At 42.2% G+C, this 55,659-nt stretch overlaps 3 protein-coding genes across 3 annotated transcripts; 2 read left to right on the top strand and 1 right to left on the bottom strand.

The window, feature by feature from the left end:
- Positions 1 to 2,276: 2,276 nt before the first annotated feature.
- Positions 2,277 to 6,963, top strand: LOC137267535 (uncharacterized). The gene is made up of 4 exons (XM_067802015.1): positions 2,277 to 2,437; positions 3,233 to 3,411; positions 4,027 to 4,202; positions 5,204 to 6,963. Exons 1-4 carry the CDS (start codon positions 2,348 to 2,350, stop codon positions 6,652 to 6,654), a joined length of 1,896 nt encoding a protein of 631 aa, XP_067658116.1. The 5' UTR covers positions 2,277 to 2,347; the 3' UTR covers positions 6,655 to 6,963.
- A 462-nt stretch (positions 6,964 to 7,425) lies between these two features.
- Positions 7,426 to 22,143, bottom strand: LOC137268517 (ATPase family AAA domain-containing protein 3-B-like). Its single transcript, XM_067803087.1, has 15 exons — positions 21,860 to 22,143; positions 21,123 to 21,199; positions 20,011 to 20,172; positions 19,399 to 19,468; positions 18,835 to 19,000; positions 16,836 to 16,905; positions 15,891 to 16,046; positions 15,394 to 15,450; positions 13,531 to 13,656; positions 13,079 to 13,203; positions 12,654 to 12,705; positions 12,423 to 12,493; positions 11,435 to 11,602; positions 10,858 to 10,966; positions 7,426 to 9,641 (listed from the first exon to the last, which is right to left on the bottom strand). Exons 1-15 carry the CDS (start codon positions 22,068 to 22,070, stop codon positions 9,450 to 9,452), a joined length of 1,812 nt encoding a protein of 603 aa, XP_067659188.1. The 5' UTR covers positions 22,071 to 22,143; the 3' UTR covers positions 7,426 to 9,449.
- A 2,232-nt stretch (positions 22,144 to 24,375) lies between these two features.
- On the top strand, positions 24,376 to 55,427 carry LOC137268877 (uncharacterized). Its single transcript, XM_067803465.1, has 10 exons — positions 24,376 to 24,589; positions 25,739 to 25,910; positions 27,553 to 27,724; positions 28,450 to 28,543; positions 30,007 to 30,142; positions 30,287 to 30,443; positions 30,962 to 31,132; positions 31,694 to 31,822; positions 32,291 to 32,404; positions 51,899 to 55,427. Exons 2-10 carry the CDS (start codon positions 25,872 to 25,874, stop codon positions 52,201 to 52,203), a joined length of 1,317 nt encoding a protein of 438 aa, XP_067659566.1. The 5' UTR covers positions 24,376 to 24,589; positions 25,739 to 25,871; the 3' UTR covers positions 52,204 to 55,427.
- The last annotated feature ends 232 nt before the right edge of the window (positions 55,428 to 55,659 follow it).

Below are 55,659 nucleotides of genomic sequence, written 5' to 3'. Positions count from 1 at the left end.
GACTACGCATAATGGCAAATGGTCTAATTTCGCTTTCTCATTGCAGATTATAGTACTTTTTGCGCTATCGGTTAGGTGCCTGAATATGAGAGTATGGGTTCGAATCTGGATGGGATTCAACCCCTAAAGGTATTTGAATTTGTACTTTTTTGCCACTCTGTGAAATAGTCCAGTTATAAAGCGCCGGTCAGGATATCAAGTGATTAATAGCATGGGCATTGATCTACGCATCTGGAATACGATGATGGGTTGCTGAAAACCAATTCTACCATGGATCTTTACGGATGGAATCTATACTTTATTGGGACATAATCCCGCATATAATATATGTTACTTAGTCGTTCTGTTTACCAGCAAGCCTGACCACCCGATCCTGTTTATTCGCTGCTTAAGACAAGAAGAGGTTGCTAAGACCAATTCTAACCGGGATCTGGGAAGAATCTGTACTTTCTGAGAAAATATTATCACACATACATTATATATTACTCACAGGTTCAATTTACAAGATATTGGTTTGGCTAACAGGTTTTCTTTGTTATTTTATTTATTTTGTTTCTTCTATTTACAGATGCTGACAAGGTTGTAGCACGTGTTGCGCGAAAAAATGGTATTGATCAAAGACATGTAATCTTAACGCTCATGGCTTATAACATATCCATTCAATAACTGGTTTGTCTGGTACAGAATCTAATTTGCACAGACTGAAGGGGGAAATAAAGTTAGATCTACTCGGTTTTCAATTTTACGGTCCTTTATCGTTGATTGAAGACCACTAAATGCTATAGAAGAAAGACAAAACGAAAGCGTTTGCGTTCATTTTATTCGTACACGGCCAGTCGGTCACTTTAATTAGCGGTGCTTAAACTACCATATAAGTACGGTGTTGGTGAGCTCTCAGCCAATCAGAATCGAGTAACACATATTGTGCTGGAATGAAGGTTACCCAATGCGATGTGTGGTCTGGAAGAGAGATTTTGGTCACGTTGTTGTTTTCGATGTGGTCGTGTATGTAAAACTACAAGCACATCGTTGTCCGAGATAACATGGACCTAACAGATAAAGCCGAGTGAAACCGTATGACAGTAAATGTGATCGCGCACAACTATGACTTCATAAACGTCGTTTTAGCACAATGGTTCCTGACGTCACCATGCTATGACGACATTCACTTTGTGATGAATATTTCTATGGTTACGTCAACACATGCTCCATAGTAGTGATAACGGCAAGGCTTACCTATGCTGGCTGAACAATGCGACGTTGTCCCTGAGTTTCAACATAGTTCGATATTTCGTCGATACAAAACTCTTCTCAAATTTCAAATTCGACGACTAAAGAATCAAAAGCTTTGGAAATCACCAAGCGAGCGGAGAACATTCTTTCCAAATACGAATGTTCAGCTGGTGTTCATTGCATCTGATATTTTGGAGATTGCGGGTACATTGAGCATCATAATGGAAGAGTTTGATGAAGCTCAGAAAGCGTCTTTGTTGAACGGTGAGTATTACTAGTGGCGACCACGAACAACTAATTATAACTACCACGATACCGTATGCCTCCTAATAGGCGTCTGGCATATGTCCTGTGAACATGCTTCCAGTTCCAGGTGCGTTCCTAGTCCGAGTGCCTTTATTTGAGAAGCTGGGTGTTAATCAACTGTGCTGCTATAAATAAAATTTGTGTAATGGGCGGGGAAAGCTGTGGGTATTTTGGGTCCCACCCTTCCAACAAAACCCAGTAGTCACAAGAACTGTACACATCTCAAGATCACCTTATCAGTTGCAAATGATAGAATTCCCCAAGTCCCTAAGAACATGGACCAATTTTGGGCTTTCTGTCGTTAAACATTTGAGTTGGCAAAACCGATTATCATCCCTTCTCATATATACTTAGGGGAAAATAGGAGATCACACAAAAGCACAAGTATTCCTTTGTTTAGATGTGTGTTTTCGTCACATACTTTGTATGATGAGACATTATGACGAATATATGAATTAGATAATTGCTCTGTGATATTTGGTAGATGCTTCTGACATGGCTATTCAAAAGTATCCCGGCTTGATGCGTTTAGCTTCAGGCATATAGCTTTAATATTTCGAAACTAATAAATAACATTCATGATCACAGAAACTGGCCAGCATCACACAACATTGTAAATAGACTGGGAAAGGGGAAAGATGATTTATCCTAATTATTTTCATTACTACTCCACTCAACATCTGTTCTAATAAGAGTATGAGATACTTGTCATTTCCAAAGACCATCCGTTTAATTCATCGACTGTTTGACAGAGATCGAACGGAAGCTGGGGAAGATCAGGTATAACCTCCAGCAACACGACATTTCCATGCTCCCGAACCTTGACTGTAAGGTGGCGCTACTGGAGACTGAACAGAAAGAGTTCCTCCATCTGCTGTCTGCAATCCCACTGAACTTGGTAGGGCCGCAAAATATTACTCATAATACGTTTCAGAATTTGTTTCGCTTGTGTATATATGGTGTTATTGGTGTAACAATGTTTTGGGTTCTGTTCTATAGTTTAAAGTGAGATGGGTCTCGAAGGAAGATGAAAATCAAGAATCATTTGAGCAATTGATTCGCTTATAGGCGAGCCCAGAAATGTTTTTTTGTCTTTGGAATATATATTTTCATACGTATTATCGGATATTTGTTACGTACAGCGATTATACTATCTTGTTTTTGTTTCGTTTTTATTTCCCGTTATATTTATAATACGTTTTCTTATCTTTTTGTTTCTTTTCACGTATTTGTATAACAATGTAGATTAGATTCGGACAGGTAAGGTAAGACTACAGACTACAGAAAACCAGATACATTCCGCCATGTTTGAAAGCAACCTTTGGTTAGGGTCAGGGTAAGGTTTAGGTTAAGTTTTAGGTTTAAGGTTAGGATATGGCTGTGGGTTAGAGTTAGGATGATATGACACTAAACAATATGGCCGGTAGGTATCCGGTAATCTGTAAGTGTACCAAGCAAGTAAACACCAGGCCAACCCGGGGATATTTCGGACCGCGTAGTGCTGGTTGGGGGTATAGAATACTAGGTCGTCTTGGGTTCGTCTCCGACCTTTGGCCAGTCTGGCTACAACTCCTTACATAGCAGTGAAGGTGAGGTGTCATGCCAATTGTTGGTGGCTCCTTCGGTGTATTATAAAGGTAGGCCTAAACACGTGTACCACCCCCACATATAATAAAGACCAATGTACTGACAGGAAACCAAGAAGACAGTTGACGCACTGAGACAGAAAATGGACGATATTGTTACCACAAGCCGAGAGAGCGGAAGTATCGAAGGGGAGTTAACTCTTGTCAGCCAGATGAAAGAGTTACTGTCCCTGCTCCAGCTGATAACAGTCAATCTGTCGGAGTCGTACATGAATAACAGCGAATGGTGAGTACCTCCCAAATTTTTATCTAGGAAAATGAGTAAGTTCATTTTTACTAGCTATATGATGGCCTTTCATCACTGCTGCGAATTTTAACCACAGTGAGCAAATATTACTGCCATGTGACAACGTCCCTTAAATTGCACAAATCCTGGGTTGCACAAATCCTTTCAACCATCGAACATTGAATGTATCGTATTGTTCAGAATTTTTGTGCCACGTGTATTTAAACAAGTATTCACATAAACGCAGAGTAATCCAGAGACATGTGTCATCGTTCTTGCAGTACTGTTAAGATATAATATTAACAAAGATTGGAAAACTGGGTGTGAAATTGTGAAATTTCCAGGTTTTCCAGGTTTTGTAGGGCCCTGGCTAGGACTGTCGGATGTCTGTGTTAAGTATGGGAGTCATCATGACATCATAGTTACGGTCTCTTTGTGAAAGAATGACAAAGTCAGTCACCCATGTTTTAGTCGACTCCAGTGCGTGACGAAAGTATAGGGTAGAGAGTCGAAAATGGCATATATTCATTCGTGAGAAAAAATCTGTACATATAATTTTTTTTTGACTGTATACATCTTCTGAGTGACCACAACCCGAATAACTCTTTGTTGTAGCCTGCCTTTCCTCCCCGAGGGCGATGACGCGTTGTGGCGACGTCTCGTAGCCGTGCCCGACGACCCCAATAACGAAGAGATGTCCCTGCAGCAGATTCACGATGAGCTGATGGTTGGGGTCTCCAGCAGCGACCCCATCACCTCCAGTGAAGTTGGGGAAGACGTGAACACAGAAGGTAGGACAGCTGCTTACTTCGGACCAGCTTTTTCGTAGTGTTAATATAGTCGTAAGTCTCTTCAGGATTTTAACCCGATCAAACTTTCCTCTGTTCTGTTCCATGCGAGTGATCAACCGTTACACTACAATTAGTAATAATATAATTGCTTTGAAACACTTGACTCTTGCTCAGGAAAACAAGTGGCTTCAGCAAGGAACATTCCTTTTGGCTATCTTGATACATTATATGCTAGTTGACATATCGTGTAGAATAAGTGTATATGGATGACAACTTCTTTAATACTGGAACACGACGTTTCGATACAGGTTCTTATCGTTTTCAAGTGTAAATGATACAGGGAGAGAACAGGCGATATATATACAGCGGAAAACTAGTTAACAAGTGATGATAACAAAAAAGGGGGTAACAATGATGATACATTATAATGCTGGTTGACACATCGTGAACAACAAATTCCAGCCCATTTTCACAAAACCCGTTCAACTTAAAGTCGGGTCATAGCGTTATCAGGGGTAATTTAGGTTTTAGGATGCATTTCAGCAATATTCCTGGGTCTAGATTTTCGAAGCTGTCATAGCGCTACGATAGCCGCAAGTGCTATACATCAACGTTAACTTACGACTATTCTAGCTTTAAGAGAGCTTCGAAAACCTAGGCCCTGCAATATCACGGATGGATACCCCACCATGGGGGTAATGGAACCTGGGTCTACAGCATAGTGAGCAAACACTTTAACCACTGGGTTACCCCGCCATCCCCGGGTGGTTCACGCCTGATTGTTTACAGACCAAGATCACATTGATGGAATATTCCGGCGGCGTTCAACAACAAACAAGAGATCATTCTTGCCACTGATTTACCATGTACAGATTAGAGTATGTACAGGGCATCGTGAAATAGCTGGAATAATACCTTGGGATGTTATTGAATTCACTCTCATGCGTTAGCATTAAAAACTGGCGCTCTTGACCAACATGAAGTAAATTTGATGTTTGCAGATGTGAAAATTGGGCGGCAGCGATCTCGAAACCGCCAGAAGAGAAAGAACAGGAGGAAAGTGTGTGGTTTGGACGATCCACTCACGCCCCCTTGTCAGGACGACCAGATACTGCCTGAAACGAATGACTCAAGATCCAACCTGGGCTCCGCTCTGCCGCTCGATCTGTCCATGACCAGCTGCAAAAGCATGTCCAGGGAGGAGGACCCAGAACAGACGCCAGTTCCTCAACATCAGTACCCCAGGAGGCCTCGCGCTGACTCCCCTATGCCACGTGGAGGAACCTTTGGGACAGGACTCGACCCCGGGTACTCGTACGCTGTTGCTTACTCGCCGACAAAAGACGCAGGTTCTGCGTCTCCAACAGACGCTTCAGCATGTGACGTTTCCAGGGCGGAAGATGTACCTGCATGTGGAAACGTCAAAGAGTATTCCCAGACATCAGTGACGAACCATTCTGGTATTGGCTTACCTGCTGGAAGCCACATTCGGGTCACGTCGTCAACTGACACGGAAGGTTTTGTGCATCAGTCTTTCCAAACTGAGGAGTCAGAGCTTGGTACGGACATGCCCCCGGTGCAGTGTTTGTTCCCAGTTTCCGCCAAGCGGACTTGTGACCATGGGGTCAATGTGTCGCAAGATGCTGACTCAGCAATAGTTCCTGACTTCAGCCAGTCCATTGCCAGCGATATTTCACACCAACGGAGTCATTACACCTATCCCGCTGACAACTCTGGATATGCCTCTCCAGACTCGATGAACGACCGAAGCCTATCGAATGTTTTTGAGGGCATCCACATATCGCCATCTGACAGGTCCGTGCACAGCTTTTTGTCCACCTTCGCCGACGACTACTCCCAGCTCAGCGGCGACACGACTCAGGAGTACAAAGTCGGGTACAGGGGCATCGACCCGGGCAGCCATGCCTACAGCACCTCTGACTGGATCGTCAATGGGGATGTCGATGAACAGTCCTTCCTGACCAGGTCGTTTATGCTGGACGATATACCAAACCCACAATCAGAGCCATCGTTCCTCAGCTTTGCCTCGCATGACGACACAAGCAGATATCCTGAAGATCTGGACATGGTGTATGGAGATGAGAGGTTAAGGGAAGAGGTCTTTCAGTCTCCGCCTGAACAATGTACACCTCAAGGTGCTGGTGTTGAAACTGTTGGAATTTTAGGACTTTCAAACAGGAAGGGGTCAAAGGTGAAAGGACGTGAAGCCACGACGGGTTCAAAGAGTAAGGAGGTCAAACTGGATGTTATCGCATCGCCAGAGATATCCGTGACGAACATCTTCATTTTGACATTCGTGGTACTGTTTGTTGTAGGGATCTGCCTTCACTTGAAAGCAACAGGGCTGACTGCACTGCTCGAGTACTACTCGTGGTGGGAGATTCTCTACAAGAATGCTGATGTGACAAAAATGGGCGACACGTTATTCTGAAGGATAGTCGCAAAAATGAACTCTATCAAGGTTTCATTTTATTTATCAGACCGCTGTGCCATGATCTTCATAATCACGAATCAGTACAACTGGGTTATATTTCGTCCAAAGGTGCGATCTTAGTAATTAGACTTCTGAAAATGAATACTCTTTCATCCCAGGTCGTTGCAGCGCCCCTGGGTGATCTCACAAGCCATTATTCCTTTATCACATAGAACCAAATGGACTGGAAAAGGCATGTGTTTTTATGGCGGTCAACAAATATTGCTTTATAAAGATTTCAAAGTGTAATAAAACACTGAAGACATTTTAGTACAATCAGAACATCTCAGGAGGTCATGGCCACTCTCAGACAGATTGGTTTGCGTATGATGCCACCGCACCGCCTCAGATATACTTCAGCACTGTCGGGAATAGAAAAATACTATTTTTGTTACATTTTTCAAATTTATCTCTACGATTAATGTAGCTTCTGTGGGAAAGTGACCAATGTCTGTGTAACTAAGTTCAGTTGTAGGGAGACAGGAAACGTAAGAACAAGGACCTTGCTGAGGAGAGATTAGTGCAGAAATAAGAAATGGGGATTTCTTCAAAGTCCAAAGCGACTCATTTGGAACAGACCATGGCTTTATGCAAATTAGTATGTGATGATACTGTATCACAAAGGACACCTCTTAATGCACATTTTGAAATAAGAATTTAGCTTCATTACAAACAAAGACAATAATTTAATCCATGTCAACACTGTACAAAAAGTCAACTTACGTCAAATGTCATGAATGTATTTATTCTCAAGACATCATGCTAATGTATACAATAAATGCAAACCATTTATATATAAAGTACATTTCACTCATGCTCACAATAATCACACTATCTATCCACACTTGACACAGGATTGTTTTCATCTGTAACCTCACAGGGTCTCACTCATTAAATCACAGCTCAGTCCTTCTCAAAAACAAACAGCTGGGCCTCCTTTCACAAAGAACTAAGGTAGTCATGTCACTAAGATAACCTTCATGCAATGCTCAAGATTGGAAGCTAAAGTTAACCATAATAAAGGTTGCTGCAATGAGAAGAGACCCTGTACTGCAGCTTATTTTGAGAAGGCAGTTTTCTTTTCAGCTTTCTGTCCATCCATCTTGCTGAATTCAGAACACCTACACAGTACACCTCGAAGTGAAGATCTCACAAACTGTTCACATGGCCAACACTGAAGCTCAACGTAAATCAGATGCCAGCTTTCATTAAGAATACCTCTATTATCAAACATCAATGTAAACAGAGGATACTAAACGACCTTCAGTGTAATACCATTTTTATTAAATGAGTGAATGAAAATGGTATTTCACTGATGCGAGTTTAGTATTCTGTTTATTACTTCCAAAACAAATTGATAGAAACTGCCACTACAGTGTGAGGACTCCCAGTTTTCCTTGAGTCAAACAAGGTCCAGTACCACTGCGACAGCAGCATTAGCATCGTGACGTCATAACTCTGAACCCTGATGACGCCATGCATCTAGCGGTATTACACTGGTGTAATATTGCCATATAAATATTACACTGCAGTATCATCCACGGGCGAGTAATATAAAAGAGAAAATGACTTTGTCACAGATATACCTTTGATTGTTATTCTGTTTGTATGCAGATGACATGAAACAAGATCAACAACAGATGTTCACGTTTCACGTTCAGAACTGTTGAGTAAATTTGTTGTCAAGATCAGATATTATTGGGTTGCCCTGTTGCAGAGAGACAGCAATTGCTCACAGTATTTTGGACGCACAAAATACCTTGTATCTTCCAAGTAGAGGTATTTGTCCTGGATGATACAATTCTGAGAATCTATTTCAGAATTCTCTGCACAATGTCTTTTTGTGCAAAATAATCTACAGTATGATGTATATAACTTTAACATTTATTTTTGACTCAAGATAATTCATATATTTTGGTAAAACCTTCAACCAACAACCTCACCTCTCTGGAACACTTCCTTAATTTATGGCACATTCAGTCGGTATTTTGACACAATGATAACAATATTTCCTATCAGATTTTTTTTTTTTAATTCGAACACTTTTATCCAATACATTTATTCAACAGCTTATGTATCAACATGTTCCAATATATTTCTCTGTTAGGATTCTGAAGGACTTCTTTTTACATATATGTTAGATGACATAAGATGACACCTGCAAGATATCTTACAATCCTCGACATGGCAAGATACATGCTTCATAAACAGCTGGCCTTTTTCCAACAATACCACAATGGTGTGAAATGGGTGGTGAGAAGGGCCGACACCACACTGGACAGTATTGCTGTCACATCATAGTGAGTGAGGGAGCATATTACATTACTCTTAATATTTTATTAGAACAATATCACAGTGGATGACACCAGAAAAGATTCATACATTGAACCCACTTAAGGAATCAAACCCAGGTCTTCAGTGTGACAAGCGAACACTTCATTGAGATTTAATCTGGATGAAAACACATCTTGAACAGAGACCTCACTTTATTGATACACACATCCTATCTCGGCACTACCCAATGACCACTTTCCATCTTCCATCACAAATGCTAACTTGACGAATGGCATCAATCCATCTGTGAACAAGTCCAGTAGATGATAACAGCTCTGATTATGTTCTCGGTCTCTGTAATTAGAAACCAAATTGCTTATGGTATTTACAATGCATCATAGAATTCCTCTGATTCTACATGCACTCCTCATTACTCCGACCAAGTCTATGTATTTCATTAACCTAACATGTGACAGTTATCAAGAGGGCTTTGAATTAGGGGCGTTAAACGATGCAGCGTCTTTCGCAGACTTGAAAGCAATGGGTGGTGACATCTTCTCCTGTTCCTGCCTCCATAATGTCTTCTTCTGATGCTGCTTCACAGCATCCTGAACAATGGAGTCGATCATCTTCTCCGTCAACATGCCATCCTCTGAGGAGTATGCTTGGGCCTGGAGAACAAGGAGGAATTGCAAATATTCTAAAAGTTCACCAAAATCATATGACATGAAGGACAGATATTTTGAGTGCACTATTGCGAGTGTACCCGTAAAGATCCATGTTGGAATTGGTCCTCAGCAACCCACGCTTGTCCTTCACCTTGACTGATTGGAAGTGGATTGAACTGAAACTCTGGAATCTCAGAAGTAAAAAGCTGACCTCATCCAAGTATGAGCACTCTCTCCATTGATCATGCTTCACCAGATTTGTGACTGTACACAAGGAGTGTATGAAATGAGGCCCATACTACTGCCTGAGACGGGATACATTTCTGACGGACGCTCTAAATTTATGGCTAGCCAGCCCGATGGTCAAGTAAGAATTTTAGATAAAATGATCCATACATCTGAGTAAATCTTATGATCCATTTTTCAAATTGGGCGTTACATTGAGACTTGACAATTACAGTTTAAACATTGAACTATCGTATCACAAGCTCAAAGCACTGCATTGACATATATTATCATTAAGATAGCCACTAAACTATAACTAAAAAATGGAGCTCTTTTCTTTGGATAGTCTGGTCTGGTTAAATCCATTTGGGGCTGGGAACAAATGAAGCTACCTGCCCTGATGCCTGGCTGGGTTTATGTCTTGTTCCAGCACAGATTCAGTTTCATCACCAGTTCCAAACATGTGATCCCTCTCATCAGAAAGCGTCTCCTATGCTAACCAAGGCTCTAATAAAAAGCGTCTCAATGGCACATTGTGCATTTGTTGGTTATACTCTATTTGCATCATGGTTTATAAGCTAATCAAATCAATCAAACCAATCGCAGGTAATGTGCTTGCTCCCCTTTCACTAAGATGATCATAGCTAACATGATCCTAGCTCCCATACTTTAACACCGACTTACTGCAGTAAAAGCGGTACGATGATCCTAGCTCCCATACTTTAACACCGACTTACTGCAGTAAAAGCGGTAAGATGATCCTAGCTCCCATACTTTAACACAGACTTACTACAGTCGAAGCGGTAAGATGATCCTAGCTCCCATACTTTAACACAGACTCACTGCAATAAAAGCGGTAAGATGATCATAGCTTACATACTTTCACAGACTTACTACAGTAAAAGCAGTAAGATGATCATAGCTCCTATACTTTCACATAGACTTACTACAATCATTGCACTAAGACTGAAACGGACCCTTTGAACAAACTCACCTGCCACGCCACTCCAAGCTTGGCGATCTCACGGCCAGACAGACCCTCTGTCATTGCAGCAATCTGAGTACATTTGGCCCCATAATCAAACTGGTCTACCTTCAGTCGCCTGAGTGAGTATAACACAAGAATAATTAACTTCTGTTTCAAACACTGTTCATGGTTGTGACTGCAGATGAAAAAGGATACATGAGAAAATACATGTGTCGTAATTATTCCACACTAATTCATGTTTTCATGAAAATCTAGACGATACAATAAGATTGACCACAGTGGAACCCTCTGAAGCACATAACCTTACAATCACACAGGAGTATTTTGGCAGTGTGTGAAACAAGGCCGGTCTGATCACCAGAGCTCAGTTAGATTTTTGGCAAATGCTTTAAATTTACAGCTAGCCAGCTCGATTGTCTGGTCAAAATTTTAGAAAAGATGTTCTATTGATATTCTTAGGATTGTCTTGTCTGGTCATATCCATTTGGGGCTGGTAACATTTTAAAGTTACCAGTTATGAAGTCTGGCCAATGTTTTGGCTTATTTCATGCACTGCTTTTGGGAACTGAAACTTCTAACAGACCTTTTCTTTTCGGCTGCAGGCTGCAGGACATATAGACCAAAGTAGTGTCTGACCATCCTCTCTCTCTCCTCCAGACTTGGGACGTCAAACTCGACCATCTCATCAAGACGGTCATTGATGGCCCAGTCAAACTGCTCAGGCTGGTTACTAGCCAACACCAACATAAACCTGACAACAGGAACAGGTACCTTAAGACATATATCTGTTTACAAGGCAATATGGGTCTCTTCAATAGAGTGTTCCCACTATATGGCGACAGTCTGTGAGTAATACAGCCTGGACCAGACAATCCAGCTATAAACATCATGAGCATCATTCTGCACGATTAGGAACTGATGGTATGTGTCAACCAAGTCAGCAAGCCTCACAAGCATGGGCTACTGAAGGCCACTGTTCTAACCCAGACCTCACAGGTACAGACAGTGAGAAAGCTTGGATTATCAGAAGTATCTACAGCTTGTATATGGCAATGGACATGTTCCTATTTCATTTGTTTTGATCATAGTTGTTTACAACTTCGTTTGGCCAGAAATATCCGCAATCCAACTAAATAGAGAGAATGGTTTTATGCTGCTTTTATCAATAATCCAGCAATATCATGTCAGGGTGAAATGGGCTTCACATATTTTACCCATGTTGAGAATCAAACCTGGGTCTTTGGCATGACAAGCGAATACTTTAACCACTGGCTACCCCACAGCCCCTTCTGTATATTGTATTGTCAAGGAATGCTGCAAAATAATAACCACTGGGATAATCTGAAACCTGCTGGGGGGGGGGGGGGGCGGCGGGGGCGAGGGGGAGGGAGAGAGATATATTTGGAAGCAAAGAAATGAATTGTATCTGTTGTTGAACTGTCAAAGTTGAATAACTGACTCAGCACCTTCACGTTATTATTGTTCTCCTTAAGCAGAAGGGATTAGGAAGCACACATACCACATTATCTGACAAACAAGACATTGATTAAAAATCAACTTGACTGACTCACTTCTTTGACTGTTCCCCAGTTCTGTAGAGGAATGCATTCAGCGTTGCTCGCATGTCCTCACTGATCACCTCCTGAAGAGTGAACATACGAATAGTCAAGAGTTGTTGAATGGTCTAAATTTAGAGTACAATGCACTTTTGTGACTGAAGAGAAAAATATACGTTTCGCTCCCATAATTCCCACCACAGCACACAGAACTTCAAAGAATAATCAATGCTTTCTTAGTCTCACCGTGCTTCTTTTCCGTAAGAAAGCATCTGCTTCATCAACAAACAATAGCACTCTGGAACAGAAAAAGCAAATTGTTGATTTGAAATCACGCTTACTTACAAGTTGATAATATGATCTGTTTCATATAATTATCTATGAATACATTTGCTGTCACAAAGAATAAATGTTTTTCTTCCTCCACAACTAAACAAATACTCTCTCTCTTGACATGAGTTGAGCAAGATTTTACAGCAGTACTTCAGCAATGGTATGGCAAGATGCACAAAAATGGTCGTCAAAGGTAAAACTACATAAAATAGTTTTGACTAGTTCATTCATCCAGTCAACAGTAAACTATTCTGAACTACTACTGGCAATTGTGGCATCAACCAGCACTCCTGACAAAGTGGAAGTAAGCCCTGTGACATTATGATGTTGCTACATACCCTCGCCGACTTGTTTGTGCCCAATCAAACACTTTGTGCATGGCGGTGACACCCTCTTTCCCCATGGGAGCAACATCACCTCCTGTCATGATAGCGTAATCCATCCCTGAGTGCTGGGCTAAACTCTGAAAGTTTGATCACGCTCAGTGTTTAAAGCATTTAACTTTCTAAAGTTGGCGTATATTATAAGTATTAAATCACCATTAAAGTCACAGAATGTGACCAGCAGGAATCTCTAATAGGTTAGTGAGTGAGTTTGGTTCTGCACTGCTTTTAGCAATATTCCAGCAAATACCATAGTGGAGGACACCAAAAATGAGCTTCACACATTTTACCCATGTTGGAAATGACCTAGGTCTTCGGCATGACAAGCAAACATTTCAACCACAACCCGCAATGACAACCCAAAAGGTACTGACAATATTGGGCAACATAAAATCAAGTGAGTTTACCTTAGCAAACATGGTTTTGCCTGTTCCTGGCGGGCCGTACATAAGAATGTTACGGTAGTAACCCTTGTTCTTTTTGGTGTGGTTGGTGGCGATAGCAACATCTCGTAGTCTCTCCTCCAAGCCTGGCTGTCAGACACAAAACATCATGCTACTAATCATACCAGCAACAAGAACACATTTCACCAAGGCTGAAGGTGTTTAAATAGTGTATCTGTCACTTTATGCAGTGTGGGAAGCTTTCCAAATATTTTTGGCCAAAGTGATTGCTTGAATGATACACCCTTGAAATCTCTTGATGTAACAATTCGAGTACAAATCAGAACAATTTATAAGTACTCCAAAAAAAAAATTGGTAGATTCTAGCATGGTGAATCTTATGTTGCATTCAAAATCATCTTAATATTACAGGAAACAGTGTGTATATCATTCTCTTCCCACAGAGGTTACTCCTGTCATATCTTCCTACGTAACCTCTATATGGCCCATTCACGGTATGAGTGTGCTGGATTTGTGATTGGTTGCAATCAGCTTTAGTTGTGCAATTAGCAATATTGTATCAAAAGTGATCATTCGCAAAGCCTCGGTAATTTCTGTATGCTTCAGGAAAACTAGAACCTCTTCTCCAGCACAACGTCTAGACAGAACCCTGCCATGTAATCACGAATCAATAGCGTCTCCACCCCTCTCTTTGACAAGCTAGCCATTAAACGTCTTAAGTGTCACATCAACAACATCTTGTCGACTGATGCCTGCTCTTGATATTGGTGCTAGCTTCTGCTTTCAGTCATTTAAATACCTAATCTACCCTTCACACGTTGATCAACTAACTCCATAGCTTCTGCCATATTGGATCTAAGTCAATGTAACACGTGATTGGACTGGATAGAAAGAAGGGAGATAATTCATGTTGCGTTTGGGGGCCACTGGGGACCATATTCTATGACCATATTAGAACAGAGGTGACATGGGAAGATATGAAAGGAGTAACCTCTGTGGGAGGAGAATGCATGCATGTGTGTTGTTGCCTGTACTAGTTTATGAGTGTATTAGTACACTATGCTTGCAGGTGTTAGTTCACTAACACATCATGCTGCAGTCCTTGTAGTCATCACCAGTCAGGGTAACAACAAATAACATCTGTTAACATACCATTAAACATGGCAAGGGAACTAAATGACTAACCACCTTTTCTTGACAGATAATTCACGGGCAAGTATGACAAAGGGACATAACTCTGTACATTAAAATGCAGTGCCTTCCCATGTACAATCTGCAACTTGATACATAGTGCCTCCTGATTCACTGCAATGACCCCTCACAGTTCTTGCCGTAGACATGGAAATTTAGGAATCCCTGGTGTCATAACAGGGAGTCATGGACATATTTTGGGGAGTCAGCTTCAGTATGGGACTTTCATGAAGACATCAACTGTGATTGTTAAATAACGATGAGCAATCAGATAACTGGCAAACATATACTCAGTAGTTTTGAACAACAGCAAAATATAAGATTAGATTATCTGAACTTAGGACCCAGTAGCACTGCGTCAACAATGATGCAAGCTTTTAATTTAAATTCAAATATGCAGGTTTTCTGCATCAGAGCAAACACATGAGCGATCATCTCAACTGCCCCACACTGTCATTTTGTAAGCTATAACTTATATCATCCAATTGTGAAACTTGACATCATAATTACAAGGGATGTGCATTGGCAGATAACCTGTGTTACAACACAATTCTGTGATATCAGAGCAATATTATTCAGCCCTAACTGTTACCATATCACAATGAGATGACCTCAATGATCTCTGTCACTGAAGCTTGTAAGTTTCTTTGAAAAGAACAATTTTGGATGTCTTACTTTGAGAATTATTCCTTGAAGAGCATCCTGAGGTTTCCGTTGAAGTTTCTGCACAGTCTGTGAAATATTCATGAATATTAGCTGATGTTAAAATAATAACAGGTAAAATTCATAAACAGAATGCATCTTCAATGATGAAATTACTGACGTCCCGTGTACCAATCAATTTAATCTGCACTGCTTCTTTCATTCCGATAAATAAGTTTACTTATCTCAAATGAAAATCAAAAGCTTTGTTACTCTCAGGAAACTTCTGAGGACAATGCCACACAAGCATGACAAAATCATGAACTATCTGCAACAATGCATTTAGTTATAATGCTCAATGTTTATTACAGAATATAATTTCACTCATATCCAAACCCTTATACAAACTTTGGGCAATATCAGTTTTATTACCTAATGACTTAACTTTCCATTACTGTTTCTTTCTGTCAATCACTTTCTGTGCACACAATAAATGAAGTCTTTCAGGGAACCAGTGCTGTAGTTCTTACCTTTATTGGGTGTTTGAGAGCTTCAAGTGCTGTGAAACGTGAAGTCTCTCTGACTAGTGATGGTTTCCCTAATCGAGATTCCACATACTTGGCAGCTACACCTGTACCGTACTTCGCAGCATACACCCCGATGGCCACCAATGTCAGTCCTGCAGCCTGGGAACAGAATTACAGAAACACTCACATAACGTTAAATCTATATGTTGCACCATAAGAAGAAAACAGTTTGATATTCTTTGGTGAAGGAGTTCACTAAAGAGAGAATTATACAAACCTGTTCAGGTTTTGAATTCTTTGAAGAGTGTCCTCCTTGGGGTACATTTAAGCATTTTTATGTCCATTGAAAATCCCACGACAGTTGATACTATTTTTTATAACTGAACCGAACGACTGCATGTAAAGTGAAGTGCAAGGCTGACAGCTAGAGTTACATGTTGGGGTGATCTCAGAGGATGAAACAAGTATTTTGTTTTGTAAATATTTCATTATAAAATAAAGTTCCAAATGTCGTGGCACTCCTATGTACCACAAGGAGGGTTCTTTTGAAAAGAAATGAGAAATATTTACTTTGGTCCCTATTCTAAGAAACAATTTCTCCCAAATAAAATTAAACACTGAATTAGGTATGAATCTGATAATCCAGGAGTTGATACTATGAACGTTTGGGGCATTATGGCACCCAATTAATCAAGTTAGAAAGCCTGGCCTCCTGATCCATTTTGGACATTGGCAAACCATACATGGTGAAAAAGATGGCAAAATCAGTTGGGTCATCTATCTAGCTTGATTGATACCAGTGTTGTTGATAGAAGCTTTTGTCATTTGTAATGATGGAATGTCAGATTTAGATTAGAAAATTAGCAGACTGGTCCATCATATACCTGGAGTTTTGGCATGAAGACACAAAGTTTATCCGTCTATGGAAAGGTGATATCTGCGACTTACAGTGGCGGAAACCTTGTCCCAGTCGGATATAAAGGCTTGGAACCCAGTCCCCAACACTGATCCTGCAGTCCTGGAAACAAAAAAGTCATTAGTTTGCAGTTTAAAGCCAGACCCTGCAATATAGTGAGGGTCTGTGAACAACTAAGTCTGGACCAGACAATCCAGTGATCAACAGTATGAGCATCAATGCATACAATGATGTGTCAACCAAGTTGGCAAAAACCTGGCCAACCTATCCTGTATGTCACCTCTTACAATATGCATGGGTTGAAGACCATTTCTAATATTCACATTTCTACCATGACTTCAGAAATTACTGGATTCGGATTGGTTAATCAAAGTCATTCAGAGGTATATAATCACGTTATATAGGTCTGATTTTCCAACACATTATGTATTTGTTTGAAATCTGAATAATGTGGTTATGGTAGAATGGAGATAAACATAATGTGCTGGAAAATCAGAGGTATATAACAAAATTATAATAGCTCTAGCTACACGTTTGGTTTTAAATCACATTTAGGGCTATTATAATTTCATTATATACCTCTGATTTTCCAACACAGTATGTTTATCTCCTAATTATCTGCGCACTGAAATGAGATGCATTAATGAGGTTAGCGAACTCATCCCCCTCCTGATCTTGTTTGTCTCCTCTTATGACTAGTGATTGAAACAATTTTTCAACTCAACATGACAGCCAAGCTGGTGACCCATGAATGTTCCCTGCCAATCTTGAAAGTTGCCTGCCCGCCTTTTTAACTTACTTTTTTGCAATAACTTACAAAAACGCTGCCATTTTGTAACAAGTACAAACAAAGTAAGTAACACTCTCTTTGACTGGTTCTTACTGAACCATGTGACTACAGATATCCAATCATAGCATAGTTTACTAAGCCAGCCTGTTTTAGTGTCCTACTGCTATCTTCACTGGCTGTAGAGTTGTCCATGTATAATTATGGAATATACTCGTAGCTTTCATTCATCTTTCTTAAATCAAAATATGACATGACAATTAAAATGGAATGATCCTCCTGAGAGCGAACTGAAAGTAGGTCAACCTTAAAAATTTCAGCTAGACAATCGGGCTGGTGGAGAGAATTTCCAGGCAGCCCAACTCAAAATTTACTGGGCACGGACAGTCGGGCAGGCCCTTATTTCAATCACTGCTAATGACAAGCATGGGTGCTGTGAGAACCAGAATCTCCTTAAATCAGAAACAGAAATGTGGAAGTGTCATGCACATATTTTCTGTGCAAAACACATTTGGTATTTGTATGATGTGAATAAGCTAATTAAAACAGGTGAGCTACAGGTGTTACAAGGTGTATTGTTGTATTTAAGCATACTTTTGCGTGTGAATGGCTGATAAACTACCATCAAAAGCCAGGTTCTACAAGTTTGAAAATATAAATTCTTAATGTAGCACAAGGAAACTCATGACTCAAATGTCTGACAATATCTGTGATAAATCTGTAGCTAAAGACAACATCTGAACACCAACTCCAAACAACAGAATATAGTTGGGACGTAACAACGAAACACCAATTCATTTGTCTATAGTATCCACGTGTCTAATTCTACACTTAAAACATACTCCTGCCCTACATTTATACCTATGCCAATTGATTAGTGTTCACTTGATTTTCATTCTTATTTCCCTGAGGGTTTATACAATACAAGCTGCCTTCGATTTAGTTGGTTGGTTGATTTGTTGTCTAATAAAGCAAAATGTGACCTTTAAAATTCTGACTTCTCACTCACTCACTCACTCACTCATCACTGCACCTTCCCTGGAAACGGTTCTTCAGATATCTGGCAAGGGTAACGCTTTCAAGTTTGTAACCTTTGTCCTGGAAATGACGGTCCTCAAGGCCACTAAATCTGACTGAGACCTTTTGCATACTGTGATGATCCTTGGTACCAAATATGAAAAGAATCTTGTCAACAAATCTTAAGATTTGTACATACATTGGGAAGATAAAAATGTGCCACTCACTTGATTGACTCTAATACTGTCTGTCTTTGCTCTTGAGCTTTCAGTTTGATTTGGTCTCGGATAATATCTTGGTTCTCTCGGTCTATCTTTGCCTTTCCACGAAGCTCAGCTTCTATTCTCTTCATCTCATTCTTGTAACGCAAATCAGCTTCGTATTCAAGAGTTGCTGAAAACATTTATTTTCTTTCATGTACAATTAGAGATATGTATTTATTAAAAGGTTACCATTGTTTGCTTTCGTTTCGCACTTTAAATCACCTACCATTTGTGTGATGGAAGTCTGAAAATACATTTGTTCCAGGCAATCTAGTGATGGACAGTCCATTTAGGACAGTGTGCAACCAAATCCTCTAGTCAGTCTACCTAGTACATTTAGTCAACAGAGCAGAGACCTTCATTCCTGTAAAATGGCAAATGATAAGGGTGGATTTTGAACTCATTGGTCTAGTATGACTGTCCATGTTATGCAATTTTCAGTGGGTCAGACAGATATCTGAAACATGCAGGACCCAATGTCCTGTTACTTTGAAACACTATTCGTGAACACTGTGATGATGATCTTACCTTTCCTCATCTCCTCCTGTTTTTGTACAGATTCTTCTTGTCGCCGTAATGTCTCCTCCTGAGTTCTTGCCTAAATTGTAAACTCAGATCCATTAGCATGTTTAGTGTGTTCATGATCAAACTATACAAACACAGCAAGACACTTAAACACATACATTTGTTTTATTATTCAAAGTACAATCCCGATGATGTAAAATTTTTAAAAATGTGTGTTGTTTAAAGTTGGTTGGTTGTTTAACGTAGCAATCAGGAAGATTCCATCTAAATTGTGGCTGTCTGTAGTGAGTGATTATGGTTTTATGCCACTTTCTGCAAAATGTGGGCAATCGAACCTGGGCATTCAGAGTGACAAGGCGACACTTTAACCATTCGGCTAAAGAGGTCTGTAAATAACCATGCCTATGCGTACTAGGCAGTCCAGTGATCAACGGCGTGAGCTTAGATCTACGCGATTGGGACATGTTGACAAGCATCAACCCAGTAGTCGCCATTAACAACAAGCATGGGCTATAGAAGACCAATTCTCACCCAGCTCTTCCCGAGCAACCAAAATCATGACCATGACATTTTCACCCCAGACCCACACATTAAGCGTACATATGCAAGATTCACCTGTTGTGCCAGCTGGTCTTCATAGCGCTTTCTTGCCAACTGGTCCTGATACTGAGCCCTCTGCTGATGTTGTTTTGTCTCTTCTGCTAATGTTTTTCTCTTCTCATCTTGTGCAACTCGTATTTGTTCTATCTTCATCTGTTCAAGTTGACCTTCATATTCCTACAATCCATTGCAAAGAAATACCATAACACCACAACGTGACTAACATCAGGCAAATCTATGAAGAATAATTCAGAAATTGTTTTCCAATCCATCATCACTGACTCTGAATAATGACTGATCACTTCAGCGGAACTGGTGAAGATATGACAAAATGAATAAATGATTATATTTACTGGGGGCTACACATATACAGTCAAACCCTGTTTACCCGGACGTTTTGGCTTCACTCGAAAATTGTCCGGATAGCGAGACGTCCGGTTAACTGGATCAAACATCTAAAACGTGAAAATTAAGTGAAAGCAAAAAATATTCATGTACGTCTATCAATAAATCAACAGTCAGTAGTATTAACAGTGAATCATCATAACATATAAGTGTACCGATAATACATGGATGGCGGAACGTAGGTTAGCATTTGTCAAGTTGTCCCGGACGTAATTGTGTAGCATGTGGAGCTTCAGATGGTAAGTTAGATGAGAAACAAAAATTGATGACAAAAAGTTTCTATTTTGCCAATTGCATATTCGTTACTGAAGAGATGTTCTCACATGCGCCAAATCCTAATGAACAAGCCGAGTGACCCACGTCACTCGTGATTTGATGTCTAATTAATCAATTCAGACCAAATGCCTTGTGATAGATTAAGAAATCACATAGTCCTGTGGTAAACGGTATTGACGCGACACATACACGTTGCACAGATCTCTCCGTCCGGATAACTGGATCATTTTTCAATGGAAATGTATGGGAATGGTTTGAAAATGCGCTCTCTGGGTCCGGAAGCAGGGGGTCTGGTTAAGCGAGTATAATTAATGAACGTAAGTTTTGTTTCACTCAAAAATCGTCCGGAAGGCGGGGTTTCTGGATATGTGGGGTCCGGGTAAACGGGGTTCGACTGTAAATATTTATTCATAAGCAGAAAGAAACTGATCAAAAGAATTAAATACCTTTATTTTCTTTTGATGTTCAAATTGAGCTGTGACTTCTTGTTGTTTCGTGAGTTCCAAAGCTTCTTTGGAAAATTCTAAAAAAATCAACATTGCATTGATTTTCAATTCTTATTTAATTACAGTACCAAGACTCAATACCATTCAGTATTTACTCGTATCACCATTCACCTTGAGCATGTTGCATATTGATAGTTTCCATTGCAATTATATTTTTCTCCCTTACAGTACATCCTGTCGGTTATCTTCAAACCAAAAGGAGTAACCTTTGAAAAGAAATAAAATTTCCATGCATTCACACAATGTCTGAAGTGTGTCACTTGCTAGGGGGTGAGGCGGGCTTTAAGCTGCTTTAGTTTTAGCAATATTCCAGGAATATCATGGAAATGGACTTTACACTTTGCCTTGAGGAAGATTATGTGGACAACTGATTAACAGCAATGAATCTTCTTCTAAACAGAAGAGCTGTCATTTATACTCTTTTCTTATTAAAGAAAAACAAATACATTTAAAACACACTACATACTCAGTAATTATCATTCACTAAACTAATACTTCGACTTTGCATGATGAAACATCTTAAACTGTTGGTAAAGGTCACATAATTTGACATTCACAAACATTTATACCCTATTCATTATCCAAAAGGTCTTAGTGACACAAATCAATCAGAAAAGAATGAAATTAATCCGCTGACAAAGATGTAGAGTGCGTGAAACGGAAAATATAATCCGTACTAGATGTTTCGAGATCTTTTGCAGCTTTCGCAGCCCTCTCCAGTGCAGCAGAATCAAAACGGTATGCATCCATTTTCGATAGTCCCTTCCCTCCGTCGCCATCCTTGGACCCTGATCCCTTGTCATCACCTCCTGGGGGTGGGAGCGAAGGGGGCACAGGGAGCTGAGGAGTGTTTCCCTGCCCTGTGTTGATTCCAAACAACCATGACATGCTTGTCTGCTAGATTTTTCACGTGGTTCCGTAATACATGCGCATTGGAGGTCAGTGGTACATTCGAAAACTTGCATCGATAATTTAGCGATTTCGGAGTCACGATGTATTTCATGTATTTGTATGTCAGGGCGATTATTCAGATTTCTACAATACCAAGCACTAATTATTGGAAGGGGCATGTTTTAAGAAATTGCATTTCTTTTCAAATTCACCCTTTGTACATGAATAAAAGCACACAACCCATTTTATTTTCATGAAGGACTTGAGGTTTTCTGCACTTTTAAAACTTTTCAGTCAAATCATCATCATCATCATCATCATCATCATCATCATCATCATCATCATCATCATCAACATCATCGATAAATATGCCATCCTCAGTTATCATGTGTACTATGTATATTTAGTCATATTACGGGGAAAAAACACGTTGTGTGACGGAATGTATTAATGTCGAAAGTACAAAACTGTTTAAAAATGTATGCTCATTTACATTTAAGATTTTTTCAGTTTAAAAAGTAGTCTGTCGTACAGACCCTGAAGTATATATATCCAAGAAAGCCCACGGAAGTCTAGAAAATGTGGCAAGTCTAGATTTTTCTCAGCTTCTGAAGATGAAGAAAGTCTCAGGGTTCCATTTCATTATATTATTTTTTTCACTATGAACGTTTTTTCAGTAAAATATGTTCATTTCAGAGACTAGCTGTTAGTCTGTTTAAAAAGATAAGCGGTTCTGAACAATAAACTGCAAGAATCAGACGCCGTATGTATAAATGTCATTCACAGTTCATTAATAGTTTTTTAATGGTGCAGTTCACTGGGTGAACTTACTGTTACTGAAAGAAGCTACTGACTCAGGCTCGCTCTTCACATATCACAGATCATTTGTGTAATGGTTAGAGAAGGTTGTTCCCTACTCTTTCTTTCGCAAATAAATCATGCTGGTTTGTCTTATTCAGACGCGATTATTTACAAACCGCCGCCATATAGCTGGGATATTGCTGCGTGCGGTGTTAAACAACCAACTGCAACCAAGCAACGATTAGCTCTTAGAACATGCTGTTGATCACTGGATTGTCTGGTCCAGACGCGATTATTTACAAACCGCTGTCATACGGTTGAATATTGGGACTTACTGTGGTCCACTTTGCCCCGAAATGGGGCGGTGTCACCGAATTGGTTGATCAGCTCCTGCGTTCGTTTCATTGTCATTTCCATCATCTGTGTGTAAACAGTCCGTTTTTGTTGAGATTGTATTAAAATAAGTTCAGCCAATGAGATAGGACACACTGCGATATTTACATGTTCTCATTCAGTTTCACACTTCAGACACTCCGGCGCATTGCACGAACAATAGCTTTTTCAACAAATGTTTGAAGAAAAACCTAAAACGGTCATATGTTCATTAGTTTTAGCAGAAAACGCTTCTTTGTCTCTAGAATCAACAATTCAGGCGAATGGAACAGAATCGAAGAGAACAAGACGTTACAAACCACCTCCGTCTTATACTCATTTGTCTATTTTTCTTGGCAGACCCTCTCCACTTTGGGAAGTTTTTCTTAAAGAACATACAAAATGCCTCTAAATTGGGCAGAGGTTTTTAAAGTTCATTTTACAGTTTTCATAACGTTAGGTTTTGCAGCATTGCTTGAACATATTTCTGGGTTCAGTCGATGTTCTTTCCTTGCTCGGGTTTCTATGAATAAATCAGAACTCAATTTATCAACATGACAGCTGTGAATATTCTGTTTTTGCATCATTTCAAGTGCCCTCTTACCAGGGATAATCTACAACACACACACCTCAAATACACCCTAACAATTTTTCATAGTCATAAAACTATCACTGTTAATTGCAAATACCTTTCAACTAAAGGTATGTTTCCCTTCTAAAAATTAAACGAATGTATGAAAGAAGTTTTTATCGGCACAATTTAGTCTATCTTCGCGGTGAATCGAGAATGGAAGCCAGGGAGAGCTATAACATAAGACCTGAAATTTTACTACAAATGTACTGTCCTAATACTGACACTAATAACAATTATTTGACTTAAACTGAAGTGACAAAATAGTTACCTTATCTTCTGTATGTAGCGAATGTAATTATCTGTTGAAAATACATCAATCTTAAATACTAAGCTGCCTCTACACTGGCCACGTGACGTCCTAAGGCATCCGTTCAGGGGCTTTTCGAGGAGTTTCCTCTCCCTCTGTATTTAGTCTCCCTGCTCGCTCAGTGGCGCGATTCCATTAAATATCCGCGCCTACTTTTAGCAGATGACCAAGAGCGATAACTCTAATGTAGGTTGCCAATAACATGATAGGTAATGATTGTGTAGATTGGTGACATTCGTTGATGTCAATCCAGTCAACACGTCTCTTAGAAAATATGGTTGGTTTACAAATGTAATAACAAGGATAACATGATGAAAACTTGCTTGCTGTCATATTCCCCCATGTCATGAGGGCATTTCACCAGAGATGGCCAGGAGAAATTAGAATTGATCGTCCGAAAATGTAAGCACCACCACTCAAGAATAAAAACATCTGAGAACCATATAAATTCTGATTTGTATTTGCTGCCATTTCTCCTTCACTGTGCACAAATAACGTTTGGTCAAGTGGATCATCACAGTTGTCTTTTGGACCAACACATTCATTCATTCATATTGGAAAGTCACATGTTTCATCATATTTCGCCAAGGGACTTTCATATCTGTTCAGTTTAACATAGGGGCGGTAGTATAACCTAGTCGTTGAGTTTAATGAATTGTAAATAGATAAATACTTTATGATTAGATGTTTGAATGAGTAAACTCGATTGTTCGTGGCTGTATCCTCAAAGGGGATTTACGTATTAAAATATTATTGTCCAGAGAGGGTATGCAATTCCCAGTATATTACTTGTATATTTAAATTGTCCACTCTTTCAATCGTAGAATATGTGTGTGTTTAATTTATGGCTCTATTTATCTTCAATCACCAATAGCTGAAGGGATGGTGGAACTCCAGCTAGTGACCATGCAGGTCACCCGGGACAAGTCAGTTTTCATTTTGGGCAATCAAATAATGGTATCTTACTTGTCTGTGGACTACTAGATAATTTCCACTGGTTTCTAACTGCAAATAATGATGGTTTTCATTTCATGTCTGCTCATAATGAAGCTATTAAAGTTCACAATAATATTAAAGTAGAGCTTTGAGAGTGAAATGATCATTCTTCGATGAATAGTCCACTAAACATTAACATCATGTATTGTGTCAGGAATCAGGGCAAGTGGAAGATTAGTCAGCAAAAGTTACCTTCTTGAAGTCACTTGCCCTGTGGCTTTTCAAAATACTTTGAACCCCTATAGATTATTATGTTAGAACATCATAACGTGTTTATGAATGAACTGTATTAGTGGTTAAGACCCAGGTTCAATTCCCTACATGGGCGACAAAGTGTCCCCCTCCATGATATTGCTGGAATATGTCTTGACTGTATAGGACTGCATCATAGCTCTCAGCTAGCAATGTTCAACTATTCACTCACTCAGTTTGCTATGGCATGTTGTGATACTGCAGTATTATATTTATACTTCAGTATTATATTTATGCTGCAGTATTATATTTATACTGCAGTATTATATTTATTGTTGTATTTTTGTTTGAACTAACTTTCAGCAAGTGGTCCAGTACAACGATGAAAGAATACAAGAATCAAATGGATGATGTTCACAAAGATGATAACATCTTCTACACTTCTGAATCCTGCAGCGACTAATACTTAATCCAAATCAGTGAAATAACACACAACATGGACAAGCAGACTCGTTCCTTAGAGAAGCTACCAAAGGTGAAATCTATAACACTGGTTTGTATTACAGCCAAGTCTTGTTAATCAGACCTCTGTTTATATTATAAGGATCTTAACCTGATGCTTTTGTTGGTAACAAATTGGATTAACATAATTTAGTCTCAATTATTTAGTCCGACATCCTCATTAATCTGACAATTTGCTTTTCAATGGATAATGGATATAATATCAGATGAACAAGACTGGACTGTAATTCACATTACATTTTGTGAGGTCAGTGGGTGTTGGATGAATGGGAGGAGGGGATGGATGAGAGGGAGGTGGGGGTGGGATGGGAAGGAGGATGGTTGGGTGGCAGTGGATGGGAAGAAGGTAGGGATGAGTTGGATGAAGGTGTTTGTGGATGAGAGGAAGGTGGGGTGGATGGGTGGCAGCGGATGGGAGGAAGGTGGGGATGGTTTGGATGAAGGTGTTTGTGGATGAGAGGGAGGTGGGATGGATGGGTGGCAGCGGATGGGAGGAAGGTGGGGATGGTTTGGATGAAGGTGGTTGTGGATGAGAGGGAGGTGGGGATGGTTTGGATGAAGGTGGTTGTGGATGAGAGGGAGGTGGGGTGGATGGGTGGCAGTGGATGGGAGGAAGGTGGGGATGGTAGGATGAAGGTGGTTGTGGATGAGAGGGAGGTGGGGATGGGTTGGATGAAGGTGGTTGTGGATGAGAGGGAGGTGGGGTGGATGGGTGGCAGCGGATGGGAGGAAGGTGGGGATGGGTTGGATGAAGGTGGTTGTGGATGAGAGGGAGGTGGGGTGGATGGGTGGCAGCAGATGGGAGGTAGGTGGGGATGGGTTGGATGAAGGTGGTTGTGGATGAGAGGGAGGTAATTGTGGATGGGAAGAAGGGCGGATGGATGAGAGGGTGGGGATTGCGGATGGGAGGAAGGTGGCTGTGGCTAGGAAGGTGGTGATTGTGGATGGGAGGAAGGTGGTTGTGGATGGGAGGAAGGTGGGGGTGGATGAGAGGGTGGTGATTGTGGATGGGAGGAAGGTGAGGGTGGATGGGAGGAAGGTGGTTGTGGATGAGAGGGTGGTGATTGTGGATGGGAAGAAGGTGGAGGTGGATGAGAGGGAGGTAATTGTGGATGGGAAGAAGGTGGGGTGGATGAGAGGGTGGTGATTGTGGATGGGAGGAAGGTGGGGGTGGATGAGAGGGTTCTGATTGTGGATGGGAAGAATGTGGTTGTGGATGGGAGGAAGGTGGTTGTGGATGAGAGGGTGGTCATTGTGGATGGGAGGAAGGTGGTTGTGGATGAGACGTTTCTGATTGTGGATGGGAAGAAGGTGGTTGTGGCTGGGGGGGGTCTGATTGTGGATGGGAAGAAGGTGGTTGTGGATGGGAGGAAGGTGGTTGTGGATGAGAGGGTGGTGGTTGTGGATGGGAGGAAGGTGGGGGTGGATGGGAAGAAGGTCGGGGTGGATGGAAAGAAGTTGGTTGTGGATGAGAGGGTGGTGGTTGTGGATGAGAGGGTGGTGGTTGTGGATGAGAGGGTGGTGGTTGTGGATGGGACGAAGGTGGGGGTGGATGGGAAGAAGGTGGGGGTGGATGGAAAGAAGGTGGTTGTGGATGAGAGGGTGGTGGCTACCCTATGGACCTTCAATAAACTGTTAATGTGTTTTGTCTTCAGGATTCTGCTTCCGCGTCACTTATCCCCAAGTCTGCTAGTGATGAACGAGTGTTGATGGGGATGGCACCACGACAACGCAGCTTGGTGAGGAGCAGTGAATCTTCCCAGTTGTCCTTGCCCAGCATGGTGTTGATGACAGAGGTTGCTCCAGCCAATGGAAACCTCATCAGTTGTAAGAATTTGTCCTTAGTGACCCATTGTGGGTGAGTGAGTTTTAGTTTTACGCCGCACCCAGCAATTTTCCAGCTATATGGAGGCGGTCTGTAGATAATCGAGTCTGGACCAGACAATTCTGTGACCAACAACATGAACATCAATCTGTACAATTGGGAACCGATGACGTGTCAACCAAGTCAGCAAGACTGACCACCCGATCCCGTCGCCTCTTATGACAAGCATAGTCGCCTTTTATGGCAAGAATGAGTTGCTGAAGGCCTATTCTACCCCGGGACCTTCACTTGTCGACCCATGTTATAGGAGGCTGTGGTTGCTTAGTGACAGCTGCAGGATTGTTGGTCCAGACTTGATTATTTACAGACTAAAGTCATGTAACTTGAACTGGGCCCATCCCATACATATCATAAAAGGCAACTAACAGCATTGGATGGTCAGCCTTGCTAACTTGGTTGAAACTTTTCATTATATCACAGTTACATAGATCAATGCTCATGATGTCAATCACTGGATTGTCTGTTTCATACATGGTTACTAGTATTTTGGGGCTGCTGTCAGATATCTTGCATAGTGTGGCATAAAACAATAAACAACTAGGCACACTGGTAAACCTCACTGGTCTGCCTTGACCAGTCTAAATTATGTTGCTGCTGGTTTGATTATGCTTGAATGTTGCTCACAGTGGCACAGGCAATGACATCACTTTACACTTGCTTTGTGCAGGTGATGATCATTCTTGGAGAATCCCGCTGTCAGTGTTTTCCGACAAGAAGACTGTGAATCATGACCCAAACACACGACTAACACGAAGGATGAGGTGAGTACGTCATTTTGTTAGTTGTTTCAGCCACAATCAGTAATATTATTTGTTCATGACTGTGATCATGTGATGGATATAATGAACATTGATCTATACAATTATCAACCACACATGTGTGCATGACTTCATGAGCAAAAGAACCTTGAATTATAGGAGACAGAGTACAGAGTTATGTCCCTTTGGTCTGTGTTAAAATCATAAAAAAATGAGCTCAAATTATCCATGAAAGTTGAGAAATAATGGATGTCACCTTCTCTATTATTATGGAAACAATGTTTTAGAGTATATTTTACCATCTGGTAAGGATATACTCTGAAACATCATGCTCCTCATAATTAAGAAGTTGACACCCTTAATTTCTCACCTTCTACGTGTATCACTCCTAAATGTCATTCTCCATGCTCTGACAACAGTCTATATTCTCCTTAAATTGTCTCATTTGAAGTCATTTCCTTAGTTGAATTTCTAATATTTTTATGAAAATAAAAATATAAACAATTTGAAGTAGTTTCAGTCCTTTTTGATAATTGTCAAGAAATTTAAAACCCAGATCAAGAAAATCAGTCATGTATGTTTAAGTGGTAACAGGGGTGAGTGAATCTGGTACTCTGTGTTTTGCGCTGCACATTTATCAGCTGAAGTCACTTGCTAAACTATCAATAGTTTTTTGGTTCCACTGTTGATTAATTAGGAGATAAACATACTGTGTTGGGAAATCAGAGACATATAACGAAATTATAATAGCTCTAAATTTGATTTAAAACCGAACATGTAGCGTGAGGTTTTAAATACAAAACTTAGAGCTATTATAATTTCGTTATATACCGCTGATTTTTCAACACAATACGTTTATCTCCATTCTACCATTACCGTGTTATTCAGATTTTAAACAAATACTTAACGTGTTAGAAAATCAAAGGTATATAACGTGATTATATACCTCTGGATGACTTTGATTAACCAATCACAATCCAGTATTTACTGAAGTCATGGTAGAATTGCTATTTGAGATTCAACGATTGCAGTCCATCAATAGTTCGATGTATCATTACAAACTGGAGTTACATCAGTTTCCTTCTCTACAAGTTCTTTAATCACTCAACTATTTCTGTGACTCATACTGACCCGTGAAGGTCCCGGGGTAGAATAGGCCTTCAGCAAACCATGCTTGCCATAAAAGGCGACTATGCTTGTCGTAAAGGGCGACTAACGGGATCGGGTGGTTGGGCTCGCTGACTTGGTTGACATATGTCATCGGTTCCCAATTGCGCAGATCAATGCTCATGTTGTTGGTCACTGGATTGTCTGGTCCAGACTCGATTATTCACAGACCGCCGCCATATAGCTGGAATATTGCTGAGTGCGGCGTAAAACTAAACTCACTCACTCACTCACTCACTGTGACTCATACTATCAACCACTGATCTATGACACAAACTGGCTCCCTCCTGCTGTTCCAGGTCGTACTACAAGGCTCAGGATGAGCTGATCACCGCCTATGAGACACTGCAGCAGGGACAGCCTAACACAGAGGGGCAGGAATATGGACAAAAAACAGCTTCCATTATGTCCAAAATCTCATTTGCTGCAAATTTTGTAAGTGTAACCTTTCAGCGTGTGTCGCGTTTGATCAAGCGGGATTTCTTTGGAATCCATTCTATGAATGAGTAAGTTCAGTGTTTTAGCCCTGACCAGTTCAGTCTCTTTATAACTTGTAAATGATCTAATTCCTCTTTGCAGTTGCTGCTTGTGGCCAAGATCGTGGCAGCTGCACTGTCCAGCTCAATCTCTATCATCTCCAGTTTAGTAGACTCTGTAGTTGACCTACTATCTGGGATTATAATCTGGTGGACGTCCAGCACGATGAAGAAGAGAAATCCTCATTTGTACCCAAGTGGTCAGTCAACATTTCTGTTTAAAGAAACGGTCAAAATGTAAACCTTTTAACTGTACCCAGATAAAAAAAATTGAGGCAACTTTTGTATTCTGTGGGCTCTTGATTGAGTGAGTGAGTTGCTTTTAGCAATATTCCAGAATGTCACAGCAGAAGACACCATTGTACCATGTTTAGAATCAAACACATTGTTCGTTGTGACAAGCAAATGCTTTAAGTACAAGGTCTTAAGTAAGGTGGTTAAGGGAGGAAGACAGACAAAAAGTAGTTATATCACAATTTTCTTCCAAGTGCACTTAAGATGTCAATGGTTCTATCAGCATTAGGTATTAATGTAGTAGTGGTAGTGGTAGTGGTGGTAGTGGTGGTAGTAGTGGTAGTAGTAGTAGTAGCAGTAGTAGTAGTAGTGGTGGTGGTGGTAGTAGTAGTAGTAGTAGTAGTGGTGGTGGTGGTGGTGGTAGTAGTAGTAGTAGTAGTAGTAGTAGTAGTAGTACCTCAAATCAAGTGTGTTGCTATTCTAGGACGAACGAAGTTAGAACCAGTGGCGATCGTGATATTATCTGTCGTGATGTCTCTAGCGTCACTGCAACTGACTATTGAATCCATACAGAAGATCATATCTCTGGCCAATCAGGAAGGAACTGTCCCACAGTTTGATGTTGTCACGATAGTTATTGCAGCAAGCACAGTTGGTGAGTAAACAAATATGTTGTGTTGACACCTCATGCTAAAAGAAACCCTAAGGGACTTTGCAACCATTACAGTAGTCTCCCCTAGAAGATCCAGGTTCGCCTGAGACTGAATGAGTTTTACGCAGTATCACGGTCAGGGACACTAGAAATGGTCTTCACACATTGTACCAAAGTCTGGAAACGAACCTCTTTAAGCACTAGGCTACCCCACTGTCCCTCCAGGTTAGAATTGGTCTTCAAGAGGGGACAAATGATATTGGGTGATCAGACTTCTTGATCAGTTTTTGTGACTCTCCACCATATGTGGAGGTCAGAGTTCATGATGTCTGTCAGTGGGTTTTCTTGTCCAGGGTAAGTGTTATGAACACTTTTGTCACAATGATGGAAAACTGGTGAATGCAATGTTCATCAACAGACAAAGAAAACAGTCATAGTGCTATAGTATTGTGGAAATATCTTTTATCTAAGATGCAGAATTCATGTATTTTGACGAAATGACAAGTCAAATAAGTAAACAGTTGTTCAACGTTTCCAAGGTTCAGTAGTTTTGTGTTATTTCAGTGATTAAGCTGGGGTTGTTCATCATGTGCTACTTCTATCGGCGCCATGGTAGTTCTGTTGCCGTTCTCATGCAGGATCATCGTAACGATGTTGTCTCCAACACAGTCGCCATAGTCTGTGGATATCTTGGTAAGTTAAGTCACTGGTCAGGTGGCTATGAAATGCTCTGGCAAATGAAATAACGTCCTCCTAAAGTCATAAACAGTTACTGTCCAGAACTACTTACAGTCTGTGTGCATCTGCTCAGACTGTCTGAGAATAGCTAAATGAAATAAGGTGCATGGTCCATCCATAATGCATCAAGGTTTTGTTGCAGAACTGCATGGTGCTCTCCATGTGTGTTATTGTGGGGCCAATTTGTGGGGTATTCAGTTTAAACTGTGGCCTGACAGCACAGACATAGTCTGGACTAGTAAATCTATACACGCTTGCATACGTGCGTACAAACATGCTGCTATAAATGTGCAGTAATTTTGAATGTTATGTAAATCACCATTTAACCTCGCCTCGTCTCGCCTCACCACACCACACCACACCACAACTGTCTGTATCTTAATCTGTCTCCGTGTTTTTAATACACATAAGTTTCTACTTTAGGATCAGCTCAGTTTGTGGGGATTGTACAGACCAAGAATGTGGTGTTCGTCGACCCTATTGGTGCCATCATTATTGGTCTCTTTATCTTCATCAGCTGGTGGAGGACAGGAGCAGGTGAGTTCGCAGATGGCTAATAATGATTCTATTAGTGACATCCATACAAGAAGTGAGATTATTCCTTGACCTGCTCTGCCACCATACAGCATCACTGACATCACCATCAGTACACATCATCTCTTAAAAACCAGTGATGAAGAATAGTGCAGGCTGTCATACAAAACACATCGAAGCATTCCTAGCTTAGCATTTGTGTTGAGCAGTGTTGAACTGAATAATTGGCATAAACCCAACAGTAACTGAACAGCTAAACATGAACCTTTTATTTTCTACATAAATAAGAAACTAAAACTTAAACTTTTCCTTATCCTGACTCATGCTTGATTGCTGATCTCCTCCTGATAAATTTGTTCTTTTCACAGGTGTGCGAGGGACAGGCAACGTCGACTTTTATTAGTCATGTCTAAACAGATGATTTAGCTTCGGGTAGCCATATTTTTCATTAACTGCTGAATTTCATTCCATTTACCAGTCAGGTGTGTCCTCGGGGTTATGCCTTGGGTCCACCTAGTCGTCCCCTAGACCACAGAAGAGTACTTCATCAGGAACGGGGCCGTCGCAGCCTTAGAAGTCGAGATCACCATCATCGTCGAAGACAAAGTTGTCTGCAACAAAGTCATCGCATAATCAGCATCCTTCAACGAAGAAGTCCTTCAGTGACAAGATTGTCCCTCTACAGGAACGATATATCAACGATGAGCGTCTGTTGATGCTACACTTCGAGCAGAATGTCAAGCGGCATAGACAACTCTGGGTCGTCAGACAACGTAGACTTTGTCAGCAGCCATGGTCATCGCAGCAGACATCTCTACGAGTCAGCCATCACTGCCCTCAACGCAGCCGTTCAACGCAAATGTCTTCATGCAACATAAGCTTGGAAGGGTCGTGTTGAAGAAGAACAAAGACTACAATCTTCAACTACATCGACTGCTGCTCCATGTGAGCACTCAACTAGATCTGCACTCACTTCAGAGGATGAAGAGGAGGCGTATGCACACACCTGCTCAGGAAGGATCACCATCATCCTTATCATCCTGTCGCTGTTCAGAGAGAGATCCACCTATGTTGAGTGAGTGCACCTGCACAGGCAAGTGCACTCACGTGAGTGACTACACCTGTGTGAGTGGGTGTGTGCACTCACAGGTCTACTCATCAACAAAGAAGATGTTCATCAGTCGCCCAAGCTTGTCGAAGGCGCCATCAGCACTCGTCCCCTTCAGACCTGGACCGTCTCAACTACTGAATCTGCTTCTTCGACAAGATTGAAGAGGTAGCAAGGATGGTCACCCAAGACTCCAGAGAAGTCATGATGATCAAGTCCATCAACACCTTGACAACGGTACTCAAGCAGACAAGTCAGCTTTACACTAACAAATCCAAGTTCTCCAGAGTCCAGAGAGCAATACATAAAATGTCTAATACCTGAGCATCCAAGGATTGAAGAGGAGGTAAACATTGAAGATCAGGGTCATACCGACTGAAGTTTTGCACCCTCAGCCGTTCCCGTACAGCCGTCTCCATTGGGTGGATGTCTTCAACTCTACTGGAAGATCTGGGGAATTCTCAATGATGCATATGTCACGAAGATTTTTCGAGATGACTACAACATACCACTGCAAACTACACCTCCGATCACAAGAGATGACGGTGGGGGGAAAATTTCGACACATCTGCCTGGAAGACAGTTTGTCTACATCAACTTCAAGGGGCGTAAGTTTTTTTTGCGCACTTTACTCATCTAGACACGTGCTCCCCAACAGCATGGTTACAGACAAGCCTGAATGATCGCAAGGGTATCACCATTTAAACAAGATTTCACAATGATCAGTTGTCTGCTACACCGGTGATGTCACATCCACAATCTGATTGGTCCCTGGGAGACAACGCCACGCCCTGCGCAGAATGTGATGTTATTGTTCCAGTGAGGGAAGTCGTCTACATTCGACTTACAGACTTTCAACGATGGAAAGATGTTGTTTACACACTAGTTTAGCAGTCTACAGCGTCATTTGATTCTCCAGGTGGCAGAGAGATCTTCTTCAGAGGCAGGGCCTTCACAGTCGAAGAAGTCTATGTCGTTGAAGATGAAGTCATCTTCTTCCAAATCATCGCAGAATCATCATTCTTTGATGAAGAAATCATTTGGGGAAGACATTGTCCCTCTACTTGCACGACACGTCTTCAACGAGTCGACGTTGATTCTACCCAGTGAGCAAGATATCAACCAACGTAGTCAACGGGCGTCGTCATCTAGATCAACCTCAACGGCATCATCAATGCCTCACAACCATTATGAAGATCACCAGCACTACGTTAAAATACATCGCTGTCCCAGAGGATTGGTGGGTCAAACTCAAGCCAATGATCAGAACAAGTTCTACTCTCTCCGTTACCACTACAACAGTGACAATGTTTTCTCGGTCTTCTCACGTCACCTCAGGATATGACCAGATGAAGACACCTACTACTACATCGATGACAGCGATTCCTGAGTCACGGTTTCATGTCCTGACCGGTTTACGACGCTGGACATCTTGAGACCATACCCACTATGGTAGACTTGCCAGTCAATGTCTGCGCAGGAACTTACATGTTAGAACCGGCATTCAACAGCCATCTTTATGTAGACACGTCTTTCCAAGGATGGAGTGCCCATCTATACAACGAGGTTGCAGCAGGATCCTGGAAGATGGAGGATCAAGTTTTTCACATTAACCAGTTGGAGATGAAAGTGGTGATACATACGATCCATCATTGGTCGACAACACTGAGAGATAAGCTACTGATGATCCACACAGACAACTCAACAGGGGCCTTTTACATAAACAAGGGTCAACAAGATCTCCATCTCTACTACATGTAGAGACGTCTCTACTCCTTGACATCGTCAACAGTCTGAATCTCCAAATAATCTCACATACCAGGAGTCACATACCATAAATCTCACATACCAGGAGTCTGCAGCATCATGGTAGACGCCTTATCTTGTCCGCTTTGTCCATCAGCAACAAAGTGAATGCTGCATCGAGAGGCATTTCATCTAATCAGCCAGACATCCGGATCGCTTCAAATAGATTTATCACCAAACCTTTGTGTCACCGGTACCAGATCCGTTAGCTTGGGCAACAGACGCTCTCAGCAGCTCATGGGAAGGACTGAACGTGTTTGTGTTTCCCCCTTTCAGTGCTGCTACCAAGGGTCATCGACAGAATCAGACAGATGACACGACTACAACTGATTGGGTCGCACCCTACTGGCCAATGACATTGATTTCCAACACTTATAGAGGAGTGAGGACAACCAGAGCTACGACTACCAGATTGGAAAAATCTTCTCGTCCATCCCCACATGAAAAACAGGTGCACGGCAACCCATCTGCGTTCTGACTTCATGGGTGGACCATATCAAGATCTGTTTAAAACACAGAGAATACTCGGAAAGTTACTTTAGCCTTACAGAAATCCACTCGCACTCGACAAGTGGAAGCGTTTTGAGACATACGCCAAGAAGAAAGGCTTCATGGTGATGAAGGCAACACATTCGCAGATAGCAGAGCATTGAAAATATACATCGCACGTACCAAGTCTAGAAGGCAACATTTCAAGCGCCTATTTATCTCTATATCTACTGAGACACCTACGGAAGTATCATGCAACACTATCTCAGTGTGGATCAGAGCTGTTATACTGAGAGCCTTTTAAAGCAGCATGACTGGAACCTCCGCGAGCCTCCAACCCACATGATGTCAGAGCCTTGGCCTCTACACTAGCGCTGCATGGAAATTGTTCGCTATCAACTATAATGGAGGGCAGCTTTTGGGCGTATGAGACATTTGGGCCTCTCGTCATTGCTCAGCAACTAACAGTTCCCCGAACACGCAGAGTTCACTAACCCCATTTTATCACGTGACTTGTGGAAGCCATATGCTCTGCGGAGCATAATGGTGGACAGTCCATTCGCACGTCTTGAACAGACTAGCATGAGTGATTATGACCCTGTACTCATAATGGAGACACTTGTACATGAAGAGGGGTCGCAACTAGTCTTGATTACAATATCTTGACATTTAGTTGCATCAGAAACTAGCAGGATGCTAGTTACTTTCGATGTCATCATGTTCCAGTCAACGAAGCCTCCTGCAGAAGACAAGTTCGACTGGATGTGATCCCCCAAAAATCTGCAAAGAATATTAGAAGAACAGGGCCGAATTATTGCCGTTACAAGTTCGCGTTGTGGGGAAATTATTGGACGTAATTTTGACAGCCAGCAGAATCCAGCGTGGCCTGACCCACCGCCGTTTCCGATGGATTCTGTAAGCAATTAAGCATGAGTCAGGATAAGGAGAAATATGTACTTTTCTGAATATGAATCTTTTCTGAATTTTATACTTATCCTGACTCATGACGAAAACCCTCCCAGATGCACCTCACAGGCATGCTGAATTCCAATAATTCTCATGTCGGGTGATTAACAAGGAGAGAGTAACAAGCATGGTCGGTCAGCTGACCGATTGTGTGGGAAAGGGGAGGCTACACGTGGGTGAGTGCATTTTACGTCCACTTCTTTTAAAAGGGAAATTAAAGGGATTTCAGGTATTCAACTACCTTCGCCAGGGAAGAAGAGATAAGCAATTAAGCATGAGTCAGGATAAGTATAAAATATCAATTTTATTCAGAAAATTACATTATCAACCAGATAAAAGTACTAGAATCTGTACTTTACTGACAAAGTCTAGTCCAAAATATTAATTTGTTTATGAGGGATCTGTGATTGATTTACAAGGAACAAAACATGATTTGTTTGAGTGGCATACCAGAAGTTGTTCTTATAGAGAGGACAGAAGTTTGTGGATGATCAACTTCTCTATTTTGAGAATGGTGACATTTTGATATAGATTTTTATACTGTATGCTTGAGATCAGTATAAGAATCCATACCGAAATGTCACCATTGTTTTGTCATCTTCGAACAAAACATGATTCTCTTTTGCATGGGAAGAAATGCTGAAGTGAGTGAAAGAGCAAACTGAATATTCAGGTCCTTAGAACTAATTGGAGTCCAATTGATCATCCTACACCATCTTGCATTTCACATGCAATGAGTAGTATAGGGAATGACAGTTCTGGACCACTTTCAAGAAATGTCTCTACAAGGCCTTATTTACAAAATAAGGCTTTGGTTGGGCCCTTAGCTCTTGCTACTATTACCCCTACTACAAAAAGGTTGGCGTGCCTATTACCGTGTATTGGTTGGAGGTAACACTGTGCCGTACGGTACGATCAATAATTCTTCTCTTACAAACCCCCTACCCGGCCCACCCCTCAAGTAGTATAAGTTAGGTTCGTCGGCTTTCATATCCACTTTATCTATGTTGTAAGTTTTGACTGACCATATAGGATCGGTGGCTCGCTTACGGCTATCGCCCTCGTGTTCCCCTATGTCATGTTTATATCGATGAAACAGTTTAACGTGAACCGCCTACGATCTCTTTGGTGTTCATAATAAAGGCTTGTTGGGCTTTTTGTATCCCCTGTTCTATGTACTTTTTTTTCTCGTCCTCGCTGATAGCAGACTTACGAGACTTGGATCGAATATCTTGTTTCATTCCGTTATATTTTTTTAGTTCAGAGAGGATTGAACGAAACTCCTCTTCTGAGATCTTACTATCAGAGAGTGCCGTGGAAATTCGCTCACTCACTGTGTTCAGCTTTGCTTCGGCCAGAACCCTGATCTCGTCATGTTTCAATGCCTTACGATTAAGTCTGCGTGATACTAACTTCAGCGCCAACCCTGCCAACCCTGCCACCCCAGCTGTTATTTCAATACCTAGCACTATAGGTGCGGCCACGATGGTAGCTAACAACCCAACGCCTGCCGCCCCTAGTCCCATGCTGGTTGCCATAAGGGTAGTGTCAGCCCCGTCCACGATATTGAAAGCTCTATTATATTTTTTACATAGTGCTTTCCGCGTGTCACGGTCTTGTTCTAGTTGACGTTTCACATCACATAACTGCCTCAAGCGGAACCCATCTACGGTTTCCAGCGTCTTCGCTACTTCCTCTACGACTGGGTACAGACCCATCTATAATATATATTTTGAAAAATATTTTAATTGGGTTTCAGTTAATATTTCACGAATGAATTTGAAGCCTACAAGGGATAGATCATAATTAATGATAATAGGTGAGAGGCCAATAGACTTTTCTGTTGTAATAAAAACCCCAGGGAGGCTTATTAAGCGGTTTATAGGACCCCCCGGGTTATCCCGTTGTATAACAATACGGCAATATTGACCTGCGTGTTCGTTATACCAGTGTATTGTCAACCCGGGTAAAATTTGGCGTCCTTTCGAGGAGTTTTCCTGGTTAAAATACGTAAAGACGACTTCTATGATGATTGTGTAGAGGTAGTTTATTTGATCAAGATGCTCCTTGGGTAAAAAAAACTTACTGCTAAATGTTAATTTACTTTCTGTGTCAGAACTTAACCCACTTTTTTCTCCAATACGAGAATCTATCGAGACTGTTGCTTTATTCTCCGTAATGAAATCCCCGGGCCAGATACCGTTATTCCTAATCTTAGAGATGTACCCCCACTTTTCTTCTTTTAATGTGATATAAGGTGAGGCGATTGTTAAGTTGATCAGCCATTTAGGCTCTTTTAAATCTGATAACGACACCCGTCTGTACACGTTGTCCTTGAAGTGCAGGATGTATAATTCATCTTCCTCACCAGGCTGATCGAATCCCTCCGTATCTCCTAGGTCGTTAAGCGTAGTGTTGGGACGATGACTGGTCATTATTATACTATTATGATATAATTTCCAACTGGTTTTCTGATAATAATTCAGGGGTGAACTTCATACCCATGAAGTGTATGTTGTCAGGCAGGAAGATATTGATTAGTGATATCTTGTTTTCCACGATCACGTTGACCCCCTGCAGACTGGTGTTGGAGCCGACACCCACCCGCACGTAAACGTTACAAACTTGATACTGGTGTCGTTTCACCCACCCGAGTTTGATCCCCTTCACGATCTCGACATCATTCCCCGATGGTTCCCCTAGGTAGACTTTGATGATCAGTGTTGAGTTTGCCGGTAGATCCTCTAGTATAGTGACCACACCTTCGAATTCAGACACCAACTGCAATTTCACGTTTTGTATGGCTGGTTTACTCGATAGCATGTGGGCTGCCATAGTGTTGACTGGGCTGACGACTACGCTACGTCTCTGAGTTGGGACATAAGCCACGAGCAGGGTTCCATTGTTCACGACTTTGTTTAGGTGGTTGTCTTTGTTATCAGTAAACACGTAAGGGGAGACGAGTCTAATATTGAGAAACCAGTCGTTATCGGGTAACAACACCCACTTGTCATCTTCGGTGAAGACGAGCATATATGGTTTGTTTCGGGCGACGGTAGTGCTCTCAACATCGTCTAAGTCGAACAGTTTACCACCGAACGATGGGTATATTATCCAATTATTATCACCGGTGTTGACAAGGGCGTACTTAGTGTTGACTGTTGCTCTTGTGGTATCTATCATATCACTTAGGGCTCCACCGGAGGGGATTTCAACGCGTTTGTAAATGTTGTTTTTCAGATGCAAGGCGTACGATGTACCATCTACTCCGGGAGCGTCGAAACCGCGCGTGTCTCCAAGGTCGGAGATCCCGATATTGACGCATTTTTTAACTCCGGGCCCTTGTGCGCTGGTCATTTTACATGAAGCGTTAAGCTGAGGTATCCTATATTTACAGGATTATGATTTATATCTAACACCGATATTGTCAGCTCAGGTATGTTGCCCTGGGTTAATCTCTTATACTGCCGTGGTGAAAACGACTAGGTTCTACCGTCGTTGTATTTCTCAGTTTTCACCGGCACTGCTCTCAGTATAGTGGAAGGGTGACCTCCTTGAATGTTATACGTTGTGCTCACCTGATCGAGATGAATGTACAGCTCTCGGTACGGTACTAGGTCGGGTAACTTCGTGCCTGTGACGGTTGTTGTTGGTTTTATCTCGTCAGGAGACATACCGAGTATCCTCGCTAATGGTCGGCCGAGCCTCAAGGGGTTTCTTCCGTTGTTGATTAACACCACTGTACCGTTTGAGTCGTTCATCTTGAGTTCGGCTCCCAGGGGTTTGAAGACCTCGTCGTTTAGAGAGCACACGCTGTAGTAGCCGTCAGTTATCTGGCTGCGAGTTCCACTGACGAACAGCTTATTGTTGCTGGCGTTGATGTTAGTCCATTGCGGTAGGTAGGTGATATCGCAGAGTGCGACTTCGAGTTGACCTGACGTGTTATCGATCGCGTGCGTCAGCTGAACGGCCTCACCGCTCGTTATTCCTGGAAGTGTTATGTACATATTATAATATATGAATTATATATTATAATATGGATTTAGCACACTTGAAAATCGTGGTGAATGCAGATGGTACGGGGTTTAAAACAACCTTTATTAATATCTTTGAAAAATATGTCGTGTCCGTTAATAACGCGCAGGCGGTGGTAAACTGGAATCAAAACCCAATGCAGTTTTGGCAGAACCAACTCAACTTTGCTGTGTGGTGTGCGACGACAGGGTCGGGTGTGACACCAGACTACGGTATAGACGAACTGAGTAAGGCGGTTATTTTGTTTCATATTTATTATCAAACGAGACGAATATTGAAGGAAATAAGTGCTCCTCTTCCCCAAGATAAAGCGTGGAGTATGACGAATAACCCCTATGATAGACGCGCTTATGAACGTATTTGTGGGGAGTTTGAGATTCCAACGAATAAAGACTTTCGCCTTCCTGGTGTGAACCATGGTCTCGGTATAGTTCTCGTGTACTTCTACAGGTCCGGAACATATTATGCCGGTTCTAAAGATGGTTCATACAACCCAAACCGACATACATTTACAGGCCCCACAACGAATGAAAAGATCCATGTCAGCTGTATAAAGCAAACCAATCCTGATGCAGCCACAGCCTGGACTAAAATGATCTCAAAAACATCGAAAGAATTCACTCGTGCTGGTACAATACGCTTGAACGACTCGATTCGAACGTACGTGTGGGCGCTGTTGGGTGCGCAGTCGATGACGCGTTCCAACATCCTCGGTAAGGGAACTGCTTACGACGCTCAGAAACAGTTCGTTTCCAACGTTGATGATGCTATCAATTCTCCAGTTGATCTCCCGAGGGCCATCGACCGTTACCAAAACGTGTTAGAATACGCCAGATCGAAAGTCAATTACGTGTTCGGCGTGGGGTTGTACATGGCTCCGAGTGATATGCAACTGAGAATAAAAAAAGTGGTGGGTTATAACAACAAAATAGTCATAGCCACGGCGGACCAAAAGTTGGGTATCAACCCCGATATTAACACCCCCTATATCCCACACATCCCACCACATGAAAAGGGTATAGTGGCGCCACCCCCGGAGTCTGAAGTTCATGTGCCCCCCACACACCCCCATATGTATGTGGGGGTACCCCCCTATCAGCAGCATATTGATAATAAAACGGCCCTGGTGGTTGGTGGGGTAACTTTGGGACTTATTTGGTTAAAGATTTCTTAGCCGCTACGTACACCAGACCCGCCACGGCGACGATGGCTGCCCACAGGTTTTGACTGAGCCACATGGCAGTTTTAGACAGAGCGCTCAACAACCACGAGACGATGCTACCCAGGATGCCGGGAAGGGCTTCGGCGGCTTTACCAGCCAGTTTAGCTAGGCCTTCCCCGAGTTTTTTTATCCAGTCTTTAACACCACCGCCTGTGGGAGTGGGAGTTCCCCTGCCGCCAGGTGTGGGGGTTCCCCCCACCAGTGACACCACCAGGGTTGATATGATGAAACCCAATGCAGTCAGAATGCTGGCGATGGTGATCCCTTGCTCCCGGAACAATATCCGAATCCTGTTGGCTAAAGTTGTATCCTCGTTCAGTATTCTATCGATTGTTTCCCGAATACGACTGATCTGGGATCGAAGCTGTTCACGATTCGAGGAAGCGGATTCCAATCGTGTACGTCTCTCGTCTTCTAAATCGCGTAGTCGTTCATTGATACGGCGCTTCATATCATGGTTTTCAGTTTCGTTGAGTTTGGTTTTTTCCCTAGCGATGTGCTCGTCGATTTCGTTCAGTTTCCCCATGTTGTTCACGAGTTCTCCACGCACGCGTTTCACGGCTTCGTCTAAGCCGCGCAGTTCCCTTACCGGAAAGTCAAACCCCGGTAACGGTTTGTCCCAGTAGGTGCTCAACAGTTTTTCTATGCTGTCCGAGGCTTCTGTAGCACGCTGTGGTGTCATTTCATCTCTAATGGTGAGGTGGGATCTGGTAGCTTGCAGATCTTCAACAACGGCCTTAGGTATTGCACCACCGTAATCATTCGTGTTTAGATTTTTACGGATAAATTCGACACCATGGCGGCTGGCTAGAGTTGACAAGGCCAGTGGTTTTTTATTGCTCTTGTTAAAGAGGTCAACCCCTGGGTCAGACTTAAGGCGTAGAACACCCTTTGTATCAATAAAAAAATTCTTATGGTATCGACCCTGTGGTTCAACGTAGTTTTTATCTCTTCTTAAACTTTCGTAATAATCATTTACCGTTGTTTCCAAGAGTTCTTGGTTCAATGGTGAACTAGTAAATGAGGTCTCCTGCTCATCATCGAATGCCTGGGCACTAGCGCCCGGCATCTCCGTCATATCTATGTCTTCATCCATTAGTATTAAAAATATATTTCTTTTATATAACAATGTACGGCAGAAAATTAGATCCTTTCAGAAGATTGAGAGAGCCATTAGGAGCCAGAGCCGTGCGACAGTCGGTGACCATCACCAACAATCCCAGCAAGATAGACCAGAATCAAACTCTGCTGGTTAGATTTCCAAACCTTGGTGAGAATGACCTCATTGTACCAGGCACTGTTCGACTGGCGTTCAATATCACGTTGACCTCCGACAACGACAAACGCGAGCTAGTGCGGAACGTGGGTCGAGCTATCATCAAGAAAACGACCGTCAAGATCAGCGGTAACGAGGTGCTGAGTATCGACGACAGCGACGTGTTTCACTGCTACAAGGATCTCTGGAAAAGCGAGGGAGAACGAGTCAATGATGTGTACCAGGGTATCAGCAAATCAACCCGGGCGCGCATAGGGTATGTCTTCACGCAAGACCAGCAAGACAAGCTATCGGACGGTGAGAAGGCCATCGCTCGAGCATACGGGAATCGATTCTGCGTGCCGCTCGACTTCGAGTTGCTCACGGGACACGCGCCGTTTTACCAGGCCGCGCTGGGTGATAGGCTCGAATACGAGCTCACGTTTAATGACTATAGCAAAGTAGTGCGTACGCCAAACGGTGATGAGGCCAGTTATGCCATAGACAACATCTCTCTGGAGTTCGACATGGTCACTAGCCCGGAGCTGGCCAGGCAGGTTCGAAGCCAGTACTCTGGGAAGATGGCTATCCTGTACGATCGCGTACTGAGGCATAGATCAGTCGTGCGAGATAAGAGCGACACTGTGTGGAATATCAACCTGAACGTGCCGGCGCGATCGATGAAAGGTATCCTGGTTGTCCCCGTGGAGTATTACGATCCATTCCGGAGGGACAGCGAGAAGTTTTTCAACCCCGAGATTGAAAAGGTGGAAGTGACCATCGAGGGCGTGCCCAACCAGCTGTTCAGTCATGGTATGAGACCACACCAGCAGTGGGATGAGATAAAAAAGCTACCAGTGGGGGATTACATAACAAAGGACCTGGACCTCGGCTCCGTGCAGATCGGTGAATACCTGACCACCAAGTACGCCCTATGGTTGGACATGCGATCCACGGATGATGATAAACTGCACGGTAGCGGGCGCCGTATAGATAACGGCAGCGAAGGGATAACCATCCAGATTACTAAGAAGGCTCAACCCGCTGGTAAGTTGAAATTATATCTGTACGTTATTATGGACGCGCAACTTAATATAGACAATGGGAGATTCGTGCAAGCCATCTACTGATGGGGGGTACTCCCCCACACCCCCCAACAATAAACAGTCCCCACTGCCCCACACCCCCCGGGGGTACCCACAACTACCCACTGACCCACACTGCGCCATAGTGTGCGGGCAGACTGGCTGTGGGAAGACCGTTTTCGTGTTGGATATGTTGGAGGGTTACTACAAGGATGTGTTCGATAACATCGTTATCATGTGCCCTACTCTGAGCATGAATAAAACGTACGCGCGACCTTGGGTGATGACGGACCCGGACGTACACAAAATCGACCCTGGAACACGCCTGCAGGACTGGTTGAAAGCTCTTCACGAGAAATTTAAAGGGGAACCGACGCTGTTTATACTGGACGACTGCAGCGCTAATCGCGAGATAACAAAAAAGAGAGACATGCTATCGTACCTGGCCTTCTCCGGCCGGCATGCAAATCACAGCGTCTGGGTGCTAACGCAGAAGTTCAACTCGGTGTTGAAAGACCTCAGGGAGCAGACGCGATGGGTGGCCTTATTTCACTGCAAGGACAGGGATTCGTTCGAGGAGTGTTTGAGAGAGAACGATGTGATGAGCAAATTAGAACGGGAACGGGTGAAGAAACAGCTCGCTGAAACTAAACACGCTAAGCTCGTGCTCAAGACCGACCAACCAGTAGCATATATAGTATGCTAAGCAAAGCTAAGCAAAGCTAAGCAAAGCTAAGCAAAGCTAAGCTAATGCTAAGCATATAGCTATGATATTTGAAGTATTTGTCGTGTGCAACTTAACCTTCATTTCTCTGTGTTTTGTCTGCATCGGGTATTATATAGTTAAAACTAAATCTTACTTGTTATATTATAAGATGGAGTGTGAGGAATTGCTCGAACAGTTGGGGGTCTCCCCCACGCCGCCGGCAGGCCCCACTGATGATAAGAGAGAGAAACTGGTGGCGTTGGCTGTTGGCGGCAAAGCCAAACATTACTTTGGAGACTACACCCCGGATAAAATTCACAAAATGTCAGCCGAAGAAATCGATAAGCTGTACGCTAGATACGAGTCCCGGCTCGGAGCAGAAATGACAAAGACAAAAGGATCGGCTATGACCCAGATATACACCGGTATTGTATCACACTTCCTTCCCATTCCACCAGAGCGTCGACTTTACCTGTGGGAGGACCTCGAGAAAGACCCTTTTATCGAACACGCCGTGAGCTCTATCAGCTGCGGGCTGTACCACAAATATGGTATGTTGTTGGCTCCAGTGACGGCGGCGATTATCACGGCAAAACATTGTCAATTTGAGAGAAAAAATAATAATAATAGTATAGATGGATGCTGCTCCCGAGGTGACACAGGAACCAGTGAGGGAAACCCCTCCCGAGGTGATACCCCCCACAGTGACCCCTTCACAAACAGTAACCAGGCAGAAGAATCCTAAGAGAGTAGCTGCCGGTAAAAAACGGTGGTGTAACCAACATAAAGTGACCAACCCAACCCGACTGTTGTTGGCTGTAGGCGTAACTGCTGCCGTGGTTATAACATGGTTATACGTGGGGGTACCCTCCCACAGTGAGCCACCACCCAACAGTGAGCCCCCCACGGTAGACCCGCATATCATGTTATAATTTTAATATTTTATATCATATACATAATGTCTGAGGGGAAAACGTTCGTCAACGACGCATACCACGCCACAGTGGTCGCCAGTCTAGCCGTAGGGTACGCTCGGTTGACTAAAATGGTGCTTAAACAACCAACTATCAAGCTAGATTTCAACCTGCAGGATATGGGTATGCTCATAATGAACCTTGGTATGGCTATGGCCACAAAAGACATCCTAGTAAAACAAGGAATAATACCTGATAATATAATGAAATAAATATAGGGATGGCCACGATAGCTATGATGGTCGGTGGGGCGTTAGTGAATGCCCTGGCATTTTCCGGGAGTAATTTCCTCTTCTCGAAACTACGAGATGATCACGCGGCTGAAATACAGGAAGAAAGGAAAACGCCTCCAGAGGATCGATTTTATTAACGAACAACTCAAGCGTGAAAACCATGCCATTAAAACATTCAACGATGTCGATGAAGCAATGAAAGAATACTACCTACTAACTGGTAAACAATTGGAACCGCTAAATAAACCCACACTCGCTCAGTACTACACACCATCCAAGGGACAAATGAATCGTGAACTGGGCTTCATAGTGTTGGGTATAGCAGCTACTGCATTGGTTGCGAAGCAATTAAATTAAAATACCTATATAAGTAAACATGAGACCCGCTCCATACCGATGCGAATATATACTTATGGGGAAGACCGAGGCCTGTGGTAGGAAATGCAGAAATCAGGGGTTCTGTTGTTTCCATATGGGAAGTCCTAACTACACGTGTTCTGTGTGTGGTATCGGGGTTAAAGGACACTACTGTCTATGTAAAGCTCACGGAGCGAACGTAGTCAGACATCAACTCATCTACAAGAATAAAAAAGGCTACATAAAAGAACGTAGGCGACTGCTCAAGATAGACTCCCGTGTGTGAAAGGGTTACCTCCCCTTACTGTGAACCAATTAGACATTGGTTCTCTTAGGTGTAAACACGATGTCTACTGTAAGCGAGCTCAAGCGGGTCGCAAAACAGAGAGGTGTGATCGGGTATTCTAGAATGCGGAAGTCAGCATTGTTGAGATTACTAGGTTTAGAAGCCCCTCCTACAGTAAAACAATTAAAAGCTCAAGCAAAACAGCTTGGATACACGGGTTATTCAAACCTGGGGAGAGCCGGGTTAACCGCATTGTTATCACATGCCCCCGTAGCAAAACCTCCCACTGTAAAACAACTGAAAGCCGAGGCACAGGATTTGGGTTTAGGCGGGTATTCCCGTATGAGAAAACCACAGCTTATAGAATTATTACGACAGAATAGAGCTATTGACCTACAGTTCGTGCGCACTGAGCGCGCTGTAGGCAACTATTTGAGAGGTTGGCGCATGCACGTTGATAGAAACATAGACATTACAGATATCAAGCCTCTGATAGCTGATAAGGTCAACCAGGAACTAAATAACCTAGGAAGTATCAAGTTTCAGATCACAGTGAAAATGTCGCTCGATAAGCAGGTTGGGAGTACCACTGAGTATGTTCAGCCTTACTTCCGAGGTCAACAAGAGGTCGCCACACATACAGAGACCATTGATACATCAATCGATACCAGTTTTCAGCAGATACGAGAATACCTAGAACGCTACACACACTTGGGGTCCGGGTGGGCTGTAGATAAAATCGATAATGTCTATCTAGACATAGCTAACTACGTGCCGTTCAGAGGCGGGTCATACCTAGCCTTGCCTCCCTACTATAGGAATAAACATGCCATAGTAAACGTTAAGAATAGAGGAAACGATTGCCTGAGGTTAGCTATCAGGTCAGCCTTATTTCCAGCTGGCACTCATTCAGATAGGCTTTCTAGCTATCCCCAAGACGATGGGCTCAACTGGGATGGTATAGATGAACCCACCCCCATATCCCAGATCACTAAAGTAGAAAAACAGAATAATCTGGCTATAAATGTCTTTGGGCACGAAGGTAACACAACAATAGTACACAGGGTCAGCCCGGTGAAGGATCGCCAAGTTATCAATATATTCATGATCCAACGAGGTGAAAAGTATCACTACACGTGGATAAAACATCTCAGCCGGTTGTTGCACGACCAGTCGAAACACGATGGGGAAAAACACTTTTGTGTACGATGCCTACATGGCTTCACCCGGGCTGATTTATTAGAATCCCACCGGGATGATTGTCAAGGTGTGGGGCAGACGGCCATACGAGTCGACATGCCTAAGGAAGGTGACAATATCCTAAAATTCAGTAACCACAAGAACCAAATGTCTGTGCCTTATATTATATATGCCGATTTCGAAGCCTTAGTTGTGGGGGATACCCCCAGTGGTGCCGCCGGCGAGGCTCCCATCACCCACAAAACACAAGAGCATAAAGCCTGTTCGTTTGGATACATTGTCGTCCGTTGTGACGGGGAAACGAAAGCTCCGGTAGTGTATAGGGGGCCTGACGCGGCTGAAAGGTTTCTAAAGTGTTTGCAGGAGGAAGAAAAAATTATTAGGAATGCATTGTATAAAATCGCTCCCATGCGTCTGACCCGAGTCGACAGGCTAGCCCACGCTAGTAGCACTAACTGTCACGTGTGTGAATCACCACTTAACGGTGATTCGGTGAGAGATCACTGTCACATAACTGGTAAGTATAGAGGCGCCGCTCACAACGCGTGCAACCTCAAGCTTAAAATCAACCCTAAGACAATAAACATCCCCGTTGTCTTTCACAACTTGAGAGGGTACGACTCACACTTGATCATGCAGGCCATCGCGAAAATCGATGGTAATATAACGTGCATCCCCAACAACATGGAGAGATACATCTCCTTCAGCTTAAACGGACTTAGGTTCATTGACTCGTTTCAGTTCCTCCTGTCGTCACTCGACAGTCTGGTCAAGGCCAACAATACCTTCCCTATCACCGATCGATACACAGACGCCGAGACTAGACCCCTGCTTATGAGGAAGGGTGTGTACCCCTATGAGTACATGGATAGTTGGGCTAAGTTCACCGAGACCAGACTACCCCCTATTGACTGCTTTTATAGCAAGCTGAATGAGGCGTCCGTCTCACGAGATGATTACTCGCACGCGACTAACGTATGGAATAAACTGGGTTGTAAGAACCTGGGTGATTATCACGACCTGTACTTGAGGACAGATGTACTGCTGTTAGCCGACGTGTTTGAAACGTTTAGGCGGACATGTTTCAAGCAGTATAAACTCGACCCCGCATGGTATTACACCAGCCCAGGTCTGTCGTGGGACGCCTTGCTTAAAAAGACCGGAGTTAATTTGGAATTGCTCACAGATTACGACATGCACCTATTCATTGAGAAAGGCTTGCGAGGTGGGATTTCCATGGCATCCAAACGATACGCGAAAGCAAATAATCAATACGTGAAAGGTTACGATCCTAACAAACCAACCAATCACATTCTCTACCTAGACGCAAACAACCTGTACGGCTGGGCCATGAGCCAGTATCTACCTACAGGGGGATTCGAATGGGTACCACACGTTGATGTTATGGGGGTTGCACCAGATTCAAACAAAGGGTATATCCTCGAGGTTGACTTAGAGTATCCCAAGGAATTACACACATCGCACAACAGCTACCCCCTGGCCCCCGAACGTATGAGGGTTAACCCAGACTGGATGTCTGAGTACCAACATAACTTGTCAGGTGGGCGTGTGACAGACGTTGAAAAACTCGTGCCTAACTTAATGAATAAGACCAAGTACATCGTTCACTATCGCAACCTACAGCTGTACCTGTCGTTGGGTATGAGGCTGACCAAAATACACAGGGTGCTCATGTTCGACCAGAGTCCATGGATGGAGCCCTACATCAGAATGAACACAGACCTACGAAAAAAAGCCACCAGTGATTTTGAGAAAAATCTCTACAAGCTCATGAACAACTCGGTGTTTGGTAAGACTATGGAGAACCTGAGGAAACGCGTGACCGTGAAGCTGGTTCGGTCGAGTGAGGAAGACAAGCTCAGGAGATTGATAGCCAGTCCGGCATTCAACCGTAGTAAGATATTCACAGACAACCTGGTTGCCCTACACATGAAGAAAAGCCACATAAAATTCAACCGGCCTGTTTACGTGGGGATGAGCATCCTCGATTTATCCAAACACCTGATGTACGACTTTTACTACAACGAGCTCAAGAAACAGTACGGCGACAGGTGTGAAGTGCTGTACACTGACACGGATTCCCTGCTGATGGAGATTCGAACCGAGGACGTGTACGAGGACATGAAAAAACACCTTGATTTATACGACACCAGCGATTACCCTAAGACCCATGCCATACACAGTACTGTAAATAAAAAGGTCCTAGGTAAGATGAAGGACGAGTGTGCTGGCACGCCCATAGCCGAGTACATAGGGTTGAGACCGAAGATGTACTCCATACTGAAAGCCGACAATAGTGAGATCCGGAAGGCTAAGGGGGTTAAGAAGTATGTGGTGAAACAACACATCAAACACGCCAGATTCAAGGAAGCCCTGTTCAAGACCCGTACCTTTAGGCATAAAATGAACACACTTAGAAGTGATGGACATAAGATATACGGACTGACTATAAACAAGACGTCCCTGTCGCCTATGGACACGAAACGTTGGATAGCTATTGATGGGATAAACACATACGCGTATGGACATGAAAAAATTTGAGGCTATTTACTACAGCCCGCGTGGGTACTGGAAAGGAGCTAGCGCAGTATATAAGCTAGCTAAAATAGCGCGAGTACCCCCGGAGGAAGCCAAAGCGTGGCTTGAAAAACAAGCCCTGTGGCAGATCTATTTGCCGGCACCACGCTACGTACCTAGAAGGAGGTTCGGTATTAACATACCTAATAGCGTTCACCAGGCAGACCTACTGTTCCTACCCCACGACAAGAGGTACAAATATGCCTTAACCGTAGTGGACGTAGCCAGTCGTTACAAGGAAGCCGAACCCTTGACCACGAAAGATTCGGCCCAGGTAGCCAGAGGATTCGAACGCATATACAAACGCAGTCCGCTGACGTGGCCAACAGAGCTGCAAGTTGACCCCGGACGGGAGTTCATGGGTGCCGTGTCACAACTGCTAGCCAAACACGATACAAAGGTCAGGCGTGGCACGGCCGGAGCCCATCGCAGCCAAGCCATAGTTGAGAGATTTAATAGGACTTTGGCTGAGCGCTTGTTCGGATATCAGTATGCTAGGGAGATGGTCACCCCTGGAAAACGATCGACTGAATGGGTCACGAGGTTACCCAAGGTGGTGTCGGCAATCAACCATGAAGTCACCCGTCTCACCGGTAAGAAACCGGCAGACGCTATCAAACTAAAATCAATAGTTGCAGAGTCGGCCGCTCCATTGCGTGGGAAGGAGAAACAGATACCAGATAGGGCCCTAGTGAGGTATCTATACCAGCCGGGGGAACACGAGGGCGATAGCCGTAAGCGGGCCACCGATCCTATATGGTCAGTCAAAACTTACAACATAGATAAAGTGGATATGAAAGCCGACGAACCTAACTTATACTACTTGAGGGATGGGCCGGGTAGGGGGTTTGTAAGAGAAGAATTATTGATCGTACCGTACGGCACAGTGTTACCTCCAACCAATACACGGTAATAGGCACGCCAACCTTTTTGTAGTAGGGGTAATAGTAGCAAGATCTAAGGCCCCAACCAAAGCCTTATTTACTAAATAAGGCTTTGTAGAGACATTTCTTGAAAGTGGTCCAGAACTGTCATTCCCTATACTACTCAATGAAAGCCATACACTGATGAATTCACATGATCAGATATATATCAATTACCTGCAGTTTACCAAACATTTCTATTGATAAAAAAATCCAAACATTGTCAGAACAGTCAGTGTATTTTATGTTTCCAGAGCAAATCAAACTACTAACTGGGCATACAGCTAAGCCGGACTTCTTAAGCAAACTGACATGGATTTCACTGAATCATCATAAAGAGATCACTCACATCGACACAGTGAGGGCGTTCCACTTTGGCAACAACTACTTGGTGGAAGTGGACATCGTGTTGCCAGAGACGATGACGTTGGGCGAGGCTCACAACATCGGGGAGTCCCTGCAGCAGCGTCTGGAAAACCTTGACAGGGTGGAGCGAGCCTTTGTACACCTCGACTTTGAGACCACACATAGGCCCGAGGAGGAACATAAGACTGTATAGAACAGTTGGTGGTGTAAGAGTTTATGATTAGAGGAAGGTCGTCGGGTGGTGTAGGAAGTGATGATTAGAAGAAGGTTGTTGGGTGGTGCAAGAGTTGATGATTAGAGGAAGGTTGTTGGTGGTGCAAGAGTTGGATGATTAGAGGAAGGTTCTTGGTGGTGCAAGAGTTGATGATTAGAGGAAGGTTGTTGGGTGGTGCAAGAGTTGATGATTAGAGGAAGGTTGTTGGTGGTGCAAGAGTTGATGATTAGAGGAAGGTCGTCCGGTGGTGCAAGAGTTGGATGATTAGAGGAAGGTCGTCCGGTGGTGCAAGAGTTGATGATTAGAAGAGGGTTGTTGGGTGGTGTAGGAGCTGATTGTCATGTGGGTCAGGACTTCATTGGAGGGAAATTGTCAGGTGAGTTCAAGATTATTGGAAGATTGAAAGGTGTTTGCAGTTGTTTAGAGGAAGGTTGTCAGATGATATTGGCTGATGAGAGGAACGTTAAAAAGTATAAAGCCTTGAGTACAATGCCAGAACTCCACATGATGCCAATTAATGTTCCAGTTCCTCAATATAATGTCAATAAATGTTCCAGTACCTCATTATAATGCCATTTATCATGCCAAAAAGTTGACTTAGCAAATCAGCTGCTTTGATGAACTGAATAAGTAGAATATGTACAGGATTTTTCTCAACTCAAATGTAACTCGAACTTCTCAAATGTAATTCCTGTGGGTTTGGGCACTGACAGTGTTCTATCAGATTGACAAAACTTGTGACACAAGAATAATTAAGTCATATAGTAATGACTTGGTTGTCATTGTTCCTCATTTACTCGGATCAATGCTCATGATGATAATTACTGTACTGTATTGTCCTATGTCTTCAGTTTGAAGTTCAAGTTCAAACATTGCAGCGTATCTGATTGAGAATGATAAACTTTGACATACTAGTACTTGAATATCAAGTCATCATTGAGTATCATTCGGAATAATCAATGAACAAACTGGCTGGGAACTTGAAAATGTTATACCAGAAGGGTTAATTATGTTGTACAATTTACTTTTACATCAATATTGTTTTTTCAAATATATATTATTCTATGTTGATATTTCATTTCTTAGTTTTGTCTTGGTTTTATATATATATATATATATATATATATATATTGTATTTCAAGTTTGTTGCTTTACTTTTCATTTATGAACAAATGGATCTTAGGAATATTTTGTTTACAACGGTGCTGATTTTATGCTGCCATGTTGTTGATGTTTTCTCATATTTTGTTGATGTTCCAGTTTTGCTTGAAACTGCAGTGATTAATGTTACTCCTTCTAAACTTACCTCATTAGACAGTAATATTCAATTGTACAGCTATAGATCTGATAATATTTTTTGTCATCCTGTATATTAATAATTAATTATGATTGTTTCCAATAATTCTGTTGGTATTTGTTTATGTTTTGTCTATGAAATGAATGTACGATTGGAATCAACAAAGCTGATGTTCAGTCTAAATTATTGAACTCTGATATGTCAAAATCAAAAGCATTCTTTGATCTCTGATCAAGTTACCTCCCTTTGCTCAGAATTTGGGCTGTTTTACTTGTATTTTTCATTACCAAAAGGCATCACTTATCCCACATTCGGTGCTATTGTCCTTCATGTAAGCGAAGATTTATCGAGGGCATACACACAGTATACTGTCTCCAAACTGACCAGTCCTTGATTAATCACTGACAGCCAGAAAATTATGCAACAAGACATTTATGGGTTGCCCTTCCACTTTTGGTTTCTGAAATTTTCCTTGGTGTTCAGGTTCATTTCTTCTTAGGTTTGAGTATTGCCAAAATTTTCATAATGGAATACATTGTGATATGTGTTGGTGTATTGCAATGTGAACTGCAAAGCATTGTGAAAGTGAAATTAGTGTTTCCTATTTTTTTAAACAATGCCACTGGCCACTGACGGGACTCACATGTGATTGTACAAGAGACTAGTTAGAAAACATTTCCAAATTCAAACCTTTGCTTTAAAGTTTGGATCTAAAAGATAGTGTCAGTGGTGGTGTCCGCCATTTTGGTTTTGTTTATCTCTACAAAAAGTGCTGGTATCAATCAATTGTTTTTATTTCTTTGGTCTAAAAGTCAACCAAATGCAAATATATGACCAATAAACATTCTCCAAACTATTAATGTATAATAGTCTAAAGGAAATAGAAATATTATTGGAATTTTTTTACAACAGCATGAAAATTACAGATCCAGGTCACAGAAATTGCTGATCATATTGGTTCATATTGTGAGGTTCGAATTGCAACATAAAGGTTAAATGGTACTGTCACCTCCTATTAGTTCTTACTTGATATTTTGATATGTCTGAATCAGTACTGCTCAGAAATGACTAATTTTAACGTTTCTCACACAGATTAGAAGCAAGAACATCACCCAGAACAAAGTTGTTTTGTGTTTTTGTGTGATGTAGTCCTCACTCATTGTGTCATTAGGTAGTGACTCACGAAAACTGAGTCTCAGTAAATCAAACCCTGTACCAGTTTTGACCAGGTGCAGTGCAGATATTTATCCAGATGGAGCACCGTATCAATATTATAGCTCAGCTTCATGCTCAGGATAACTGTCAAACCTTTGCTCATCAGTCAGTGTTTTGGTTGATGATAATGCTGTTGGATCTTCCTGTGGCATGAAACTACGTTCACTTAATATTCAGGTGGGGTTTTTTTTCATTTTGAGGATTTTTAAGTATCACTTCACAAGGTGGTAGTGTCAAACGAATAAATTATTTTACCATTCAGTTTTCCATGAAACAGCATAATCACTTCCTTTTTTGTCCCATTCAAAGTCTGTTTTGACCATATTTTTTGACACTATTACTTTTAAGTTGGCTACTTACAGCATCACTGCTCAATAATTCGTGCTGCATTGTATAAAATATTTGTGTTGTATACAACACTATAACATTGAGGAAAACAATCTCCAGTGAGCCAATGTGATGACATGGATTATCTCCCTTTGATCAGCACTGAACATTAATGAACCTCTCACATTGTCATTTCTTGGGAGTCAGTTGACAATTATGAACAAGAAATAATCATCTTCATATTTCTCAGATCTTGAAATAAAACCTACTCTGATCTTACTGTAACATATCCAAACAGTATTTTGTTATAACGTTGATGAATGAAGTATATCCATGTACCTCTATAGTAATAAATTGTTCTGAGTAACCATGACTTGTTTGTCTTCATATCTGGCCAGTGCTCTTAAAATGTGGTTGTCCTTCAATCATATTTCCATGTAATAGGACCATCCATCTTCATATTTATGTCTGGCTATATAATATGCAGTCCTACTGAAATCAGATGCAGTTCCTGTCCGCATGGTGACAACTCATCCTTCGTCTTTGTATTTGGAGATGCTGAATGAAGGATTCAATCATCTTTCTCAAACAAATGG

The sequence above is a fragment of the Haliotis asinina genome, chromosome 16 (assembly GCF_037392515.1).
Source record: "Haliotis asinina isolate JCU_RB_2024 chromosome 16, JCU_Hal_asi_v2, whole genome shotgun sequence".
Taxonomy (NCBI): Eukaryota; Metazoa; Mollusca; class Gastropoda; order Lepetellida; family Haliotidae; genus Haliotis; species Haliotis asinina.
Note: the sequence above shows the minus strand (reverse complement) of the source record. Positions and strands in the feature narration are given on the sequence as shown.

Excerpts from the sequence above, each read along its gene's own strand:
- LOC137267535 (XM_067802015.1), top strand. The coding sequence starts at position 2,348 with ATGCTCCCGAACCTTGACTGTAAGGTGGCGCTACTGGAGACTGAACAG. Across the intron at positions 3,412-4,026 it reads TACATGAATAACAGCGAATG|CCTGCCTTTCCTCCCCGAGG; the intron begins GTGAGTACCTCC and ends TCTTTGTTGTAG. Across the intron at positions 4,203-5,203 it reads GGAAGACGTGAACACAGAAG|ATGTGAAAATTGGGCGGCAG; the intron begins GTAGGACAGCTG and ends TGATGTTTGCAG.
- LOC137268517 (XM_067803087.1), bottom strand. The coding sequence starts at position 22,070 with ATGTCATGGTTGTTTGGAATCAACACAGGGCAGGGAAACACTCCTCAG. Across the intron at positions 12,706-13,078 it reads GCACAAACAAGTCGGCGAGG|AGTGCTATTGTTTGTTGATG; the intron begins GTATGTAGCAAC and ends TTTCTGTTCCAG. Across the intron at positions 9,642-10,857 it reads AGCTTGGAGTGGCGTGGCAG|GCCCAAGCATACTCCTCAGA; the intron begins GTGAGTTTGTTC and ends CTTGTTCTCCAG.
- LOC137268877 (XM_067803465.1), top strand. The coding sequence starts at position 25,872 with ATGGACAAGCAGACTCGTTCCTTAGAGAAGCTACCAAAG. Across the intron at positions 31,823-32,290 it reads CATAGTCTGTGGATATCTTG|GATCAGCTCAGTTTGTGGGG; the intron begins GTAAGTTAAGTC and ends TTTCTACTTTAG. Across the intron at positions 32,405-51,898 it reads CTGGTGGAGGACAGGAGCAG|AGCAAATCAAACTACTAACT; the intron begins GTGAGTTCGCAG and ends TTATGTTTCCAG.